Source organism: Pelecanus crispus, chromosome 3 (assembly GCF_030463565.1).
Source record: "Pelecanus crispus isolate bPelCri1 chromosome 3, bPelCri1.pri, whole genome shotgun sequence".
Lineage (NCBI taxonomy): Eukaryota > Metazoa > Chordata > Aves > Pelecaniformes > Pelecanidae > Pelecanus > Pelecanus crispus.
In genome coordinates this window covers 61,282,813-61,339,114 of record NC_134645.1, presented here as the reverse complement: position 1 = coordinate 61,339,114, position 56,302 = coordinate 61,282,813, and the positions used below count along the sequence as shown (strand labels likewise).

Genomic DNA, 56,302 nt, shown 5'->3' with positions numbered 1-56,302 from the left:
TTCCTACTTAGGATGGTGATCAAGTTCACAAGGAAGAAGCTAAATAATTAAATTCCTGATGTGGACCTGAAAGTGTAAAACATAGCTGCAAATATTTTTGTAAATATATGTCAATTTATGGCTTATATGAATGTGACTATGTACTGTATATATGTTTTATTTATATATTTATATATGCTGAATTTCCTAATGTAGATATGCACACATTGACCAGACCCACCCAGATGAGAATGCTTACAGGTTGACTTGAAATGCCTCTTTGTTTTTTCTTCCATTATGAATCACAGTAATGGCTCTACAACTGAGACTACCCTGGGACATCTGCTGTAACTTTTTCTTCTGTCTTTCTAGCTTTGAGTTTTAGATGAAGAACATCTGACTTAGGGCAGGAAAACAAGTTTTCTAGAAAGTTTCAGGACTTCTCTTTGGGCAAACAAAAATAAATATGTTAAGAGGTTGTTGTGGGTTGACCCTGGTTGGATGCCAGGTGCCCACCAAAGCTGCTCTATCACTCCCCTTCTCAACAGGACAGGGGACAGAAAATATAACAAAAAAGCTCATGGGTCAAGATAAGAACAAGGAGAGGTCACTCAGCAATTACCATCATGGGCAAAACAGACTCGACTTGGGGAAATCAGTTTAATTTATTACTAATCAAATCAGAGAAGGGTAATGAGAAATAAAACCAAATCTTCAAACACCTTCCCCCCACCCCTCCCTTCTTCCCAGGCTCAACTTTACTCCTGATTTTCTCTACCTCCTCCCCCCAAGCGGTGCAGGGGGACGTGGAAAGGGGGTTGCGGTCAGTTTATCACACGTTGTCTCTGCCACGCATTCCTCCTCAGGGGGAGGACTCCTCACACTCTTCCCCTGATCCAGCATGGGGTCCCTCCCGCGGGAGACAGTCCTCCATGAACTTCTCCAGCGTGGGTCCTTCCCACGGGCTGCAGTTCTTCATGAACTGCTCCAGTGAGGGTCCCTTCCATGGGGTGCAGTCCTTCAGGAGCAGACTGCTCCAGCCATGGGTCCCCCATGGGGTCACAAGTCCTGCCAGCAAACCTGCTCCAGCGTGGGCTCCTCTCTCTCCGTGGGTCCACAGGTCCTGCCAGGAGCCTGCTCCAGTGTGGGCTTCCCACGGGGTCACAGCCTCCTTCAGGCATCCACCTGCTCCGGCGTGGGGTCTTCCACGGGCTGCAGGTGGATATCTGCTCCACCGTGGACCTCCATGGGTGCAGGGGCACAGCCTGCCTCACCATGGACTTCACCAGGGGCTGCATGGGAATCTCTGCTCCAGCACCTGGAGCCCCTCTTCCCCTCCTTCTTCCCTGACCTGTGGGTCTGCAGGGTTGTTCCTCTCACATATTCTCACTCCCTCTCTGGCTGCAGTTTGTGTCCTGTCATTTTTTTTTTTTTCCCCATTCTTAAATATGTTATCCCAGAGGCGCTACTGCTGTCACTGATGGACTCAGCTTTGGCCAGCAGTGGGTCCATCTTGGAGTCGGCTGGCATTGGCTCTATCGGACACAGGGGAAGCTTCTAGCAGCTTCGCACAGAAGCCACCCCCTGTAGCCTCCTCCGCTACCAAAACCTTCCCATGCAAACCCAATACAGAGGTTTTGCTGAAGGATCATAACTTTTTGGCTTCATTGTCCTCAGTACAAGGTTTGGTTTTTTTGCCTTCCCATCTTCTGCATGTGTACAAGTATGAGGAACTTTGCAGAGTGCTGAATTTTGAAAAGCAAGAATTAGCCCAGCATTCTCAAATTAATGCCACTACAGGAACTGTGGCAATCTTCACTTCTGTTGGCTATTTCATAAAGATATTCTTTGTCATTAATTTTCAACGCAGTTTAACTTTTAAAGCAAAATACACTATACAGATGCAGCCATATTCACCTGTCTTTATATATTATATGTTTTATCATAGCTTGACTGAGAAAACAGAAGTTAATAGTGTTAGTGGGAACATGTGAAATCTTTTCCACCTGTGTAGTGATAAATCTGTTGATACTACATTTTTAACACTCAGAAGCTTTCTTTTTAAAATAGAGACATGGAATTATGTCCCAGTGCATCCAAGAATGGCAGTTAAGGCTGTGCTGAGTGTGAGAACTGAGGAGCAGATGGTAAGCTATAAGAAAGGGGAAGTAGAAGGAAGAATGTAGGCTCCTTTAATACAGGCTTCAATGGGAGAGGGATCAGAGGAAATGGGGGCTGGCTGAATGCAGAAGCTGGGCTATGCTTAGGATAGTATCACTGCCTTGGGTATAAAAATGTTTAGGAGCTTAAGGGTAAGGGCTGGTATTGGGTCAGGACTTAATAATTGGGGCTAGTTCGCTGGTGGGGAACAAATACTAGCTGAGACGTGCAAGTGGGTGACAATGACTAAATGGGGAAGTAGACACAAAACTCAGGTTAGTTAAAAAGCTATTGTTTTCAGGAAATCGTTGTATGAGCGGTGATTTCACCACCTCGCTAATTCTAACTAGAAGTTGCTAGAAATTAAGCAAGCTCAATATCTGTTGCAATTTGGTTTAGAGTAATCACTTCCTAAAAATTGAGCCCATTTTATGTTTTTTTATCTTTCACCATTCCCAGAAGACCCTCTGGACAGTGGACACCTGTGAGTGTTCCAGTCCTGAATTAAATTCTTCAAAGCAGATGCATATGTGGGAGAGGGATAGCCCCTGAATTTGACATGATGTCAATTAACTGCTGAGCACACACTGAAAGTTAGGAGTGTAGGGATTATCTGTTTGGGCCATCTCAATTTTAATTACTTGGCACTAAATAATTGATAAATAATGGAGGTCAAATTGAATGTACACTTCAGATCTTCTCTTGCAGGTGCAGACCATTCAGTTTCTCATGAAACAAAGCATGTAAACGCCATTTTTCTATAAAAGCATCTTCATTTAGATCTTAAAAACAAGCACAAGCTTAAGTGGCCTGTCAAACTGAGCCAGACTAGTCAGTGTCTTGCATTTCTGAGCAAAGTCCTAGTCAACTCCATTTGCTGAAGTAGATTTGCACTATACAAAGGAAAGCAGTATGTGGCCTGCACATGCTGTTTTGGATCTTTTCACACTGTGCTTGTATAAGCATGTACAAAACAGGTTTCCCAAATACAGAGACACACAAATGTCCTTGAACTGCCCAAACTCTGCTATTGGTTTTGATGAGATTAGATAGCCTAAAATGGCTTTCGAATTCCTGTCTTTCAGATGGTCAGTAAATACTTATTGTTGAACTACTGAATTTTTGAAAACCTGCTGAGGATGGGCTGTATCACCCTCTTTGGAAAGAGCAGAAAATTCTTGAACAGGGATACTTTAATGCAGCTGTTATTTTAACAAATTTCTGTGTGTTCAAGAAAACAAATGTAGGAGATTTATGCAAGTGCAGTGCTGGGAGTCTATCTCCATTCTCTTCAGCTACTATGTAGACCTGAAACAAATGGCAAGTGTGGGAAATGTGAAGTGAAAATTGTAGTAACAGAGGATTCATTTTCCAGCATTGCTAATTAATGTGACAGTTTTGACCTGGTGCTGGATTCATCACAAGGAGCTGCACAGCATCGTGAAAGCCACAGTCAGAGAAACAAGTGTGCACAAGCTGACACCTACAACTAGTGGATGCAGCAGGGAGCCACTTTGGCAGGAGAAACTTGGACAACTCTGTGCTCTGCGCAGTGATACTTAGGGTAAATGGTATCTGTTGGTCTGAATTTGGAAGGCCTCCACTATTGACTCATAGTGTAGGGAAACCGTGCATCCGCAGTGGATGTCCAGAAATCTTTAACCATCTGCCTCATGGGGCTTGTTTTATGTACTTTTTCAGCAGAAAATGTGTGTGCATGGATGTGTGCACATGCACATTTATTCCTTTGTCAGTAAAGCCTTTTGGTATTGGTGCAGTAAGTCCAGCTATGCAGATTTTGGAGTAGCTAATGACAATATCTAATTTCAGCTGTTTCTACAGCCTCTCTCTGGTGGCTTTTCTGGAAATTGAATCTGTCTTGGTGGTGTAGATCTCATGAGCTACCAGAATGAGATGGGATCACATTTCCTTTTCTAAGATGGGAGAAGTGTCATGTGAGGACTGTGAATTGTTTCTGCATCTAGTTCTGTTGATTTACTGAATACTGGATTTCACCTGAAACAGGAATAAACAGGAATAAATAATGTGTTACAACTTTTTTTTTTTTTTCCCCAAATAATTTTCGTTTTGGAGGAAACCTTCATATTGAGAGAAAAGGCTGTTTTGGGGCAGACAAGGAGGGAGGGGAAGAAAAGAGGTGGTATTTGATTTAAGACTATGTAGAATTTCAGAATTTTAAATTATTTCTGACTAGGAAAAATTATGGGCATGCTGCACCTATTGTGTGAGCCTGTAAGCTTACATGTCTATTACAGATTTAATATAAAACATTGTATTTTTTTTAACTCTTAAAGTAGCAGCAGAGTCTATGTAAGCATACTTCTATGTGAGGAACTCCATGGACTGTGATTGAAGTTTGGGGTTTGGGCTTTTTTTGTTGTTTTATTTGTTTGGTGGTATAAAAGTGACCAATTGCAGTGAGGGTCTGGGGTTACTTCATTTATGAGACGTGTTTCTGTTAACAGGAAGCCAAAGTGGTTTTCTTGTAGACACCAAGTGGCATTTCCTGTTTTGTGTGGGGCATTTTGAAGCAGCAGACATTTTAAGATGTCAGTCAGCATTTCCTGGACAGCTTGAAGATTTATCCCATTTTGGTTTGCTTCAAGCTGCCACATTCTTGCATTTTTAAGGACTGGCTTCATTATTAACTAAAACAAAATTGAGGTGAAGAAAGGAAGAGGAAAAACAGAACAGAAAAGCTCTGAGCTAAGATCAGGCCGAAATTCTTGTCTCTGTGCATAAGGGTAATGGGAGCTAAGCTTGCCAAATCTAGGCATTTCAACACTGGAAAAAGATTGTCAGGTGTTGAGAAGAGTACTACATTCCTTGAAATTTGCTATGGGAGAAGTTCCAAGACCTGTCTGCTCCGGAAAAATGAGTATTTTTTAAATTTATTTTCTTCTGGTAAAAATCCAAAGGGAGTGGTTTATAAGCTGGCAGAAAGTTAAAAATGAAATATGCATGTAATTCATTGACAGTTCATCAGCCTTGATGTATTACCTTGAAATGACTGACTTTAGATGACTCAGCCTTTAATGCAAAAAAATCCATTTCTTTGGGAAACCATTGTACCTACTGCAGTGTCTGAGGCTCACGCACCCCTTCTGGCCCACATAAGGTCCATTTGAAGGATGTAGGTGTATGGCATTTTTATAGGCCAAATAGCTTACATCATCATACCATAGCTTAGGAACAGTGTGAACTCTAGCAATCCCTGTGTCCTAGATGCCTTAGGACCTGCACAAGTTATTCTGACCCTTGAAATTGCTTATGGCAGTTTTACCTTCTCCCACCTAAAAATAAAGATATGAAAACATGCCTCCCACTCTCATGTCAAGAGAAACTAGCACTAGTCTAGCAAAGATTCAGGTAAGTCATGTTATTTATGAATGTTTAGCAAAATAACTCACCTGGTGGAATGCCATATGTGCATACTAATAGCATTGCTCTTGTGCAAAGCTTTCAGTGCTGAGGACTGGTCAAAAGGAGGAATGGGGTTGTCTATTCCATTGCCCTCTGTACAGACAGGGAAAACCATGCATAGAGGAGTATTTGCAAGGATATCTGTCAGGCAGGGGCAGGGCCTGCAGCACCATGAAGGTACATGGAATCCCAATTTGGTATTTTATCTGCTAAGTCTATTTTTTTTTCCACTGGTTTCAAACTCAAAGCACAATGTTTGCACTCAGCGCTGCCTTTTTACTGCTTGTTGCCCACACATGTGACTTGAGTTTAATGGAATGATACACACATCTTGCAGAATGAGAGCCTTATGTTTGCACTTGTCAATTAAACACTGAAATGAGAGAATATTTTGCTCTGCCTTTTTTTTTACTTTTCACTGTGGATTTTTCAGTTTACTGCTATATAATAAAATAAGGATTTGCTGGTTCTTTAAACAAGCAATTTCCTCTTGGGACTAATATTACTATTAAGTTGAATGATCTGGAACCAGGAAGAGTCAATGAATGGTTTGACTGAAGAATGCCTTCCACTAGTTGGCAATGTAATTTTTGAAACTGCTGCTAAATTAGTTAATTCCCTTTAACTGGTTGCTGTAGCCACCCTTATGGAAGGATGGTCTCTTCTGACAGGCGTGGGATGTTGTTGGAATTTTCTTTTCGCTCACAGAGCAGCCTGTTTCAATTAAAAGAGGATTGGGATCTTTGTCAAAAGAGTTTCAGTTTAGCCTGGCAGGCCAGCCAGATAGCAGCACAGTGAAGGTGTGTTTCCTAAGAAATGAGCTTGTCTAGGGCTCAGCTGCCCTGAAGGAAGAATGTCCCTGTCCCACTCTGTTCCCCCAATCTCCTACATGTTCCCACCACTTCCCTCTGGCTGATGTGCTCATCATTTGGCACTTCTGTCAGCAAAACCAATTCAGGCAGCAAGGAACAGACACAGCAAGCTGGATAGTCAACTACAGCGATGGTGAATAAAATTGGCTTATGGAGAGGTTCAGTGCCTGCCAGAGCCCTCACAAGGGAGGCAGCTGGATTGTGTAGGCAGAAGCAGAAGGAAGAAGAGCTGCATAAGCAGGAGGGAAGAGGAGGACCTCTTCATTTTTAGGAGCAGAGCACTAGCTTGACTCAGCTTCCCACAAAGAGCTATAGCTTCACTTTCACCAAAGGATGATTTCCTTTTTTTCCCCCTGCAACACATGGTTGTGAAGATATCCTGAGGGAACAGTTTTCATGCAGGGTTTACTGTAATCTCAGCCTGTCCTCTTCCTTTCTGTGCCTCGTGCATGGCCAGACATTTTGTTTCTGGGCCTGAAAGCCAAACTCTACAAAAAACAATGTTATGTTTCCTTAGAATCCTTCCTGGCATGCTTGCTGCAGGGATGCTGATGCAGGCATGAGAGAAGCAGTGGTTGGGGCTGGAGCACCATACATGCATCAGTTTATGCTAACTATGAAACCACACCTCCCTGGCTTGGACCGCTTTTTGTTTTCCTCTGGCTTCTGATTTACACCCTCCTGTGGTAGTATAAAGTATAACTGGTTCCAAAGTTTTATAAGAATAACAATGAGTTGCTCATCATGATTTGGACTTTTGTCTTTTGTCTGCTTAAAAAACTCACTGGGTTTCACTGGGCTTCCAGTCAGTCCCTGTGAGCTTGGGGTCAGTATGTTCACGGGCAACACGGAGGGCAAATGTGCCATTCCTGGCATCTGACCCTATTTCATCACTCCACATTTTGGAAAAGCTCAGTCATCATTCTTCTGATATTGTCAGGGGCTCTTTCTTATTGCTGGAAGAAAGTACCTACTGTCAGGGGGAAAGTTCCTGTATTACCTTCCTGCGCTCAAGAAATGACCTAGTTGTCACTAGGGGATGTTTTAAAATTGTCTGACAGAAGCCTTGGTAGTACATGGGATACCATGCATGGTGACTGCTCTGTTATTTTGATGGGGAAACATGTATCTTTCCTCTTGCCACTTCTGGGCAGAGCAGAGTCAGTCTGGGGCAGATACACAAGTGCTCCTTGTATTGCCGGTGGGAAAACACAGCTTCTTGAAAATGGGTCTCAGCAAGTTTTTCTGATGGAGAAAACTGATGCCTCAGCACAGCCTGCTGGCTGGCAGCGAGACAGCAAGCAAGGGAGGAAACGACAGGTTAATGTGGAAGGGGAGCGGCAGTGTTACTGCTGTAGGCGCGGTGGTCTCAGTCTACATCTGAGCAAGTTTTACAGTGAGGTGACAGCATTTGCTGCAGGTGGAAAAATGGAGATGCTCTCTGGCACACCGGCCCTCTCCAGACCTGAAACAGAAGCAGTAAACTGAAACCAAGTACACTCTGAGGATAAAGATGCTCTGTGAGGAAAAGCAAGTTAACACGAGGAGCCAGTGCAGGCGCTAGTAAAGGAGAGGTGGCAAATCTTGGGGGGCAAAGGGGTAATTATTGCCTGCAGGGAAATGAGGGGCATGAGATCGGTGGAAACCCACAACCTGCCATACAACTGATATCTCAGAGGGGATGATTTTTAGTATCTGGTTATTTAACATCCATACTCAGCCAGTAACTCATTAAAGCTGTTTTGCAGACCACCCTAAAAGATGAGGGTTGAGAGGTCAGAGGCTGTTTTGTGGAAAATACTCTCATTTTTGGTGTTAAGGATCGTGGCATGTTTCTGTCCCTCATGAAATGTCTGTGCAAGTCTGGTAAAACCCAAAAGCTGCCGTCATGGTGTGGCACAGGAAGACAGCTGAAAATTCAGAGGCATCTCCAATGTCCTCGGCCCTTGAAATGGCAGCCATGTCCTGGTAATCTACGGGCCTATCTGTGCTCTTGTGGCCCTGTTGCTGAAGTAGAAGGTATGTTTCGAAGGTGCATTTTCTTAAATCTTATTTTTATTACTGACAGTAAATTCAGTTCACCTTGGCTAGCACTTAAGTTCATAAATTACAGCAGCAATGAAGATGACCCTGGTGGTGTCCTTTCCTGTGTAATTTCAATTTTTCGCTCTACAAATGCCACGAGGAGCCCCAAATAAGATGTCATACTGCTGTAAAACACACACATCACCTTTCCAGGGTGAGGTGATATTTTGTTATGAGCACCATTTGTTTTCTGTGAAATAGTTTATTCTGCTCATCTTGCTGATGACAAGTTGAGGCAATTCGGGCGGCTGCATCTTATGTGCCATTTCTGAACTGTGTTTTCTAATACACAAAAGAGGATGAATTATGGTGCTGATACTGGTTGGAAGAAGGTGAAAGTCTCAGGACTGAGGTAAAAAACAAAGTTCAGCACTTTGGAGACAGTCACACAAATGATGTATATGTCTTGAAAAGGGGCTATAGGAACCTCACTTATTAAACAAAGGGAGGAAACCAGTCCCACGAGGAATCAGAGGAATGATGAAGGCAGAATTTGTGTGACAGCACTATTCATACAAAAATCCGAGTGTGAAGTAACCCTTGGGAACAAGGTCCAGATGCAGGAAGATGTTGGCTGGTTTGGGAGCATGGCTGCTCTGAGTGATCATGGGGCAACCTGGTCGGGCCATACCCCTGGCAGGCCTGGGTGCTGGGCCAGAGGAATGAGAAATGACGTAGCCAGACCTTTCCTTTGGATGTTAGCACCCATGCTAGCTCTTCTCTGACATGATGCTGATTTGTGGATCTGGGCCTAACTTATATCACCTGGTCTAGTTCTGCATTATTATTTCTGCCTGAGAACATCTGCAGTAGGGTGCAGGAGGGCAGTGACCAAAGTGCCTGGTTTATTTGCCTCATCCTGTGAAAGCACTTGGACTGCAGTTGAATCTAAGGCTGCCAGGGGTTTCTTGTTTCAGTGTTGGTTCAATTGCTCTTGCTGATAAAGATTAGTCTAAAGTTAAGATTAGCTTTTGTGTCAGAGGAAGTGTAAGTTAATATTGGGTGTAAGAGAGGTCACAGAGGTAAGTGAGCACTACACTGTGCACCTATCTTTGCTTTGTTTCTAGCTGTGGCCCTGCTATGCTCCAAGGGGATGCTCATGAGTGAATTTAGGCTTAGACTGTGTCAGAGTTCAGGACAGAAACAATTTAGGATCTCTATTACTAGGTTCGTCATGAGCAAATGGGATCAATTTAAGATAGGAGATCCAGGGGTAGACAGAAATTTGTCTCTAGGGTTGCATTCAGTTTGGCATAGTGAGAACTGATGGTACAGATTATTTTCCAGGTAGCAGAACAAGCTCAGAAGATATTTTAGGGTTAGCAAAGGCTGCCGCCTTTTAATTTTGATTTGGGGTTGGGTGGCATTCTTAGATTAGGGTGACAACTAACATTTGGGATAGGGTTAGGCCATATGCTGACATTTGCTTCATAGTCTCTGCCCACCTGTTCTACCTGTGCCCTAATTGTCACTTTTGTCTGTAATAGCCTTAAATGTATCTTGGTGTCTCTTCCTAGACCCAGTACGTCTAAAGGCTCATCAGTCCTTGATTACACCAGTGTTATCCCTAAGTAGACAGAGACTGAATACTGCTTCAAAGACCATAAATATTCCTCTAAACTTTTATCTCAATTCTAGAGGGCAGTCTTGTGCCTCGGCAAAGACGGAGGCAGAGGGCAGAAATCCTGGATCAGCTCTGACAGAGGAAGTCACAGTCTGACTGTGTAAGAAAAAGGGTTGCATAATTGTTCTTTTTAATGTGCACGCGGACTGGCAAAAAGAACAGAGATACTGGCTCAAGTGAAACCAAACTTGCACAGCCTTAGAGAGTGGTGTCTGGTTTGTGTGTCTTCAGGTGACCTCAGCTGCTTCCTGCTAAATAAAGGGACTTTGACTGCTTTCCGAGGACAAAGCTTCACCTGTAGATGTGGATATACTGAAAACTGCTGTATTTGATACATTCACATTGTCAGAATGAATTTTAGAATTTCTGGTGGATCTCTTCTTAAATGCGTTGAGCTAGAAGGTGGGATTGGGTCAGGTCTGGTGCAGGCAGAGAGGTGGAGAAGCCCAGCAGATGCTCAAGGAGTCTGGAGCACATGGAGAAACTGGGAGGTAGTTCACGGGTAGGATTGCCATGAAAGGGCCACTCTTGGACTTTGTTTGGCTTTGTGGGCTGCAAGCACACATTGCTGGCTCATGTCCAGCTTTTCATCCACCAGTACCCCCAAGACCTTCTCTGCAGGATGGTTCTCAATCCCTTCATTCCCCAGCCTGTACTGATACCAGGGGTTGCCCTGACCCAGGTGCAGGACCTTGCACTTGACCTTGTTGAACCTCATGAGGTTCACATGGGCCCACTTTCAAGCTTGTCCAGGTCTCTCTGGATGGCATCCCATCCCTCAGGCATGTCAACCACACCACTCAGCTTGGTGTTGTCTGCAAACCTGCTGAGGGTGCACTTGATCCCACTGTCTATGTCATTGATGAAAATATTAAACAGTACTGGTCCCAGTATGGACCCCTGAGGGACACCAGATCTCCATCTGGACATTGAGCCATTGACCACTACTCTCTGGATGTGACCATCCAACCAATTCCTCATCCACCGAACAGTCCACCCAACAAATCCGTATGTCTCCAATTTAGAGAGAAGGATGTTGTGGGGGACTGTGTCAAAGGCCTTATAGATGGCATCTGTAGCTCTTCTCTTGTCCACTGATGTAGTCACTCCATCACAGAAGGCCACTAGGTTGGTCAGGCAGGACTTGCCCTTGGTGAAGCCGTGCTGGCTGTCTTGAATCACCTTCCTGTCCTCCATGTGCCTGAGCATAGTTTCTAGGAGGATCTGTTCCATGGTCTTCCCAGGCACAGATGTGAGGCTAACAGGTCTGTAGTTCCCAGGGCCTCCTTTCTACCCTTTTTAAACATAGGCACAATGTTTCCTTTTTTCCAGTTACCAAGGACTTCACCTGACTGCCATGGCTTTCCAAATATTACGGAGAGTGGCTTGGCAACTACATCAGCCAATTCCCTATATACTTTCAGGAGTCTCTGTGTAAGGGAAGAGGAAAGTTGAAGAGATTTCCTGCTTAACTGTCCCCTCTGACAAGAGGTGCTGCATCCTGGAGTTGACATTGTCCACTGCAGAGTTAGACCCCGTGAGCCTAGTTCTCCATGTGTGACTTTGTCTCTCCTGAAGCCAGAATATGGCTGTGTGCAATTGCAGATGCCTTTGCAGAAGAAATACACAGCTGAGCTGGCTTTGAGCTGGCTTGTGCCAGTTCACTCAGCTAACAAAGGGAGGGGTGGGCTCAGCTGGCACCCTGCAGACAGGCACTCAACAACTGGACTCCCTATCTTTTTGGCTTTATTGTTATTAAAGTCAAGGCAGCATGAGGAGGCTTACCTGTGCTACCGGTATCTGACTCTCATTTTGAATAATGGGAGGTTTAGTAATCCACATCGGTCCCTTCCATGTCTCCAAATTAACAGAAAAATATAGGGTGCTGATGGCAGATTCTATCATGGGCAAAACAGTCTTGACTAATTCTTGCCAATTAACACAAACTTTTCATCAGGATTCAGGTACTGAGGAAAAACTCTGCAAATCAACTAAAATGTGCCAGCTGCAGTGTTCAAACTACTAGTTTGGTGGCCTCAGGTGCGACCCTGCTCCAGTGTGTGTTGCCTGCAGCCATGGTCCCTTGGGGGTGTCCCTGTCCTTCTTGCTACTTATTATTCACTGGTTTTTTGACCAAAAAAGGTTTCATTATAGGGTCACTGTTTTGGTAAATTAACATAAAAAAAGATTAGCTATGATTTTCCAAAGACCATTCAATAATTTTTGCAGTGACTTCTGAGTTATTTGATTTTCTCAGAACTATATTTTTTAAGATTATGCTGAGTTCTCTTGAAAGCCTTTTCCTACAAACAAACTGAAAGGCCTCCTTTCAGTTTTTGCTTTGTATCAAACTTTTATCTGCATCATATAGGATTGAATTTATTACTGTTGTGGCAGGACTGATAACTGATTGGAAAATATATCTTATAGGGATTGTCAATACTGAAATCTCCAAACCAGGCAATAAGATCAACACTTTACCTTCCACTGGTATCCAGTTTCTAATCTGACCATCTGCTGTTTCTCTTGAACTTTTAAAATTTTTCTCCTGATTAGTGCTTCCATGTATTGCATTTTAGCAAATAGACTGAAGACAAAACTACTTGTACTTTCATATATTTTGGCTGAATTTTTACCAGGCACAGGATTATATTCCTCTCCTCTTTTCCCCCTGAGATTTCTAACAACTAGTATTTTCTTTTGAATTTTTGGAAGAAGCAATGTATTTGTGAATAAGGTGCAATTTAGTTCAGGATAATCCAAATTCTCTCTCATTGCTTAACAAGTCTATGAATGCACATATTCAACCTCTTTTATTGAATATGTGCTTAGTTTAGTCAACAGTGCAGAGATTATACAGGCTGTTCAACTTTAATTACTTTTTTATATTCCTTCATTGGAATATGTCCTGGCATCTGATGTTCCAGAGAATCAGAAGACAGAAGAACAGGGAATGCGAGGGCTCAAGACATGCACCCTTCGCATGTAAATGAAGGATTACTTGGGTGTTTCGGGACATCTGTTTAATGTCACAGCCTCTTTCTGTAAATATCTATTTTATTTTTCTCTTGTAATGCTGTTACTATTCAGCATCAGAAGAAAGCATTCTTCCCAGTTCCCTGCATGTTGAGTCAGAGGGATAAATACAACCTGGTGAATCCAAATGTGTTAGGGGTCTGATGATAAGGGCAGCAAAACCCTCTTGCTCTGAAAGTTTTAGAAATCCAGATTACTTCCATGTATCATAATGCAATTAGATAAAACCAGAGAATGGTGGCATCATAACACTGAGTAACACAAAAGCTACTATACAATGTTCAAGAGATCTTTTCTTTTTTTTTTTGTTTTTTTTTTTTTGTTTTTAAGAGATGATCAGACCAGATCTAAGCATTAGCTTATGATGGATCAGAATTTCATGCATTGACATTAATTCTTGGTAATGGAGAAGGTGAGAATAATCACTAGATGAACTCTGAACAAGAGGCCTCCGATTGGTGTTGCTAATAACTTCCCTCTGTGTTGATGGTCTCTGGCTTAATGCAGTTCATTATAGAGCAACGCAATACTAATTTTTTTAATGTATTTGATAGAGCATTTACATTGCCTTTTTATATTGCCATCATTATCTCTGTCATTTGGAATTTGAATATGGGATAATTGTAAGAAAGCTTTTCTTCTCTCGTAAGAAAGACATGAATTAGAGGTGGCAGAGAAACTCCATGTTAATTGCATAAAAATAGGAGAAGTAGCAGCAGAATTACACATTCGCAGCCACACCACGTGTGTTTCTGTCTATTGGTTGTGCTGAAGTAGAATCATAGAATCATTTAGGATGGAACAGACCTTTAAGATCATCAAGTCCAACCACTGCCAACTCTACCACTAAACCATGTCCTTAAGTGCCACATCTACACATCTTTTAAATACCTCCAGGGATGGTGACTCAACCCGCTTCCCTGGGCAGCCTCTTCCAATGTTTGATAACTCTTTCAGTGAAGAAATTTTTCCAATATCCAATTTAAACCTCCCCTAGCGCAACTTGAGGCTGCTTCCTCTTGTCCTATCACTTGCTACTTGGGAGAAGAGACCAACACCCACTTCGCTACAACCTCCTTTCAGGTAGTTGTAGAGAGCAATAAGGTCTCCTCTAGGTCTCCTTTTCTCCAGGCTAAACCACCCCAGTTCCCCTAGCCGCTCCTCATAAGACTTGTGCTATAGACTATTCACCAGTTAGAATTTTTAAATTTGAATGTGGATAGCTAACAGAGTTTTTAAAAAAAACATTTATTTATTTTACCACTATTTAATTTTCTCAAGTTAGTTTTTAGGAGATTGAAGAGTTTGCTTCAATTTCATGTTCAAACTTATGTTTGCTCATTAGTAGTTTGGCTTCTGATGATTGAACTTGGTAAGGGAGACTCATTTGAACCTTGTATGTCTTAAGACAGGCAGATACAAAATCATAGACCTGGAAACAAAAACATTGCTGAAATAAAGGAACTGTGACAGATTTGTAGATAAAAGAAAACAATTATATGAGTAGGAGCTCCTGGTATGATGCTGATAAAGTGAATAAAGCCCTTGGAGAATATAACCCCTGGATGAACATGCCCCCCTGCCCCCCCCCCCCCCCCCCCCCCCAATATGTATTTTACAGGAAGGACAGTGGCTAGTATATGAATGCATTTCTGAAATGTCATGCCTGTGTATGAAACTTTGGGTACTGTTTCATTTCCACACCAACATAGACATTGGTATTAGCAGGCTAGTTGGCAGTAAGTGATACACAATGAATGCAAATTTAGCAGCTGTGCCTTATAGGAAGAAAATTAAGAAGTGCAAAGTGTTTCATTTAATGTATTTGGAGAAGTAGAAAGATTTAGCAATGGTCTGTTTTTTCCTAATGAGGCTGAACCTCATCCTGGTTCAGATGAGGCTCCCAGTGATAAATGCTCTGAACTGCCCTGGAGGAGCCTGTCTCTCTGCCTTGAATTTACTCAAGGGAAAGTTGGGAGAATAAATTCACTAGATCAAAGTTAGCCCTCTGAGAAGCATCTCATGCGAATCCAATACTCAGGGAAGTGGCTTCTAATAGCAGGGAGTCCTTAAACTCTCAGGAAAGGCATTGCAAGTGGTAGGAAGTCAAGCGATGGCCAATTCAGATAGCTCCCCTGTGTAAAATATATATAGCAGATACATGTTTTGGATGGAATTATTGTGAGGATATTATGGGATCTCTGTCCTTTAAACTCTTGAATCAAGAATACCCTCCCTCCCCACTTTTCTTAACAAACATGTTACATTATGCTGTGGGGTCATTCGGACTTGGTAAAAGACTAGCAGAATGGTTTTGTAGAAAGTCTGAAGAGAAGGTTATAGCATTTGGTTTTGGTCTTCAGATCTCTGGATTGCTGAATTTGCCTGTAAGGGATGAGCAAACCACCATCTGGAGAAAAACTCAGAGTGTTTTGGTTTAAAAGTAATAATACAGGTAGTCACTAGTAGCAGTAGATTTTAGGTAACCATGGCAAAACTTCAGCAAATCTCTTACAGGCCCTGAACAAAACATACATCAACAATAAAATACAATTTAGAAGTGAGTGAGAAAGAGAAAACAAACAGCACAGTGTAAGTAAATTTATTATGCAGGAAAATTCAGTGAAATCAGGGTTACCTATACTGGAGTAAAACCCTGGGCAAGTGTTAAATGTCATGTAGGTGGTTATCTCCACAGGCTGTTTTACTAACATTTCCCCTTCCCACTCCCCCACCCCTTTCCCTTTAACATTACTGCCTCTGCTTTGCAGTTGCTGTATTACCTCCTGTCTGGTGTAAGCTCAGTAGACCTACTGCTGCTTCTTTCCCAACATAGCAGCAATCTTCTGTTTGTTGTGTAATGCTTTTCTTTCCAGTCCTATTCCTTTCTAGAAATGATTGTTCCTTTTAAATGCATGGTTTCTGCTAACGTATTTGATGCCTGTTGCTGGGCTTTTTGCAGAGATACCAATGAGAGTGTAAAACATCACTTTTTTCCTCTAAGTTTATGATGAAAAGAACAGTGAAGTAAAATATCTAAAAAGTGTTATGAAGCAAAAAATACTGTGGGTTTTCAATAATTTTACAGCTTTAACACACCTTTCTTCAAGCTCAAGGTATTTTGTTTTGTTGCAGCTAATATCAGCACATTAATCTGTGAATCTGTGGATACCTGCATGTTTATGTGTATTCCAGAAAAGGCCTTTGCATTAGAAGTGATTAACTGGAGTAGTACACAATAAATATGTGTCTTTCATCTTTAGCCATACTACTTTTATATTCCTCACTAATGTAGCACTTAGGAATTTAGCCTGACATTACAAATCACTCTGAAACTTTCACTGACTTGTCCAACAAATTAAAAATATCTTCTGTTTCTTCAGCTAATGCCAAAGGTGAATTTGGTGCAGTGGAATTAATTTGATGCTACATTAAAAACTGAATACAGGTTTGTGTATAGTTATTGTGCTGATCCTTACTGTAAATTTTAACAGAGGGAGTGGGAGTATGAAATGGTTTCAAAGATCCTCATCCAAAGAAAACACTATGTCCTGCTCTTAACCTGATGAGTCATTGTACTGTGGGATTTTGGGAGGCTGCAGATGGCTCTGCATCCCAGAGGTCAGCTATATCTTGCTGGGGAGATACACAGTGCCTGTGCAGCTTCCCTTGGATCGTAAATAGAATTTATCACTGCTTCCTATCCAGGCGGTAGATAGTGCATCAGGGAAGATATAAACTCACATAGCGGGGTTTCATCTCTTCTAAAGCAACAAAATCACTGACAGATTGAAGTCTGGAGAAACTGAATTGTCAGCGCTGCCCAAAGTGGAATCATGATTCAGGCCACGCTCCACAGTTCAGGCACAGGGGGCTGGGCTGTTGCGGTGGCCTACTATGTACAAACGCGTCTTTGGGAACTGAACCTACTGTGGTTTCTGTCATGTTACCTCCCCATTCTTTCTTGACACCAACATATGGTTTACTATGTCTGGATGCTCACTTACTTTCTGGCCAGGTGGTGTCTATGAAACAAATGGAACTTGGGGATTGATGCGATCTTGCATCATCTTTTTTCTCTCTGTGGGATCCTCTTGCCTTGTGTCATTAGGCTAGTTCCTGCTGCCAGCTGATGTGCTCCTCGAGGACAACAGTTCTTCTCCAGGGGCTTACACAGGCTGGAGAACAGCTGACAGTGTTCAGCAGCTGCTGGCTTGCTTCATCTCACTTCTATTCACAGAGAAATGTGGGTGCAGAATGGACATAAAGCAAGCATTTATTTGCTTTCTTCTATATCCAAAACTTCACTGAGGGCCTATGTGCTGTACTATGCAATCACAGGATCATAGAAATGGTGTTTTGAAAGGATCTCTGGATATCTGGATAAGTAAGTTACTTCTCTGGTATTTGTGATGTTTCTCCAAATGATGCAGTGTCTGACTCTGACAACAATCATAGAACAGTTAGGTTTTTTGCTATGGACTTAGCTTCTTTGACTACTCCTGTTATATGTTCATAATATGAAAAAATATTCAGACCTAGAGTAAACATAGCATGACAAACTGGAAGGCTGCCAAGGGTCCAATAAATAACTGGGAAATAAAAGACATGGTGGAAAATGAAAAGATGTGTCAATCCTTCACATAAGATTTCATTACAGAAGAACTTAGGAGAGTTTCTGTGTTGCATCCTCCATAGAGGAGGAGCCTGAAGAGGCATCTCAGAATGAAGTGTCAGCTGAAGTGGCTTAAAATAAATCAGGTTTTCCAATAGGATCAAATAGTGAGGGCCAGATGTTATTCACTCAAGGGTTCTAAAAGAACTCAGGTATGAAATTGCTGAGCTACTCACTGTGTTGTATTATGCACTTTAAAACTGGCTTTAGAACTAAAATAATACATGTCAGTTTGGAACCTCATATTTTGTAAAAAAAAAGAAGAGCCTGAGGAAAGGGGAACTACTGACAGGTAATTCTAATTTTTCAGTAAGCCAGGTAGGTGGAAAAGCAGAATGGATAGACAGGAGGCAAGTATGACAGAATGAAGAAAAACTGACCCAGAATTTCCGAGGTCATTGGAGGAGCTGATGAGCATGTGGAAAAAAGTGATCCATTTGAGATACAGTGTGCATCAGTTCTGAAAAACCTGTTGGACACTATATGTCACCAAAGGTTTTCAAAGAAACCAAAATATAATGATATAAAGGAAAAAAAAATCATTCATGAATTAACTGAGGGAAAGGCAAGAAACAAACAGTAGGAATAAACAGTAAGCGAAAGGGAGGTTTCCAGTGATGTCTCAGAAAGTTGATGTCCCATTTTGTCATACATTTCATGTAAGAGGGGCATGCAGTGAAGTAACAATGTTTATGAAAAGACAAAGTTATTTAAAACAGTCAAAGCTAGGCCAGATGTGACAAAGAGCTCATGGTGTTGGGTGAATGGGGGATCAAATGATGGATGGCACGCAAAGCTGATACATACAAAATAATGTGTGCGTGTGGAGAAAAAAAATCCCAACCACATAGGTACAACAGTGGGTAGTAAATTAGTTGTTACTGATCAGACAAAAGATCTTAAGAGTTATTGTGGGTAATCCCCGGAAAACATCCATGCAGTGTTCAAGAGTGTTCAAAATAGCAATGAGCACGCTAGGGAAGAAACAACTGAGGAGTGGTACAATAAAGAGAATAAAAATAGTCATGGTTTTCCTTACTGAATAGTCATATTCATATTGACCTGCTCAAATGTTGTACTGAATGGCCATTATTCACTTCCCCCACCCCCCCCCCTCCCCCACCCCCCAGATATAAGAAATAGTTATGCCCAAATAAAATATCTGGCAGAACTTTTAAAAAACAAAACAAGAATATTTCAGCACAACTCATCTGTGGGACTCCTTGCTAGAGGAAGTTTTAGGGAACAACCTCTATCAATTTACAGATTGAGGAATTAGTCCAGTCACCCCATAAAGAAAAATTCACCAAAGTCTTTTAAAAATTATAAGTACTGCTACAACAATAGAGAAAATGTGCCCAGGAACATTGTGAGGACACTGAGACCCACTGGGACAAAACAGCTTGCATTTTAAGCTAGTAAATTTTTTTAGCCTCCAAAATTGTATAGGAGCATGCAGGTCAGCCGGGAGCCAGGCAGTAGCTCCAGGCTCTACCCTGCCTCCGGGTTTAGCGGTACAGGAAAGCTTACTCCAGTGCCTGGGCTTGTCCCCAGGCTGTTTAATTTAATAGGAAAGAGCCTGGGAAGGCTCTGTCTGCCAGAAGCTGGAAAGGGAAAGTTTCCCTCTGCTCACCCTATCTTTCTATTGCTGGAGTTTATTGGGTTTGCACGTCAAGGTTTTTGTAGTGTGTGTGTGTGGGGGCTACAGGGGTGGCTTCTGTGAGAAGCTGCTAGAAGCTTCCCCTGTGTCTGATAGAGCCAATGCCAGCTGGCTCCAAGATGGACCCACTGCTGGCCAAGGCCGAGCCCATCAGTGACACTGGTAGCGCCTCTGGGATAACATATTTAAGGAGGGAAAAAAAAACCCACCCAAAACACTGTGATACAAACTGCAGCTGGAGAGAGGAGTGAGAATATGCGAGAGGAACAACTCTGCAGACCCACAGGTCAGGGAAGAAGGAGGGGAAGAGGGGCTCCAGGCACCGGAGCAGAGATTCCCCCACAGCCCATGGTGAAGCCCATGGTGAGGCAGGCTGTGCCCCTGCAGCCCATGGAGGTCCACAGTGGAGCAGATATCCACCTGCAGCCCATGGAAGACCCCACGCCGGAGCAGGTGGATGTGCCCAAAGGAGGCTGTGACCCCATGGGAAGCCCACACTGGAGCAGGCTCCTGGCAGGACCTGTGGACCCATGGAGAGAGGAGCCCACGCTGGAGCAGGTTTGCTGGCAGGACTTGTGACCCCGTGGGGGACCCACGCTGGAGCAGTCTGCTCCTGAAGGACTGCACCCCATGGAAGGGACTCATGCTGGAGCAGTTCATGAAGAACTGCAGCCTGTGGGAAGGACCCACGCTGGAGAAACTCATGGAGGACTGTCTCCCGTGGGAGGGACCCCATGCTGGATCAGGGGGAGAGTGTGAGGAGTCTTCCTGAGGAGGAAGGCGTGGCAGAGCTAACATGTGATAAACTGACCGCAACCCCCTTTCCACGTCCCCCTGCGCCGCTCGGGGGGAGGAGGTAGAGAAAATCAGGAGTAAAGTCGAGCCTGGGAAGAAGGGAGGGGTGGGGGGAAGGTGTTTTTAAGATTTGTTTTTTATTTCTTATTACCCTACTCTGATTTGATTGGTAATAAATTAAACTGACTTCCCGAAGTCAAATCTGTTTTGCCCATGATGGTAACTGGTGAATCATCTCTCCCTGTCCTTGCCTTGACCTGTGAGCTTTTTGTTAAATTTTCTCTCCCTTGTCCAGCTGAGGAGGGAAGTGATAGAGTGGCTTTGGTGGGCACCTGGCATCCAGCCAGGGTCAACCCACCGCACGGAGACAGGCTCCCGTGCTGGCTGGCTGCTGGAGCCGAGCCCCTACAGCAAGTTCTCAGCACAGGAGGGACGTGTGCGGTTTGGATCAAAACTGAATTGTGCCCACATGCTGTTAAATTTTTTTTTTTTAAGATAATGAGCTATTGGGATTTCCCTTTTTTTAAATAAAAAATGCAACATATTCTTTAAAGCAGTTGGGTAATTGATCTGAGAACCTTAAAGGCAGTTCTGTTGGTATCGGTTGATTGCAAGGCATTTTTTTAAAGCTAAGCTATTAATATATGGCATAACATGTTAATCAATGTGTATTTGAATACAGTATGTTGCAAATATACAAGAAACACAAACATTTTTATTAAAGGCTTACAATGCAGATACAGAAGTTGTGTAATAATTTGCTACTTACTGCAAAGCACTACCATTGAACATTCAAACTTTCTGGAAAAAAACCAAGATATTTTACTTATTTTTGCTAATGCTCTGTTAATAAAATTTGCTTCCTCATATCCTTAGACCATCAAGGCTACAACAACATTACTACTGCTAAAAATATTTACAGTCAGGATGCTCAATTAATTATTGGACTGTAGAAACCAAAAATATCTTCAAAAATATTAGGCTATCTGTTGGCAAGCCATAGTATTTTGCCTGTGAGCTTCATTCCATTCTAAGTACAGAAGAAATAATGGTTTCAATTCATTATGTAAAGTCTGTGAAAGCTGATGAACTTTTGACTAGTCATGAAACTATGATTTTAAGTTTAATTAAACATATTTCTGATCTATCAGTTAAGACTTCTAAAATAGTCAATGTATTTCAGTTTTGTGAGGTTGTTGTATGTGAGCATGGCAGACTACTCAGAACCTACCAGATAGTAACAATGTTGTATGATGGCAATTAATTTGCATTTCTGGTGTACTCTATGTTCTTTTTGTTATCTAAATAATACTGCTGTGTAGTGCAAAACAGTATGTCAAATTCTTCCGAGTGCCTATCTTATGTTGTTTAAAAATTAGATGCAAAACCTCTTAGAATGGTGACGACTCTGGTTTAAACTTTAATGATGACTATGAGGAGATCCTGCTAAACTAATACAAAATTAAATATTAAATCCCTGTGACAGCACAGTGAGATTTTCAACAGAAAAGGGAAAAAAAGATTAAGGCACTTCTGCTATATCTAGTTTCATATTCTGCTGATATATAGGGCTACATATTTAGCTGCAACACAGTGATGAAACTAAAATATTACTTTAATTTACAACTTGCAAGGATTTGGCCTTCAATCTTTATTATGCAGTCCATGGCAGAAACAAACAGTTTCACATTAAAAGCATATTGTTACACAAATTTTAACAATGAAAATAAGAAATATATTTTGCCTGCAGAAATAAAAAGGGAAAAAAAACCCTCTTCCATAGAGTTGTATTTTAGAATACACTTAAATTAATCAAAGTACATTTTCCCCTGCTTAACTACTGATGATTTATTTACAAAGCAAGTAACAAACCATGGCTAGAAAATACCATTGCACCACAAATTATCTACATGGATATTTCTATTTTTCATACTAGAAAACAGCTAAGGTGGCATTTACTTCAGTACAATGTTTCTTCCATAAATCTTAATGTGTTTCAGCAGCTAATACAAAACGGAGATGCAGACTGTATTACATTGGAAAAGCAAACATATTATGGGTTTGTTTAAGAAAAAATAGATGTCTAGCAAAACATAATTTTTTTTTTTAAAAAAAACCAAACCAAAACCCATGAAAGGTCTAATGCATTAACTGCTCCAAGCACTTCACATAGGGACTGTTGATGGCTTAGAAATTCAAAATGTTGCTGATAGGGCAGCTGAAATCTGAGAAACTACTTGAAAGAAAAGCCATTGTCAGCCTGTGCTAGCTCTGGCAGGCTTCTAGCTAGATTTCTAGTCACATAGGAATTTATGTTAATAGAGTCTATACTGTTTTGGGGATCATTTGGCAATCAATAACAACATGGAATACTTTCACCTACTCATCTGTTTTAGAAGAAGTGATAGCTTGTTCTGATTTTAAAGTCTATTTTTTATGTGAGAAACTGAAGCAGAAGGTGAAGCTTGGAGTTTTGCCTTTTCTTAAGTGAGCACTGAAAGAAATATTTTCCCTTTGAAATTGTGGAACATGCAATCCTTGTAAGAGAAGACCTCTTGAACTGCAAATGAGTTGTTCTAGACAATCTTGTGAGACTTCAGCACACAAATAACCTGCACAGAAAACACCTCTACAAATAAATTTTAAGAGTAAATCGAGTACCCAACAGTATTACAATTTAATTTCCCATCATTAAAAGCTCACCTTCATCTTTCAAACTATAGCTGTCTAGCAACTGAATTTTTGTTTCCAACCTGTTTAACACCACTGTAACTTGTCAAGAGCATGTCAGATCGCTACAGGTACAGTAGCTTTGTTTTAGACTAAAGTATGTATTCCTGGTAAACATGACTGTTTTGAACACTGGAGCCCGGCAAGCCCCCGTATCTCTTGGCTCTGCTTGCTGTTAAATTTCATGCTTCTGTTATGCGCAATGTAGAAGTGCTGCAGAAGCAATTTTTGACAGACTGGAAAAGCAGGCACTTTCCTCTGTGGTATTTTTTTGTGGGAAAGCGTATCCTACACATTCCCATAGCATACTGCCCAGACACACTGTGGCACTGGTGTGCAATTGCTTTGAGAGCTATGCAGCAGGAGAGCCTGTCACGGCAGTGGAGTAGTTTCAGCTTCTTGAAGTTCCAACTGAAAGGAAAGAAATTGCAAATACAATGAACAATTACTTGATTTCTTCCCACCCACAAGTTTGTGTGTGTGTTTGCATGTGTGATTTTTTTTTTTTTTAAGAGGAATTTACTTCTCATTTGCAGCTGCTGTCCCGCCTATAAAGCTAAACAGGTAGCCCAGCGAGTAAGGCAAGATTATGCCTTTGCCACGAAGCAACAAAGGCAGAGGACATGATCACAGAAGAGTTTCATGTCTGACCTTCAAAGACAAAGAAGCATTAGTAGATCTGAAATTTGAATTAGAAATAGAAAATATTTCATACCAAACCAGTTGTTCTCTTTCTAGAGGGGCATTTTCCATTAATTTCGTGAGTATGGAAGGGTTTTGCCCTCCCTGTGTTCTTTTTGTAGCAATTTGCAAGGGAGTTAGTATTTTAGAGGATACATTCTGTGCTCAAATCGCTACATTGGCTAACTTTTGCAGGTAAAGTCTAGTTTAAATTTTGTGTGAGATGGCCTTCCAACAGCAAACCAACCCACCAACCTCTCAGCCCTGTATGTCCACAGTATCCATGTTAAGCCCTGTTTGCATACAGGCACAATAGCACTACAGATACTGCACAGCACATCCTGAAAGTCTGCAACCCTTTTTACTGCCCAGCAAATGTTGTCCTGCAGCACTAGACCCTGTTGAAAAGAGGGTGGGAGATACTGTGAATAAAGGATTTACGGTATGGGAAGTAGAGTCACAGCCGAAGCCTGATTGAGCCTGATTGTTTTGTTCCCCGTTTATTCTAATTGACAGTTTAAGGAATGCCACAAACACAGGCGACCTTAGAAGCCATCTAATTAGTTCTGCTCCTCATAGCATAGTTTATTCTTGTTTCCTTCCATGAAATAGTCTGACAAACACATTCTGTTTTCTCTGCTACCTAGAAGATTCACAAAGGGCCCATGTCAGTGCAAATCAACTACAAAAGTAAGCCCAGTTTTAAGGATCTATGGAATTTAGACAAGCTTTTCATAGATGTCATTATCTTGCCAGAAATGGGCTTTATAAGAAATCAATACTTTAGAATTATTATTGAAATACAGCATTATTTACAAAGAAGATAAGTCTATTTTCTAAAAATACACAGAAAGGCCATTCTCTGTTAACACAGGTAGATGTGAATCTGCCAAGGTTTGCAATTACAGAATCTGCCCAGCTTTTGTTATGTTTCTGCATAGGGCTCACCAGCATTCCCCATATTTGTTTGCAATCTGTCACATAGCACTGGGAAAACTGAATTGTAAGAAAGTACTTTCTTAATTTATTTAATCAAAGTGAAACTAGCTTTCAATTTTGCCTTGTTTCAACTTAAAAATAGGTTTTCTTTAATCTACTATCCTTTTTATCTCTACACGTGGCTGCCAATCCAAGCAATAAGGGCAAACTTTCAGGGCTGAGCACAAATACCAGAGCTTCTGGTTACTGAACATATCTGAGGCATCATTTGCAGCATATGAGGGGGATTTGCAGCTTCCATTATGGCGTTTAGACAGTTCAGTGGTTAAGAAGAAAGCATCAGAAGCTAAAATTACAAAAAATAGTTCTATAGGATGACTAAATAGTCCTGAAAATTTGCCTATACATAATTTGCTTAGTTGCTTGGATACATTCAGGTGAGGCTGCTATAAAAACTTAAATGGGTCACAAAGAAACTAACGCACTGAAACAAATTAAATTTCTCAGATTTCTGTAATTATTAATAATCCATTTTCCTAAGTATTTAGGATTTTTTTGTTATTAACAGGTAGATGTTAAGAAAAATAAAAGGTATTTAGAAAACACAGTTTTCAGGAAAAAATTATCAATTAGTTTTACATTTTAAAAAAATATTCAAACTTTTTTTAATCTCAGAGACAAATTAATGCAGAGAGTCTCTGTGCATCTTAAGTAAAAGCTATTTCAAAATACTTCTCAAGGTCTTTGTTCCGAATCAGGTTAACGTCAATGCCATCAAAAAAACTGAACCATTTGCAAAAGCTAGTATTTGGGCCTTTATTACCATTCCCTACCAATATTAGGTCATACAGAGAAAAGTTCAAAGTAAGCAGTTTTGCTTTGCAAGCAATTTTTCCAGGATTCCATCACTGCTACTCTCTCTTTAACTCTTCATGTAAATGCACTTATAAGATTGCATATACCTTCCTGAAAATTGAAGTGAGCCAAGCCTTTAAGCTCACTTTGAAACAAATGTAACCCATGCATTTTACCATAGGAGTTAGTTGAGTGTAACACACCATACCTCCCCCCAAGACGTGAAACATCTTAGTCTTACAACTCTTCCAGTTTTTGCATGCGTGATTAGCCACTATCTTTTCTCCCTCAGAACTACGTTGCTCCAATGAGCATGTACCATTTCTATAAATGCTCGCACATGGATCGAATGCTACTCTGTGCATTTGAAAGAAAGTGCATTTCTGGAGGAGTTTTGAACTTGTTCTGCTCTTCCACTTTTTGTAAATGCTGATAAAACAATAATCAAACTCTTAATCTAGATCTTTTTGGTAATGCCAAAGAGCCATAGAGTAGACCAAAGGCTAGTATCTTAACTCAGAATAATATGAATATTTACGTATCTCCTGTTACTGTTTTTGCACTGATAGAAAACACAGTTGTTCCTTCCAACAGTGAATACTTATTTTTAAGTGCTTTAAGAGTGTGAGTCCCTAAGCTGTTGAGCGATTGAGTGCTTGCAGTTCTCATTAACTTTAGCAGGAGTAAAGAATTCTCACTTGACAAAAAAGCAACTTATAGAACATCTGTTTCTTTGAAAATGATGTGAAGTGTGCCGAGTACTATACAGCCTTGCAATTAGAATTCATACCAAATGCTCTCCAAGGCCTTGCCTATACAAGAAAGAGCTTGTCAGTATACTTAGATCAATACAGATATACTAGCTAAACTTTCTTGTACAGGAAGCACTTACCTGTGAAAAGAATGCCCTGTCAATAGAATTTACAAAAGCTCAGTGTTTGAGCAAACAGCAGTTTGTTTGGATTTTTTTTTCTTTATTTTTTTTCTTTATTTTTTCTTTTCTGAGAGAAAAAGCTGCATTCACCTTAGGGCTTTCTCTGTTTAAAAAATAATAATAATAATAAAAAATAGATATTACACTTGTAAGTACTATCCCAGAGAACCTTTTTAGTGTAGCTTAGTCCTACAACCTTGTCTGTCATTCTGATAGTAGCAGACAACAAAAATGTTGTCTCTTACAGAAATGTTTGCTGGAGGGAAAAAAAAAAAAAAGTCTAATATTCAAGTTTGAACATGGCTTGATGTAAATGTATTCTGTAGAGATTGTGGAGAGTGAGAAAGACTGCACCCAACAGCTGGTGTGCTGTACTCCAGGGAGCACAGCAGTGAGAAAGCTCAGGTCAGCATCCAGTGAGCACATCTGGCAGAAATAAAGCAGTGGCAGCAGCAGCAGCTGACAAAGCAAGAACCACAGGGATGGTGGTGAGGGAAGTGAAATTGTGCCCATTTATGACCACTTCAAATTCTTTCAAATACCAGGCCATGAAAAGGGACCTATCCACCCATCTATGAGGACATGAGCTTCTAAGCGTTGTCTTCTTCTCCCTGGCCCTGGGGAAGCTGATTACTAGTTGCTAGGAAGACCTACCAAAGTAGTTAAAGTTGGGTAGTCAAACAATTTCTTACAGCTCTGCATACCCTTTTTTGTTCCATGCATATTTGGTCTTTGCTTCAGTTTTCTTCCTTCCTGCCTCACTCAGACCTCATTCCTGATGTTCCCCTTTCTCCTCTTCACTCTTCCTCTCACCTCCCTTACCCTTCAGTGTCTTCCCCTTCACTTCTCTTTACATGTGATTTATCTCTTCTTAACTAATTTCATCACTATTGCCTGAATGGAAAAAAAAACCCAACCAACAATGAACACAACTATGAGACTAGCTTCCTCCTTATTGCCACTATAAAGCTCACCTCACTTGCTTGGTCCATCCCTGCCTCAGCTGGCTCTCTCCCTTGTTGGTGTAGGTTGAAAGATCTTTGTGGGAAGGATCATCTTCTACTCTGTGTTTGCTCAGTGCCCAAACACTATTTCACTCAGCGTCTGGGCAGTACCACATCAATCTTTGCTAAGGGTAGAAGTTTAGAAGGCTACAGCTCTCCTAAAACCAATATAAAGATACATAACTAAATTTAGAAAATGTGTGCATACACACTGCACTGTAAAAAGTTGGAATTGTACTAGGTATAGATACAATTCCGTTGTCAGACACATGCACAAAATTGACTCCAGTGATGGTTACAAAGGCATTATTAACAGCTGAATCTGTCTAATAACTTTTCGCTACACCTAGTAAATACTACACGTATATACATACATACATATATGTATCCGCCTATGCCAAGTTTGGCAGTTCTGTTCCACCACCAAAGTGTGAGTAAGACTGAGCAGGTGCTAACTGATCTCACAGGCCACAGTTTGGCATACATGAATCTAATGCTGGTGAATGACACCACCAACTGTAGATGCTTAATAAAGCTTCTCCCTTTAGCCCTTCTCTTTTTAGCCTGCTTCCTCCTCTCTTCTGGTGCAATTACTATTCTGTCTGTTTGGAGATGGTAATGTTCAGATTTGAGCTTTCTGGCAGCAGCTGAGTGGCAGGTATGCAACTCCTTTCACAAGAAGCCATTGACTTCTGCATCTCAAGGAGGCAGCTAGCTTGTGGCTGAAGTGGCAGCAGTGAGAAACTGGTACAGGAGCAACCAAAGTATATTGCTAAAAGGTGATATGGCAAGGAATGAACTAGTATTGTGCCTTTTGTTCTTCTTTTTAATGAATTACAGAGATGAGTCAAACTTTTTCTAGCGCTTGTGATGCACTTGAGTTACCACCGTGAATGTTAAGATTTGCTTTCATGTTTTGCTTGAATTCACTGAGGGATGGGGATTGGAAATTCTCAGGACTAACCACAGGGACATGGGTGTTGAACGTGTAACAGAAGAGCTTCTTTGCAAAAGCTAAGCAAAAATAGCCTGAATGATTTCTCTTGGTATCTGCCTGTGCCATAAAATCCCTACTTCTCAAAGGCTTTTTCTACATGGAAAAGGTATATTGCCAGTATACCTTAAATGGCAAAATGGCACAACACTCCTTAATGTGTGTGTATATATATAGTTATTTTTATCTATATCTATATCTATATCTATATCTATATCTATATCTATATCTATATCTATATCTATATCTATATCTATATATCTATCTCAGCTATATATCTATATCTATATATCTATCTATCTCTATCTCATCTATATATCTTAGCCAGCACAGATAATTATCTGATACAAGAACGGCATGTAGACAAGCCTTTGTCTACCTCTTGCATGTCTTTCAGGACAAACAAGGCCAGGTAAGCCTTCTTTGTACGTCAATCAAAAGTGTACAAGCACAGTTGCTTCTGGTTTTTATTCACTGTTGCAATGGGAGAAGAGGAGAGATCTGTATTCTGTCCCACTCCTGTCTCCATGCAGACAAGGAGTATGAATAGAGAAATCTGTGCTTAATCTCCAACCAGTTGTAAAGCAGTCACCTGTTGGAAACATCCTGCAAATGAAACACTGTTATGTGTGCTTTGTGTATGCATGCACGCTGGACCCGCTCATGCAAGGTACCTTTGAAAGCCCTCAGCTTCTGAGCATCAATTAGAGGAGAGAACAACTAGCACCATGCAGGACTGGGGTCTCTGTGTATGCATACATCAGTTTCAAATATAACCCTGAAGGTATTTAGACCTTGAAATAGCTACAAATCAGTATGAACTGTAACTTCAGAATACATGTCACCTCCAAGCGGGAGGCCTGGATCCAGAGATGACATCTCCACTGCTAGTCATACCTGATGGTTAGTCCTGTCCACAGTGTTGGCAGTGGAAGCATGGTCACGAGTGTTTTGTCGGACTCGGGTGGAGTTTTGCTGCTCAATGGTTGAGGAAGTGGGGATGCAGAACTCTCTGAAACACCTTTTGAAATTCTCATCTAGAAATGCATAAAGGACTGGATTAAGGCAGCTATTTGTATACCCTAGAGCAATACAGAAGTGCCAGGAGACAGTCTGGAAAGTAGTTTCTGGGATGTTGACCAGGGCTTTAACGATGACATAAATGTGGATGGGAGTCCAGCAGACAATAAACACCGCCACCACTACAAGAACCATCCTCGTGATTCTCCGCAGGTTCCTGTCCTTCTCTTTGGAGCCAGATAACATGCGAACGCTCTTCAGGCGTAAAATCATCAGCCCATAGCACACGGTAATGATCAGGACTGGCATGATGAAGGCAAAGATGAACACACAGATTTTCAGGAGGTTCTCCCAGTACCATGCAGGGTGGGAGAATGTAAGGGTGCAGTCAATAGAGCCTGGAGAAAAAGGAAAACAGCAGAGAAGAACAAGCAGTCAGTTTTTTATTTGCTTTTCTTTAAAACTTTTTTGTTAAATATCATAGGCAAATATACGAAGATCTACTAAGTAAACAGGTAAAATGAGGCACAAACATTGATAGGACACAGTGCTGCAAAACATGTATGAAGTGTACCAAAGTAATGTGTTTTCTTTTGCATTTTATTGCTTGGAATTGCATGTATATTGGACAAGAAAAAGAGCTGAATTGTCATAAATGATTAAACTTTGACTCATTTTCACTTTCAGTATAAAACCTGGTGAAAAGAAAGATGGTTTAACCACCGCATCTGGTTAGTTTGAGGATTGCAGGGCAATGGGGAAGAGAATGACATGACCCTTGGTAACTGCACAACGGAAGGCCTGGATTTATATTGAGACACTGTCACTTCATGGAAGGTTTTTGAGCACCAGCGATCCAGAACATGCTCTCTGATCTGTATCACATCCTGCCAGATGAAGTGCAACATATCTATGACTGCCAACTTCAGTGGGAATATCCTGGGTAAAGCACAGGCTTCTGTGCTGTAGGACAGCGCATAACCACCCCACAGCAGAAGGCAGGCAGGCACAAATGCTTTTCCAAACACTACAGTAAGTGTGTGGGGCAGCGAGACTTGCACGGACCCACAGAAGGAGCTGGAGCTGCCTGTTGTAAAAGACAGATCATGTGCAGTGCTGTGTCCAGTCAACTACAGCCAGATGCAAAATTGTTGAAGGGGTCCATTTGCATTGACATCTGCTTTATACAGGTTGGAGGTCAGAAGTTAATTCAACGCCTCTACAATAAAGTGAAACAATGCAGAAAGGAGGTTAAACATTGAAATACTCAATTTAGGAATGAAAGCCAGACTTACCATGCCTGTATTTAGTAGTTGCCATGAACATAACTGGCAGGCCAATGGCAGAAGAAAGAATCCAGTTGCAGACATTAACAATTTTGGCATTTCTGGGGGTACGGAAATCAAGGGCCTTAACTGGGTGGCAAACAGCTACATAGCGATCCACACTCATGGTGCAGAGTGTAAAGATACTGGTGAACATATTGTAGTAGTCTATGGATATAACAATCTTACAAAGGATGGTACCAAATGGCCATGTTCCCATCAAGTAATTCACACTCTGGAATGGCAGAGTACTTGTTGCTAGGGCATCTGCCAATGCAAGATTGAAAATATAGATATTGGTGGCAGTCTTCATTTTCGTGTACCTAGAAAAAAAGATCAGCAAAGCATGTGAATAACCACAACTGACAATGTTAAACAAAATTGAGTCCAGTGCACCATCTGTAAGAAATTTCTGTGAAATAATGTGCTAGATACTGTCAAAGACCATCTTTTCTACTTCTAACCAAATGACCTTGCTATGGTTTATTTACAATATTGTTTGCAGTTCAGTGAGGCATTAGCTAAAGGGTGTAAGAAAGAAAAGAAAAGATTAATTTAACTTGTGCAAAGAGAAAGAATACACATAGAAGAAACAGTATTATAGATGCTAAAGAATCAAGAAGCTGAAAAAAATGTATTTGTACATATCAGACACTGTACTTTCTGTATCTGTTGATGTCATGTCAAGTATCAGAACCATGGTCTGTAGAAATAGAGAACTCATTTGTAGGCTGTGGAGTAGTGATGAGATCATTCCTTAGGGAATAAGCCCCTAAAAGATTAGTATAATTATCAAATCCACTGTGTCTAAAAATTCAGGCTTTTAGACATTCTCATTTGTTTATAATTACAGAATTCTAAAATAATTTGTAATGATGGTTACTGCATTGCTTTACTACTCTCAATGTCCAGTCTAAGTTGGACATGTGTTCTTTCAATCAAATGAGAAGACAGATGCTATTAACAATATACATTGAATGTATCAACAGAACCACCACCCCGGGTGGATGCTACAGCCCTGTTGCTTAAGGTAGGAATGCTTGCTCTGCTCCACAGTGCCTATTTCAGCAGGAGGGCCTTCAACCTCCATTGCACCCCCTTCTTCCTAAGTCTGTGCTGCTAACAACCCAAAAACCACTTCCTGAATTTTGAATATGTCACATTTCAATCACAGCTGAGAAGGGGGAGCTTTTTATGTTTTAATTTGTATTTGCATTGCTAAAGGTAGAGTCCAAATTCCTCCTTAGTTTCATCAAATTTTTGAAGAGCCCTTCACTGTTTCAAGTCTGTTGTGTCAGCTGAGCAGCACTTGAGATCCACTTTTTATGAGGATGTTATACTTTTGCAGTGGTACAATGAACGTTTCACTCTAAGTAATGTTCCTGGCCATGCTGCCCTGCTGTCCTGATTGCTGCCGAGGTTGCTGAGCACTGAGGCTGCCTGGCTTTCAGGGGGTCAGATGGCTTGCTCTTTTGATAAAACTCGCTTCTGTTTCTGCAAAGTAACAAGTACAATGTTTGATCAAACATTTTAGAATTTATAGAGTGATTTGAAAGAGGAATAGCCCATTTGAAAAGATCTTTCAGGCAACCTGCCAGGGAAGACAAAGTGTAAAATACAGAATTTAATGGGTTTTTTTCTCTATGACTTTGATCCCTTCAGACATGAGTCAGCTGCAAAAAAAAACCAATGACAGGGCTGTGTAGGGAACACACATTTGGAACTTTTTTTGGTAGGGTCTGGAGAAATGCAGACTTCTTGCTGAATGCATCTAGATAGCTTTTATGGTGAACATCTGAAGAAGTTTGTACTGGCTTTGTTCTCTCATTTTCTAGCACTGTGCATGAGGACACACCAACAACCCTAATTTCAAACTAGGGTGTTTTTTAAAAAAAAAGATTTTCAAGTAGATCCAAGCACTTTCTTGACTGCTGTCTTGAGAAAGTATGATCTGAGTATGATACTTCCAAGTTTTAAATAAAAACTATATTCTGAAAGTACACTAAAAAATTCTCTTACAGGAGCACTCCATTTATCCAACAAGACTGTAACACTAACTTAGGAAGAGGTAGATGCTGCAAGCATCCATGCCTCTCCCTGCTGGGAATTTTTCAGAAAAAATGTACAGGATTGCAGCTCTAAAAACAGTTTGGAGGGAGGAGAAAATATTTTCTGGGCAATTTGCTGGAGAATCTTGCAGAGGAGAATGAAAACAGCAACTTTTTTATATTGACTTCACTATTACCCAGAATGAAAATGTTATAGTAAGCCCTCTTTTTGCCATGTCCCCTGTTGTTTATCAAAAATGAATGTTTTCTCCATAGGTCTGACAACAGATCCGGGACTAGCTGAGGTTGTGTCCAGAGAGCTAACCTGGAGGTTTAATTGCATTGTGAGCAGACATATCCAGCTTGCTCCAGTCTGATCCACTCAGGCAGCAACACCAGTGGAGGGCCAGTGGCTCTCAATTCTCCACAGACAAGGAAAGGTGATAACAATCCTGCACCCTCACCCAGGCTGCTCATCCCTACTCAGCCTGGAGGTGATTGTCCTATCTTCATGGCTGGACAAGAAAGCATGCTTAGGTACGCTGCTCAGTGCTGCTGCCATCACACACGATTCTGGCAAAGTTCTGTCTGGAGAGCACATCATCAGATGGTAATGATAATGTTTTTTTTATCAGTAATTACAGCCATTCTTATGATTTAAAGGGAATGCTTGATACAGCAAAAAAATAAATACGTCAACCACTATGTAGTGACTCTCAGCTTAGCATGCCAGAGGATGGGCAGGGAAAAGCTCCAAATAAAAGGAATACAGTTTCTTCACTGGGACTGGCATGGGCCTTATCCCACTTAAATGCTACACATTTTTCAGCTTTGCTACCTTGCTTTCATTGTCCATTTAAGCTTAAAAGTTCTTGGAGTTATTTTGTTTAATGGGCTCTATAGGCTATTAATGAAGGATTTTGCTTGATGTACTCTGTAATCTTTATATTTCTAATCATGCTGTTCTTATAAAGAAAGGAAGCAGAGCTTTTGTGGTGATAGAAAGTATTTACCTCTACAATTGCCTAATCAACAAAAGCCTACTGAAATTCACAATATTCTTTTCAGTGAATTCTATGGGATTTGGGTGTTTCTCTGCACTGAATATTTCAAGATTTTATAAAGGGCTTATTTCTGAAAGGTACATTTCATTAAACATGTATTTTTCCAAATAAGTAGATTATCAGTGTCCCCAGGATTATTTTTTTGGTACGAACAAATAAATACTGAAGAAATTGATTAAAAGTAATTTTAACAGCATGAAAAATAACAGTGCCTCAAAATGGAGCTTTCCAAAGCCTTGATCTTAGCTGTTATTACATCTTTTGCAAAGGTATCAGTCTACCTATTTGAACAAGCAGTACAAACATTTCCATCATCCAGACATAGATGTGTATGTGGTGAGATTTCTATACTTCAGAGGGACTGGATTTTATATGTAATTAAAGTAATAGGATATCTGTATGACTTTTAATACCAAAAGTATTGTGTTTGTAAATGCAATCTTTTAACAGATAGTGTTTGCACACTTTCATTCAAGGCCACTAGAGAATGTAAAAATGAACTGATATGCAAAGAAAGAGTCTTAAATACAAACCCATGGAAATCTCAATGATGGTATTTAGATTACATTGAAATTTCAGCATCTAAAACACTAAGTATATTAAGTTTTGCATGACAATGAGCAACATTGCAAATGAAGACAGAAGTTGCGTTTGGGCAACATTGCTTTTATATTTACAACTCGGCAATGAAAGACTAATAGAGCAACATGATGATTCAATTTTTTGGTGAATATTTATCTCGATACTGCTCTTGATACATATTCAAATTAATTATGCTCTTTATAATACTGACACCCACTAGTATGCCCTTTCTATCTCCTCACTGCAGGTTTTGTATCATAAAATATCTATGTTTATGAGGCATTTTTTTGTTGGTAGTATTAGATGATAGATCAAATCTTCAACAGTAAGAATGTACTTTATGTTGATTTACAACAGTAAGAATATACTTCATGTCTGTCTGCTTCTGTAGGGAACTCAGCCGTGCCTTTATCTTCAGTTCAGCAAAGCTTTAAAATATGCTTGAAGTTTGAAGATCTGAGCTGTAAATGTCCACTCAACTAGGATTTGCTTGGAATAAGAAAAAGCAATAGAGAAAAGCATGAGAATCCTACTCATAGTCACTAAGTTCTTAGCATTCAAGGATAAAGTCTTGAAATGACCTCTTCAACTGGCAGCCCATGGGCCACTTGTAGGTTGCAAACCAAATAAAAGGTTCACCAAACTATCTTAGAGAGACCCTCAGCTCCATTGCACAAAGTGTAACAGCATCTTGAGCAGGAGCCATGAGCACCTTCCCTTCCACCTCACAGTCAGGCGACGAGAGAACTGAGCATGCTTGTGCCTCTCTCTCTTTCTGCAAGACATGTGCCACAGCTCTGTTTCTGGCCTGCCCACTCCAATGGTTTAGTCTCCACATTTATCACCTCGAAAAATTTTTGAAGAGTCTTTTCTTTTAAGCCTCCATGGCTCAAAAGTAAAGAACAAATAATAAGACGACCATATCTTTTCTTAAAAAACAACAAAATTTTTAGTTCGCATCACACTTTATCTAAGCCTAATAGACACAGTTGGTATACTGCCACCTGAGTCTTGTCCCAACTGCTTCTTGGACAAGCGTTCACATCTATGTGGATTGCTGAAATATACCCTCCTCCAGACCCTTGAGCCTGTCTGTACCAGATCAGTTTTATAGCATGCTTGTAACACTAGGCTGGTGCAAAGAAGCCAGAGGGGGGGGTCCACATTTAGCCCAATGAATATAGTAACACATACCATTACAAATTAATTTGAAAACTGCTCCTATCTGAATAACAAGTGAGGAGAAAACCAGAAACAGTGTTTTGCACTTAGGAAATGGGCTGGCCGATGATAAATTGGTAATAACTACTTTCAGCAACACAAAGGCATCCAAGCTTTTGTCCGCAGAATGCTAATCTGGAGACAAAGACTGCTTCAACTGATCTGTGTTTAAGTTCAATGCAGAATATATGAAAAACTGGCTTAATTACAGAAGATTCATTGCAGAAAGCAGTCATTCATGAAAATGGTTTGGCTGCTGAAAGAAACAACAGCCAGCAATTAGGTCTTGCATACAGACAACCTGACATAACTCTTGTTGATGCTGGAGGAGATCAGGTTAGTGTTTCAAGTTCATGTTCTTCTTGCATAAATGACTTGTTAAACAAATGAAGAATCATTATGTGCATACATTAGATTAGTTGAGGTCTCCTTGGGTGGGAAGATTAAAACATGTGAAGTATGCCTAGTTGAATCAATTTAAATGAACATTTGTTTCCATGGCTGTTCTGGTGCATCTTGTATATGCAGCTCAAAAACAGTAGGAAAGAGGGATTTTCTGCATGCTTTCCTGAGGTATCAAGTACTTTCAATTTTCGTTGAGCCCTTAAAGCTTTGGCAGAGGTCATGTCATAATCAGGATGGTCTGAAAAAGCCCTCCAAAATTTCTTCTGTCTGCCCATCCAATTGGTATGTTTGACCCTGAAATGAAGTCTCTCAGGTAGGTACATCTGCAAAGTACCTTTAAGATAAAGGGCCTCAAATGATGGACTTAACTAATGGCCATCCTATCTTCTTGTCCTTTTTCTTTCTTTGCATGGTAGGGGGTCTCTATAGAATGAAAGACCTGTACTGTACCTCAGCCACAGTTGTGACGTGTGCTGTGGCAGACTGTTACCTATTAAAGTTTTGAAGTCATATATATTGTGGATGAGCCTAATCTACCTGTCTGGGAGCATATGATATAATCAGCCTCAGGATTTAGTCTTTGATTTTTCTATTCATGGGCACTTCAGAATGCTTATGCTTTAGCCATTAAATTCAAGCTCTGGGTAAAAGCACCATAAATTTGTGTACAACCCCTACATGTTATTAGGCTGTCAGGCCACCCAGATTGGAGGTGCCATACTGTGGTTCACATTCTACTCATCCTTTTGATTTACCTTCTTCTGAAGAGATTATATACAAGGTTGTAATTTAAAAATAATAAGCCCTCAGGGAAAACAACCAACCAACAAATCGAAAAAAAACCCTCCAGCAGGTACTTCATTATAGCAGAAAATGTTCACACTTAGTTACAATGAAATTGTGCAATTTGCAGCATATTCACTTACTTCCTGCACTGATTCTGAGTTTGGGGGTAAAAGTTGAACTGGGGAAGGGAACAGGATTTACTGCCTTTAAGACAGAGGCAGTGTTTGTTTCATCCTGTTAAAGCCTTGCATCCCGACTCCCAACATGGCGCTACCCGGTCACTGCTGTGACCGGTGATGGTGATTTAATTAGGTAAAAAACCACACAAATATCAAGCATCACTTCAGGTGTCAAGGCATGACATAGTAAGGGAGTGTAATAGATGTAAAATAGCAAGGCCTAGTTATTTGACTCGGTCTGTCGGGAATACAGCAAGGCCTTCACATACATTATGCTGGAGCAACCTTCCCCTCCCTTCCTCACACACCAGCAAGGGGATGTCCATTTTCTGAAGGAGTTTGAATGTATGTACTGAATGTGGTTCTGACCATAGGGCAGACGTATTGGGTCTGGCTGAGACGGAGTTAATATTCCCCAAGCAGCCCTCCTAGTACTGTGCTTTGTATTGGCAGCAAGAAAGGTGTTGATAACACACCAGTTTTTTGGCTACCACTCAGCAGTGCTCGCACAGCATCAAGGCTGTCTCTCCAACATTACCCCCTCACCAGTAGGCTGGGGGTGGGCAAGATCTTGGGAGGGGACATAGGCAGAACAGCTGATCCAAAGTGACCAAAGGGATATGCCATACCATTATGACATCTGCTCAGCAATAAAAGATTCAGACTCTGGTGCCAGTCTTTTTGGGAATGATGTGGCAGCAAGAGAGTTGGGATGTTTTCAATTAATTACAATACTGTGTTGGGCTCTGGGCTAAAATTCACTTGTTGCCTTCTTTATGGCTCTTCCTACTTTTTTGCTACTGAAAGGCATCACATAGATGTCCTCTTTCTGCTATTTAGTTTGAATCAGTGAGATTAGTCCCTCCCCAGAGAAAACAAAACAAGTTTCTTTCTTTGGGAAAAATAGCTATTTTGGGGAGGAAGGCTGATCCTTTCCTTTGATGTCTGAAAGGATTAACCAGCAAGGAGATTACTTCAATAGAACACACAAACTCCACAGTAGTCATAACAGGTAACTATTTTATTATTTCTCTCTTATTATTTTCATGCCCTGTTTAATTACATGTATATGCAAAATATCCTGGCAGAAATCTGTACAAAATAAAGCTGATGTGATGCATTCTTTCTTTTTTCCAAAAAGGGAAGGGGAACCAGCCAATAACAGGTTTTTATAGATATATTCATACCAACTATTAATAATTACACTTTTTACTTTTTTTTTATTTTAACCTATGGGGGACACACCTTCCCCCATCTTCCCCTTCTCCTCCAGGCTAATTACAACAGCTCTTGACAATTTTGAATATCCTTGGGATGTTCACTGCAGCTGAATCAGAGAACCAACCTGTACCGGTTATCAGTCGCCCCCATACACAAGAAAAAATCTGGAAAGCAAAAGTCAGCTTGTTTAGTAAGGGATGAAGAAGCGTCTCCTACGAGGGAGTAGGAGGAAGAAGCATACTAACCCTCCAGCGAGGAGACAGACTACTCTGAAGCAGGGACATCACAAGAACAGGAGGAGTAAGAAGAAAAATTCCCTGCTTCCTCCCGAGGAAGAACTTGTCGTGAGGGTTCCTTCTCTTCATTGGAGGGAGAGGAAGAACTCATAAGTGAGACAGTAACCACCCGATGTCTGTCCCTGAGTGAGCTGTGAGATATGCGAAAGGATTTCAGCCATCGTTCAGGCAAGCACATTGTCACCTGGCTGCTCCAATGCTGGGATAATGGGGCCAGTAGCCTGGAATTGGAGGGTAAGGAAGTCAAGCAGCTAGGATCACTTTCTAGGGAAGGGGACATTGACAAAGCAACCGGAAAAAGAGCACAAGCCCTCAGCCTCTGGAGTTGACTCCTGTCAGGTATGAAGGAAAGGTATCCCTTCAAGGAAGATGTTATATGTTACCCAGGCAAGCGGACCACTATGGAGAGAGGTATCCAGTACCTGAGGGAATTAGCTGTGCTGGACGTGATTTATGATGACTTGGACAAAAAGCAGTTATTCAAAGATCCAGGTGAAGTCAAGTGTACACAACCCATGTGGCAGAAGTATGTATGGAGTGCGCCATCATCGTATGCCAACTCATTGGCAGTAATGACCTAGAAAGATGGAGAGGGACAGTGGATGAATTGGTTCATCAACTCCGGCAATATGAAGAAAGTCTCCCTTCCTCCCTACAGGCCTGCATCTCAGCTGTGGAGAAAGTGCTGGACACGCTAGCTAAGAAACTGTCCGAGGAGGTCCAGCAACTCAAAGAGGATATGTCCTTCTCCCCATCTGTATGAACCAGTATCTCAGCCATTAGGAGTAAGCATTCCTCTGCTCAAGAGAGAGGATACAGTGGGTACACACCATAGGCCACCCTGTAGTTTTACCTGTGTGACCATGGAAGGACATGAGGAAGTGGGATGGAAAATACACCTCGACCCTAGAGGCACAGGTATGTGAGTTGCAAGGAAAAACAATCACAAAAGGGGGTTCTTCCACGAGTTGCTCCTCCAGTTTCCAGTGGGCAATTCCCCAGAGAGAGTAGAAGGGCTGATCCTACTTCTGATCTTAATGAAGGGACTCCTGACTCACACCTACAAGAATTGAGTAACAAATAGTATGACGAGGACTAGAGGGGCCCTGCCTCCAACCAGGTGGAGGAAAGGGACAACCCAGTTTACTGGACTGTATGGCTTCAATGGCCTGGCACATCAGACCCACAGGAGTATAAGGCTCTAGTGGACACTGGTGCACAGTGTACCCTAATGCCATCAAGCTATACAGGGGCAGAGCCCATCTGTATTTCTGGAGTGACAGGGGGATCCCAACAGCTGACTCTGTTGGAGGCTGAAGTGAGCCTAACTGGGAATCAGTGGCAAAAGCACCCCATTGGACTGGCCCAGAGGCTCCGCGCATCCTTGACATAGACTACCGCAGGAGAGGGTATTTCAAGGACCCAAAAGGGTACTGAGGGGCTTTTGGTATAGCTGCCTTGGAGATGGAGGAAATTAATCAGCTGTCCACCTGGCCCTGTCTCTTGGGGGACCATTCTGTTGTGGGGTTGCTGAGCGTCGAAGAACAACAGGTGCCAATCGCTACCACAATGGTGCACCGGCGGCAATATTGCACCAACCGAGACTCCCTGATTCCCATCCATAAGCTGATTCATTGACTGGAGAGTCAAGGAGTGATCAACAAGACTCGCTCACCCTTTAACAGTCCCATATGGCCAGTGCAAAGGTCTAATGGAGAGTGGAGACTAACAGTAGACTACCGTGGCCTGAATGAAGTCATGCTGCCACTGAGTGCTGCCAGCCAGACATGCTAGAACTTCAATATGAACTGGAGTCAAAGGCAGCCAAGTGGTATGCCACAACTGATATTGCTAATGCATTTTTCTCAATCCATCTGGCGGCAGAATGCAGGCCACAGTTTGTTTTCACTTTGAGGGGCATCCAATACACCTGGAATTGACTGCTCCAGGGGTGGAAACACAGTCCTACCATTTGCCATGGACTGATCCAGACTGCACTGGAACAGGGTGAAGCTCCAGAACACTTGCAATACATTCATGACATCACTGTGTGGGGCAATACAGCAGAAGTTGTTTTTGAGAAAGGGAAGAAAATAGTCCAAATCCTGCTGAAAGCCAGTTTTGCCATAAAACAAAGTAAGATCAAGGGACCTGCACAGGACATCCAGTTTTTAAGAATAAAATGGCAAGATGGACGTCATCAGATCCCAATGGATGTGATCAACAAAATAACAGCTATGTCCCCACCAACTAGCAAAAAGGAAACACAAGCTTTCTTAGGTGTTGTGGTTTTTTGGAGAACGCATATTCCAAATTACAGTCTGATTGTAAGCCCTCTCTATCAAGTGACCCAGAAGAAGAACGATTTCAAATGGGGCCCTGAGCAATGACAAGCCTTTGAACAAATTAAACAAGAAATAGTTCATGCAGTAGCCCTTGGGACAGTCTGGGCAGGGCAGGATGTAAAAAATGTGCTCTACAACGCAGCCAGGGGGAATGGCCCTACCTGGAGCCTCTGGCAGAAAGCACCAGGGGATACTTAAGGTTGACCCCCTAGGGTTTTGGAGTTGGGAATACAGAGGATCTGAGGCCCGCTATACTCCAACTGAGAAAGAGATATTGGCAGCATATGAAGGGGTTCGAGCCGCTTCAGAAGTGGTTGGTACTGAAGCACAGCTCCTGCTGGCACCCTGACTGCCAGTGCTGGGCTGGATGTTCAAAGGGAAGGGTCCCCTCTACACATCATGCAACTGATGCTACGTAGAGTAAGTGGGTTGCACTAATCACACAACAGGCTCGAATAGGAAACCTCAGTCACCCAGAATCTTGGAAGTGATCATGGGCTGGCCAGAAGACAAAGGTTTTGTAATATCGCCAGAGGAGGAGGTGATGTGTGCTGAGGAGGCCCCACTGTATAATAAACTACCAGAAAAGGAGAAGCAATATGCCGTGTTCACTGATGGGTCCTGTCGTCTTGTGGGAAAGTATCAGAGGTGTAAGGCTGCTGTATGGAGGCCTATATGAAAAGTCACAGAAACTGCTGAAGGAGAAGGTGAATTGAGTCAGTTTGCAGAGGTCGAAGCCATCCAGCTGACTTTAGATATTGCTGAACAAGAAAAGTGGCCTGCACTTTATGTCTGTACTGACTCATGGATGGTAGCAAATGCCTTGCAGGGGTGGTTGCAGCAATGGAAGCAAAGCAACTGGCAGCACAGAGGTAAACCCATCTGGGCTGACACATTATGGCAAGATATTGCTGCCCAGGTAGAGAACCTGGTTGTAAAAGTCCGTCACGTAGATGCTCATGTACCCAAGAGTCAGGCCACTGAAGAACGTCAAAACAACCAGCAGGTGGATCAAGCCACTAAGATTGAAGTGGCTGAGGTAGATTTGGATTGGCAAAATAAGGGTGAATTATTTATAGTTTGGCAGGCCCATGATGCCTCAGGCCACCAAGGAAGAGATACAACATATAGATGGGCTTGTGATCGAGGGGTGGATTTAACCATGGACAGTATCGCACAGGTTATCCATGAATGTGAAACTTGCGCTGCAATCAAACAAGCCAAGCAGCTAAAGCCTCTGTGGTATGGAGGACAATGGCTGAAGTATAAATATGGGGAGGCCTGGCAGACTGATTATATCACACTCCCACAAACCTGCCAAGGCAAGCGCCATGTGCTTACAGTGGTGGAAGCAAACACCAGATGGCTGGAAATATATCCCATGCCCCATGTCACTGGCCGGAACACCATCTTGGGCCTTGAAAAGCAAGTCCTATGGCGACATGGTATCCCAAAAAGAATTGAGTCAGACAATGGGACTCATTTCCGAAACAATCTCATAGACACTTGGGCCAAAGAGCACGGCATTGAGTGGGTATATGACATCCCCTATCACGCACCAGTCTCCAGGAAAATCAAACGATACAATGGACTGTTAAAGACTACACTGAGAGCAATGGGTGGTGGAACATTCAAACATTGGGATACACATTTAGCAAATGCCACCTGGTTAGTCAACACTAGGGGATCTACAAATTGAGCTGGCCCTGCCCAATCAAAGCTTTTACATACTGTAGAAGAGGATAAAGTCGCTGTAGTGCACATAAAAAATATGCTAGGGAAGACAGTCTGGGTTATTCCTGCCTCAGACAAAGGCAAACCAATTCATGGGACTGCTTTTGCTCAAGGAGCTGGGTGCACTTGGTAGGTAGTGCGGGAGGATGGGGAAATCCAGTGTGTACCTCAAGGGGATTTGATTTTGGATGAGAATAGCCAATGATTTGAATTGCAGGAGGTGAATTCCTGTATAACCCTGCCACTGTATGTCATCACTACTATAGTTGCTTTATGCCATATCAATTATTATTCTTGTATTACAGCAAGAATCACCCAGATTAATGAAGAATGAACTTTGATGAAACTGAGCAAAGTGCAACAGTGATGGAACCACAACTGGCTTCAGCATGCAACAATCCAACACCACACACCAATTCTCCTGCCCTGAAAGACTGTTATGACAGACGGCACCCAAAGTCATGGGCTAAATGAACTCAATGGACATTTTAGAGGGATGGCCTATAGACTAAGGGAAAGATATCTGTGTGTTTATATCAAAAGACAGGAAAAGTGGTGGCAATTAATTGGAATGTATTGGAAAGTGTAGGAGCTAGGCATGACATAGATGCTATAGAGTAAGGGGTGGATACTGTCCTGGTTTTGGCTGGGATAGAGTTAATTTTCTTCCTAGTAGCTGACATAGTGCTGTGGTTTGGATTTAGTATGAAAATAATAGTGGTAAAACTGATGTTTTAGTTGTTGCTAAGTAGTGTTTATACTAGTCAAGGACTTTTTCAGCTTCCCATGCTCTGCCAGGTCCACAAGAAGCTGGTAGGGAGCACAGCCAGGACAGCTGACCCAAACTGGCCAGAGGGATATTCCATACCATATGACCTCATGCTCAGTATATAAACTGGGGGTAGTTGGCTGGGGTGGGGAGAGATCGCTGCTCAGGGATGGACTGAGCATCATTCAGCAGGTAGTGAGCAATTGCATTGTGCATCATTTGTTTTGTATATTCTTTTATCATTATTTTCTCTTCCTTTGCTGCCCTACTAAATTGTCTTTCTCTCAACCCATGGGTTTTACTTTTTTTCCACCCCCAGATTCTCTCCCCCATCCCATTGGAGGCTGCGTGGTACTTAGCTGCCAGCTGGGATTAAACCATGACACACACGAGCATTTAAGATGTTGCAATGTCTTATAACTCCTATTACCCTAACTTCTCTTTTCCCAGACACCTTAAAAAGCTACTTAATGATAGAAAACAAATGACAGTAATATGTATGTTCCAATGCCCAGTCATCTGCTGATACACTTCCTTCTCTTCCAGCCTAGTGAAATGGGAAAAAATTATCTGCCAATTATTCCAGGACTTAATCTGGCCTGCTTGTTAAACCACCTTTAGCTGAGTCTCTGTTTGCGTGGTGCTGAGGCATATATGGGTCTCCAGTAAAGGTTGCTGCTTTCACAGTTATTGTGTAACACATCGCTGAAATAAATCAATGGTGCTAAAAAGGCTAACTCCAATATACTGCCACCATCCAGCAGCACGTGTTTATTGCTGAAGTTTTTGCTTTGCTAGGAAGACATGGAAAGGAAAACTGTTGGTGTCTTCAGCTTAACTTTCCTCCCTCTGCCTTCAGGGAAGTGTGATTGAGAGTAAAACCACTGACTCCACCTATGATAACTGTGGTGAGATTTTTCTAGGGAGGACAAGTTAACAGCTCTTTTCTCTGGTTTCCAGGTGCTGGTTCCCTCCTCCTGACTTGTAGACTGATCACCTCAGGTGAGGACTGTACATGAAACATCGCCTGCTCAGCAGGGAAGCTGGCAGGGAAGCCTTTGAAGATAGTTTTACCGCTAGTAGATGTGAGATCCTCAAAGGTGTCATGGGGAACAGCAGTGGTAATCCCCCCTGGTCCAAGGATATCAGGGAGGAAGCATAGGGCTTGAGGTAACGCCATAGACGGTACAGATCAAAGTAATGCTAAGTATACAACGTATGGTCTCTTGCAGACCAGAGATTGGGATCTTCTAGTGAAGCTGTTGAGCGTGATCTGGAAAGGCACTACAAGAGGTGAGACAAAGGGACTGGAGAGAGAATAGACGTGGAGGAAGACTTGCCTGTGACAGGGAGAAAGGGGAAAGCAGGCGATGGTGGAGGCAGGCATGACAGAAAGAAGGAGCACGACTATGTATTTTGAGAAGACTGGATCAAAAGTACCAGGAATTATGGATTTAGTCTCCATGTGACAAGGATGAGATTGCATCTAAACCTGGGCCTCTGAGGGAGGTACTGAGACCATCACCTTATGAGAAGGATTTGGGTAACTGGCTTCTTGGATGATTTGTCTATAGAGGCAGCACATCCCAGGGCTGGAGGTTAGCACTGTGCAAGGGGAAAATGGGAAAAGATACCCTAACTGCTGCTCCCTGTTCCCCCTTAAAAAAGAGACTTCTCCCAGCTGGGTTCATGCCATACAACAAATGAAAAGGACATGCTCCATTTTAGACAAACATTTTTGTTTTGAAGTTTTATTCCTGATCTGAGATACAAGATCTTATAGCTGATAATTGAACACTTCTCAGTAAGAAGGTGGAAAAAATACGCTATTTCATGTCTTTCACAGTTATTTGATTAGCTATGGTCTGTCATCCCTACCTTTTTTCATCATGTAAATTCAAAGGGAAGTATAAATAAATCTGAGAAGTGCTTAACATTAAACGGATGAATGAGAATGCTTCAGGATCTCTACAACATCCATCTTAGAACACCTAAGCTTAAAAATAACCAACTTAGAAGCTCTAAAAATGTTACAGAATTCTGAAATTTTACTTTAGAGAATAATTGTTTCAAATCAGCTTTGTTTAGAAGTGGTAATATTTGTGACCTTTTATTTCCAACCTTATTTTTGATTCTGATTTTTTTGGGGACTACTACGTGTTAGAAATGTCCACAAAAAGCTCCTGAATAAATGCTGATGGAAAACTGCAGCACAGAAAGTCTCTCTGCAGTCTAGCAGACTGTCAGAAGGATTCTCACACAGTGATACCCCGATTTCTTCCACTCTTTCACTAAACACCAGCTGCTGGCTATGGCTGGAAAAGAGGTTAGTAAGCTAGACTATCATTCTGAGACATTTGGGCTTACATTATGTTATGTTTGAGATCTTTGTAAATATGTCACCTATTGATCTAGAAAAATTATAAAAGCTTATCAACAGTGTTCAGCAAAAGCTATGCCTGATGATTTGAGAAAATACTGTAAGTTAAAATGAAATAAAGCAGTACTTCAGGATTATGCTAGCTAATTAGCTCATTAGTCATTAGCTTGCTAATAATTAGATAATATAAACAATATGTGCTTACAACACTTTCTAATTTTAGTGAAGCCATGAAAAGTTGGTACAATTTGACTTATGTTTATCAGGAAGTAAAAAAAAAAATAATTAGGAAGTGTTTAACATTATTTTTCATGGGAGCCATTACCAAAATGATACTCCAGGAAAAATACAGTGGGATCAAACCAGCTTTTTCAAGAGAAATTGAGTGAGAGGGGATGTTTTCTACCCAGAAGTGCCCGGTGGTAGCTGCTAGCAGAGCAGGGGGGTCTACCCTCCTGGGGCAGGCGTGCTGTCCCGTGGGGGAGAGCTCGCTGGCACTGGGGCCAGGCGCAGGGTGGCACAGGGCCTGGAGACAAGCGTGGGGCTGCAGAGCCCTCACTCATCCTGCAGTTGCCTCTGCTCCCTCAGGGAGGTGGGGGTTATGCCCAGGTTACAGGCTAATGTATTTTTGGCCAATTTTTGACCATGTCTGTATCAATATAACGAAAAAAAAGAGAATACAAAGGTATACATGCTGTTTTATCTGTTTGCTTCCCTTGATCTTGGGGGAGGGAGGGAAGCCACTGGCTAGTTAAACATTTAACCCACTAGCAGAGGTTGGTAAACTTCTATCACAACCAGCGTGCAAACAGGGACACCTGCTTTTCTGTAATGCAGAATGCTGAGGGTCACCCCATCACTATGCTGTTCATTTAATCCAGCTTCTGTGCTGTTCCTGCTCAACCTGACTCCCTCAGTTCTGTCCCCAGATCTTCTCTGACTTGTGCTGGTGCGCAGTATCAATTCATAATTGACATGACCGGTTAAGGCCGCTGTGGCTTTAGTTAACAACTCTTAGCAATGGGGTGGATCCTTTTCTTTGCAGACAGTGGAACAGGCAGGACACACATTTGCACATGCAATGTCATCCAAAAGCAGAGAAGTTCATGTGGCTGTGGACAGGAAAGAAAAGAATGAATTTTATGCATTTCTTGGTTTCTAAGTTCCCTGATCTATGCTGCTGTAAGGGATGCTGTAGGCCTTCTTTCACACTGCGTGCATAACTCCATGTCACCTTGCAAAGAACAACCCCTATTTTTTAGAAAAACTTGCTTCACTTCAGCCACTTTAAAGCTTGCAATCATTTTCAGTTTATTTCTCTAAACAGACTCTCTCTGCTTCATATGTTATTACCTCTTTCCAAATCCCTCACTTTTCCCTTTCTGTGTATGTGTGTGAGAATATTTATTCCTCTGGTAATATCAAATCTCTCTACAATTGAAATTTCACCCCAAATTCTGTTCTACTTAGTAAAACAGTTTTCCTGAAGTGTGAGTGAGCTGAGCTGAAGTAACCAGAGCTTTCAGTACTGCATAGACTTTCCGGACTAGATGACGTTTCAGTCACAGCTCTTTTTTTCCAAAACACTATTAAGAGGCTGTTTTGAGAAACGTAGAAAGAAATCTCTTTGTTTCAGCAAGGACTTCTTTCCCCAATTTTTTTTTTTTTAAGCAGAGTAATCATTTACTCTAATGAAAAAAGACATTTCCTTCCTCCTGCAAAGGATCACAGAGAACCTGAGGCCCCTTTGTTTATGATACGTGACAAAATTAATAGCAAAGCAATTAAGGAATTACTCTTGACTTGAGTGACTTAGCGGCTGTTGGCAGAATTACAGTCCTCTCAGGGCACTTGGCATCATGGAGGACTGGGGCCTCTGAGAGCTACTCCTCTCTTCCAGACCAGCTATGCTAAAGATTTTCATCTATGATCTATTACAGCTTTCTAGCATATTGCCTTAAGCACAGGGCATATTCTTCTTCCCCTCTAATGTGTGACTAATATCCCACTGACTTGACGAGAAAGCTGGAAAACTCTATAGATTACTGTGTAAATTAATTCCATACCACATGGTACTAATTGTACACTGTCGTCTTGTACTCTGCAGCAGCTAGAAGTAGCACTTGCTGTTGACATAGCCATAACAACACTGTGTTCATATCAGTAATTTAGACTTACACAAAGCACATGAGGAAAATAGCTAATAAAATTTATCTACAGATTTTTCAGATTACAGGAAATTCATGGCTGGCAACAAAACCTGACTATTACTGCTGTCACTCAGAAGGCTTTTTTTTTTTTTTTTGTACTTGACAAAGGAAACAGCTCAGTGTTAGTAACACTGGGTTCAGCCTCACACACTACACATAGAACATGTAAATACTAATTCAAGGATGAAAGTATTCAGCTGAACAGGGACCATTTGGGAGAATGAGGAGGGTGAATGCGAATGCATTAATTAGAAAGTAACATGTATACAGACTGGAAATCCATGGACGTGCTTTGCATGAAGAGCCTGATTTTTGTATCAATAATGACAATACATTTCTACCTCCTTGTTGGACACGTCTGCTTTCTGACCCCTGTTTGCCCCAGCTGGGATAACAGGGTGGCATTGCAGACTGATAGCGACAGTTCCACATCAGGCAAGCACTTGCATGGCTCTGGCTCCAAACCCCTGGATCTGCTTCAGGTGGAAAAGTTGTAAGAATAATAATGTTTATAAGAATAATATAATAATTATGAAAAAATATTCCTAAAGAAGCCAAGCATGAGATATTAGCACGCAGTACACTGAATACAAAGTCACTGTTGTTTTCACTGGGGCTGGACTCTGAAAGGTGAGTGGGGATGGAATTTCAAATATCTAAGCACCTACCTCCCAACTCCTAGTATTTTCAAGGCAAACTAGGTACTAATATCACTTTAAAATCTTATTTCTAGTAGTCTCAATTCTTCTCAAAATTAATACGAACTTCAATGTTTTGTTCTTCCTGAGCAGGTGTGGTGTGAAAGGTAGATAAAGAAGGGGAGCTTTACAGGATGCCAAATTCAATCCAGTGACAAGTTTGCCTATCTGTACCTGGATCCAAGGATACATAAATGTGAGCACATATGCTCACCATTTCATATATGTATATTATATGATTGGGAATACTGTCACATTAGTATAGCTTGCAACAGGAAATAAATCAAAAAGTTCCCTGTTGCTGTCCAGAGATACTAAACCTACACAGAAGCACAGAAAGGAAATGCATTTTTATGTTGCTTAAACCACAGGTCTTATTCAACCATTGACACGTAAACTAGTTTTCATCCCAAATTGGTAAACAGCTGCGCGACATTAACTAGGAAGGAACTCTGTCAGACCAAAAGCTGTTCTTGCACGGGAGACCTGGGTTTTGTCCTGCCTTTGCCAGAGAACTCCTGGATGGTTTTGGAGAAGCCATTGAATTTATTTGCGTTTTCCTCTGTAAAATGAAAATATATTTCTGCTTTCTTCTATTGCTTCTGGCTTCTGTTTTAAGCTGTAATTTCAGGGAAAGATGCTCTCTTCAGATAGAAACCTAAATGCAAGTGCCTCATTCAATTTGGCTTTGTGGTGCAAGTGTAATTAAATTAATTAATCTAAGAAATATGAACCTACTATGGGTTACGCCTGGTACAAATACATAATTCCAGGGACAACCTGTGGTATATTTCTCTGCTCACAGCTATCCTGGCTCCGTTACACTGTGCATCTGCTCCTTCTCCCAGAGGAATTCATTCAACACTGCTCAGCCGACTGCAGTCACGCTCCTGTTCGGAAGTCTTTCTGCAGCTGTATCTTCACACAGATAGCTTGAGTCTCAGACCGACCAAAACTACAGGGCAGAAGAGAATCTCCCCAGCTCTGGGCATTTAGAATGCAGCCTCTAAAGTGCAGCTAAAAACACTAGGTTTCTGAACTACTGCAATTTGAGCCATTGAGGCGTATTACTCGTGTTCCCACTAGGTCTACGAGCTGCCCAAGCTTTGCAGTGACATCCCCAGCACAGGTATCATCCTCTGCCATGCCTCAGCACCCTACCTTGACCGCTATCCTCACCCCCGGCTTTTTACAGCTAGCACCGGCAGCGCTGCACCCACCATGAAGCCACCCCGGTGCCCCTGGCCTGCAAGCGATGCTGGGTGCCAGCCTCTGCTCCTGCCTGCCAGCTCCCTGAGGCCAGGGCACCCGCGCCCGACGGCTGCTACCCCGACTCCTCGGGAAACATCGTCTTCGAAGGGAAAAGAGACGCTTTCCAGACCTGGGGAAACGGGGAGTGCTGGGGCTGCCCCGGCAGGGAGGGAGCGCGCCCCAGGGGCACCCCCCGCGGGAGCGCCCGCCGGGCGCCGTAGGGCCCCGCGGATGCTCGATTGGGAAAGGAGGGGCAGCCAGCAAGGAAGGGGAGCCCGGTCAGCCCCGTCCCGCCGCGTCCCGCCCCGCCGCTCCCGGGAGGTGGCGGTGTTCCCCCGCCGAAGCCGCCTGCCCCGCGCCCGGGCGGGCAACGGAGCCCCCCTTTCATCCCGCTCTCGGCCGCTTTCCGCCGATTTACGGGCACGGGGTTTGTCGTGCGTGAAAGACACGCTTGCGAGTGACCTGTGAAAGCCCGGGTGGGCTTGCGGGCCAGGAAGTTGCGAAGTGTTGCGGCACAGCCGGGACGCCGGGATTACGGAGAGCGGCCGCGATCCCGGCGTATTTATTTATACACGTGTATACGCATGTACGTACGTATAAGTATACCCGCATATGAATATGAAGGTATATATCAAGACTTGAGGCAGAGGATCTGTAAACCCGGGCAGAGAGAAGCGTTTAGCCGCGATGCCGCTGACATTTCGCTCGTGCGTTTGGGGGAGCTGGGGGGAAAGAGGCGTGGATGCGTGGTGGCTGTCCGCCGGCGACCCTGTACCGCACACGTTCACGGGCAGCGGCTGAAGTCCCTCCGAATCCTCCCTCCTCAGCGGGCAGGTGCGGCATTCGGGCCTCGCTGGCCGGAGCGGCTCGCAGAGGTGCTGCAGCGCGGAGGGTCCGTACAGCATCCCCGGACCCGCAGCGGTTTCTGAGGGCCCGCCCAGCCCGGCCGGTCCTCACGGCCCCGCCGCACGCTCCTCTGCCCCGACCACCCGCTCCGGCGCCTTCTCACAAGCCGCCTTCCCTTCCCCGCGGGGGCGGCAGCCCCTCGGCAGCCCCCGGCGCGGCCCTTTGCCGGAGAGGGGCCGCAGCGTCCCCCGACGGGGCGCCGGCCCGCAGCCCGGCTCCCCGCGGCGGCGCGCCTGCCCCGACGGCAGCGGCCGGGGGCCGCCGGGCCGGGCAGGGCGCGGCGGGGCGCGGCGGGGCGGCACTCACCTGACGATGACATACATGACCAAGAAGTTGCCGAAGAGCCCCACGACGCAGACGACGGAGTAGAGGGCCATGATGGCGATGGCCGTGACCAAGGAGGGGCCGCCGCCGCCGCCCGCGGGCGCGCAGGGCCCGCCGCCGCCCGCGCTGCCGTTGGCGCCGCCGCAGGGCTCGGAGCGGTTCCAGCCCCCCGCCGCCGAGGCGTTGCCCCAGGCGCCCGGCGGCGCGGCCGCGCAGGGCGGCGCGGCGGGGCGGCAGGCGGCGGCGGAGGCATTGGCGGCGAAGGGGACCTCCAGGGCGCCGGCGAGGAGCGGCGCGGAGCCGTTGCCCAGCAGGTAGGCGACGGCCATGGCTCGCAGCGGCGTCGGCGCGGCCAGCGGCTCTCCGCACCCCAGGGGCGCCCGGCGCGGCGGGGCACGGCGCGCTGCTGCGGCGCTGCGCGGTGCCGGGGAGGCGGCGGAGCCCGCCCGCCCCGACGGCGCGCCCCGCCGCTGGGTGCGGGCACATGTGTGCGGCGGGCGGGGCGGGCAGGGGAGGCGGGGCCCGTGGCGGCGGCCGCGGCGGAGCGCGGCGGCGAGGCGGGGCTTCCCCCCTCCGCTCCCGCCCCGGCCGGCGGGGCGCGGGCAGCCCCCCCCCCCCCCCCCACCCCCAGCCCGCCCGCCCCGCCGCCGCGGCCGCCTCCCGCGGCGAGCGGAGCCCCCGCCGCGGCGCAGCTGGTGCAGAGCGGGGCCTGCCCGCCCCGTCGCGCCGCTGGAAGGCCGGGGGGAGCGGGAGGCGCGCCAGCGGGATTCCCCTTCCCTGCCGGTGGCACTTGTAAGCAAAGCGCTCAAAATGTGCCCTTGCCCTGCGCCGCGGGCATCGGTGACAAACACCAGCGAGAAAGTACCGGGAGAGACTGACTTCCCGGGCTAAGGACCGGGGCAGGGAGGAGAACAGGGCGCGACTGATTAACGCGATGAGTGGGGCATCTTGACAAAACGCTGCCCTCCACGATTATAGAGCCTGGGGAAGAGACAGCTGAGCCTAGTGATAAAATGTGGTGAACTGCACGGCACCGCGCTGGGAGGGGTGACGGTGAACAGAATTGTGCTTTGGAAATGACGCGGGTCTCACGGATCCTCGGGATTTTCAGAGGACTTTCTGTTCTAGAGCTCCAAGGGTGCTCTCCCCTAGACATTGGTGTGATTGCTATCGGGTGCGGTAACACAGATAAGGAAGACATCAAAACCGTCCTCTGTACTGTACATGCATCGTACCGGGTACTTGACCCGCACAACTGCTTTATTTGCATCAGCACATATCCGTGATCAGTTTGTTCGAGATGAGCATGGAGATGAATCTCCAGCCTGCTGGATGGCTGATCATTAATTACTAGGACCTAGCTCTTTTACTGTCTCATCAATGAAATCAGAGGGGTCCTTGGTAAGGCAGAAAAAATACCTCCCATTGAGCAGGAAGGAGATGGAGTGGCAGTGATTGCTCCTGCTGCCTCATCATGGACACACACTTAGCGTACTGCTCACCGTGTGCAGAGCACCTCCCTCTGCTTCAAGAGTGGTAATGGCAGAAGTGGAGAAGAAGCAGGAAGGTGCACCCTGACGGAAAGATGCAAAAACCCAGGCATTTTAGTCTGAGGAGTTCCTGTGTTTCTGTGCCACAAGTAATGGGAGCCATTGCCAGTTACAGCAGGGAACAGTAGCAGAGGTAGATGACACACTCTTCCAAAGTATCTCTGATTGTTAGCAGTGGGGAGGAAGAAGAGGGAAAAGCATAAAGGGGTGTCACTGGACTTTGAGAGGGACATAGATCTGGGTAGTTCGTATTCCTTTTTTCAAGTTATTTACTGTCAAGTCTCATCAGGCATATAGTGGAATGGAGGAAGAAGCTCAAATAAGCTGTTAATGGGCACTTTTTGTAGATAGCATGTATTACTTCATGGCCAGAGAGAGTATTTTCAGCGTCCTTTATTGACAGGAGAGAGCCATTTAGCATCATATTCAGAAAAAGAGCTTTAGAATAGGAATTATATTGTTGCTGGAAAAAATTGTGGACAAGAGGAAATGAAAGCAAGAACTCAGAGATTTCACATGGTCAAAGTCACTGCCTCTTTATCCCCTTCTGAAGTATAGCATGTTTAGCCATACACAGACTGGGAGGAACAGGGCTTTAAAACTGGGCCATTCTCAAAGACTTCTATCTCTGGGTATGTGCATAGCGTGCAGGAGCCTCACTCTGTGCTTGCCCTTTGTTCCACCAAAGCCATCAGAAGAGTTTAATGTAAGCCTGGACACAATTAGTATTTAGCCCTTTGAATACCTCTGTGCCTGGCTGTGGAAGGGGTAGGGAAGATGGGGAACAAAAATCAAGGCTGCTAGGAGATCCACTCTGCAACTTTTGTCATAGCCAGGTTTGTATCATCCTCGCTGACAGAAGGGCCTTTGGTGTATTAAAAATGAGCATCTTAAAGCCTTAAAAATAGACGCCCAGGTAAATCTAGTGTTATATACAAGTCTTTATTATTAAAGACAGAAGAACTACTATGCCCAATTAAATCAACCTTTTGGCAGGTGCGGATGAAAACTCAGGCTGTAGAGAGGACTGGCAAAAAGCCCTGGGAGTTGAGCCTGTTTAAGACAGGCCTCATTAAGCAAAATTTCAAGGTAGGGGAATGATAGTTAAATGCGCCTCTTTGCAAAGATATTACAAATGTTATTTCTCAAGGGCATAGGCAATATGAAATAAATCGTTACAATAATGCTTTCAGATGGTGAAGGACATTTTAAGTATAATAATACATGAGACCCTTTCTTCAAATAAAATGAAGGACTGTGTAGTCAAGATTCTGCTCAAAAGGTGTTAGTGAAGTTGCAGACCAGTAATTCCTTCTTGTGGGTAGTAGTGTAGTGCATGTAGAAAAGGGAAATAAATACCTTTGAGATTTGTACATTTTAAATGGATGCCTCAACACCAGATTGGGGTCAGAATCACAGTCTCCATCTCAAATCAGATTTTTGCTTGTCTCTTTCCTGCCAAAGCACTAGCAATAGGAAAATTTCCAGGGCTGTAACTGGAAATGGATGGACTGAAGACTTGAGAAAGACTCAGGACTTGCAGAGAATTCTAGGGTTAAAATAGTTTGTCAAAGACTGTCCTAGGAGTACTGGTTGGTGAGGTCACTCTGATGCAGGTTTATATATATATATATATATACATATATATATATATATATATATAAAAATGGCAAAACCAGTTTCATGTAGCACATTCACTTCCACAGTCTCTCCATGAGACCTAAACTAAATTGAAACGATGTGCCTTGCTTACAGTCTAGTTAAGAAAGAGAGCTGAGATGAGTTGCTGTGCCCTGTATATTAGCAGTCATGGTGGTGTGACCTGTTTCTTCTAGGAGCAGGGCAAGAAGGGGTCTGGAAGCAGGCTGTGCTCTCCTTCAGCCTTGCTGGTGGAAGTATTCCCTCTCCTTGCAGTGTGTTACCTAAGAGCCTGTGCTGCATCCATGTATCCTGAGCAGAGTGGGGAGCAGGAGAAGTTGCGCAAGAGAGTGGAAGGAGGGCACTATCTCAGTAATCCCAGAGCCATTTGCATCATAGCCTTCAACTGGTTCTGAAGTCCTCCAAAGACACATCCTCCTTTCTCCCTTAATGACATCCTCAAGGTAATATAGCGATAGTGTTTTGGTAGCAGCATTGTGAAGGCTATTTTAAATCAAATGACCTCGTCTCAGGTTTGGCTGGGGTTTGGGCAGAGCCCAATTCACCATGCAATGTGAGGAATGTGTGGCATGGAAAATGCTATTTAAGAATTTACAGGCAAGTCTGAAAATTAATATTAGTGTTAATATTAATATCGATATTAATATTAATATTTCAGTAGCCAGAACGGCCAACTGTGGTCACATTGGCTGATATCTTATCTAATGTAGCTCAGATAATTACTCTATGTCTTGTTTCTTCCTGAAGTTATTTATCCAAATCACACTAATTTATCCAAAATCACACTAATTGAGATCAGCATGTCTCTGTCTCCTTAGTTTCAGTGCAATGTTTTATGCAAAACTTGTCTTTCCTCCCTGAAGTAAATAAAACCTCCATTGTTCAATGTATAGGGATTTTAAGTATGAGTTTTGTATAATGATGTTACATAATCCTGGAACTTAGACTTAGGCTACAGAATTCAGATGATGACAAATACACATAATCTAGAATCGTAGATTTCAACACTTTTTTGATATAACTTCAGGATTTGTAAAAATGTTCAGCAGTGGCCTATGTTCTTTTGCAAATTCTGCTCCTTCATAGCCAATGAAAACAGTTGTGTAGATTTTGGCAGCAGAGGCCCAAGAGCTAGCCAGCCGAAGAAGAGGTTAGGGTAGGTGGTGGCAGCTAATGAGAAGAAATGCAGAGGCCAGGGTACGGAGCAGCTGGTAGGAGGGAAATAGTAGTGAAGGAAAAATCCAGGATGTGAGAGGCTTGGGTAGGACTGTGGTGTGCCTTACTAAAAGGGAGATGGACAGGTGCTAACAGAGTCAAAGACAAAACCAACTCAGTTTAGGTGTCTAGTACAAGCCAGCATCAGAGAGGTTAGATGAGAGGGAGATCACTGGTCTGACGTAGCAGGGCTTTTCCTTCACTCTTGCTGTTTAGCTGTGAGGGAACCAAGTGCTGACTTGGGGAAAGGAGAGTTGTCCTGACTTACGGCATAAAATCTGTGTGCACATCATTTAAAGCAGTATGTTTAGAGTTGACTAGTTTGTGCTCTACAGTAGCCAAGTGAGGACTGATTTTTGGAAGTGATGGACATCAGTGCCAACAACCCAAATGGCCTGGAGGGCTGCTGTGAATTCTAGGGTGCTAGGAATATGTGACATGTTTTGCTACAGTTTGTGTCCCTAAAATTAATTGAATGCTTTAACAAATCTGACACTAACATTTTTGCCTTGTTTGCTAACATATGGACAATAATAATGTATTAATAACTCATGTACAAGGCTGGTCTCCAGTCAGTTATCTTTGCGGAAAGTAGAAGTTTCTGCGTTCAGGTTTTTCCTTCTTCACATTGAAGAAGCAGTCCCAGA

At 43.0% G+C, this 56,302-nt stretch overlaps 1 protein-coding gene across 2 annotated transcripts; it reads right to left on the bottom strand.

Annotated features, from left to right (window-relative positions):
- Positions 1-22,926: 22,926 nt before the first annotated feature.
- OPRM1 (opioid receptor mu 1) lies at positions 22,927-51,560 on the bottom strand. Of its 2 annotated transcripts, none has more exons than XM_075706777.1 (4): positions 51,214-51,560; positions 30,783-31,135; positions 29,365-29,885; positions 22,927-22,959 (listed from the first exon to the last, which is right to left on the bottom strand). In XM_075706777.1, exons 1-4 carry the CDS (start codon positions 51,558-51,560, stop codon positions 22,927-22,929), a joined length of 1,254 nt encoding a protein of 417 aa, XP_075562892.1. The 2 variants fall into 2 exon arrangements, with proteins under 2 accessions (XP_075562892.1, XP_075562891.1); XM_075706776.1 differs by lacking the exon at positions 22,927-22,959 and adding an exon at positions 23,433-23,471.
- Between the last annotated feature and the right edge of the window lie 4,742 nt (positions 51,561-56,302).

Excerpts from the sequence above, each read along its gene's own strand:
- OPRM1 (XM_075706776.1), bottom strand. The coding sequence starts at position 51,560 with ATGGCCGTCGCCTACCTGCTGGGCAACGGCTCCGCGCCGCTCCTCGCC. Across the intron at positions 29,886-30,782 it reads AACTACTAAATACAGGCATG|GCTCTATTGACTGCACCCTT; the intron begins GTAAGTCTGGCT and ends CTTTTTCTCCAG. Across the intron at positions 23,472-29,364 it reads TGGACAGGACTAACCATCAG|TTGGAACTTCAAGAAGCTGA; the intron begins GTATGACTAGCA and ends CTTTCCTTTCAG.